Here is a 70,434-nt window from a genome sequence, read left to right on the forward strand (position 1 = left end):
AGAGAGGCGAGGCTTCCTTGTAGGCTTTTTATCAAAGTATTTGATGTAATTGGCCCCTGGGTTACCAATATGGTGAACTTCTCCCTTTCCACAGGGGTTTTTCCCAATGCATTTAAACATGCCATTGTGGAGCCTCTGCTCAAAAAGCCAGGCTTAGACCCAACTGACCTCAGTAATGTCAGGCCTATTTCTAAGCTCCCTTTCTTGTCCAAGATCTTGGAGAAGGTGGTACCAGCTGTCACTGAAGTTCAACTCGGTAGTAAAAGAGAGGAAATGAAAAAATCGTACTACCTTTCGTTGAGGTCTGGACAGACGGCAGCGCTGATGTGTCGTCATACTCTGCAGCGAGAGGAATGTCGATCAAACATCGATGACGTCCAATGACGTCAGAATTGTTCCGAGCGATCGCGACTGCACGTCTCATCCTGACGTGAATGTGCATTTGATCTGCACCCTCCATGTGTTTACCATCACATTTCTATAATTCATGCACATGTATTGAGTGGTGTACAAAAACATATTTAAAATAGTGATTATTCAGTTGTTTTAAAAGCTTTTAATTTTGATACTTTAATCAATGTAATACAGATTGCTTAACAAAAAGCACAAACAAAAAACCACTAATATTTTCAGGCCAAAGTTTTTAGTTTAGTTTTTAAATATTTTATTGTATTTTTCTCATTCTAATCTCTTTTTTTCTAAAGATTAAAAAGTAAACTACGGAAGCGTGTAGCTGCCAACGTGAAAAATAACAACAACAAAAAACGATTATGTTATAACATGATACTGAAGTATTACGTTATTACATGATACTCAACTATCAATAGAGACATCAAACAAAGATTATTGATTTTCACATTGATCCTTTGCCAAATTTAAAGTAAAACATGTTTTGGCTATGCCTGACCCTAACCAGAAAACATGTGAATAAATGAAGATTTGTTCATGCAAAACTCTGATTTTGTTGCAATTGTGCAAAGAACAAAATCCTTTAACAGGATGAAAAGTTTTATAGTAAAGGGTAAAACCGTGCAGAAGGACAAGATGACACAAATGTTATTACAAATGCTTTATTGTTCATCTGATGACAACAAGGAGGAATCTGTAGAGATGTTCACAGCCATGAAGAGCACCTGTGATGAGATATAAAAACATAACATCATTAGATGAGGGATCAATAAAGTTTTACCTTAACTTACCTTATTACAAGCAAATAACACACAATCATAATAGCACAAAACAACATGTGTTGTCACAACTAGCTGTCACTTAGCAGCATCAACAAAACGAGTGTATAGCTCACGTCGAGACGTTTGAAGCAGACGTTAGATATCTAGACCAGAAACCTCCAAACCACAGATATTTAAAGATATAACGTCATCATCGGCGAACATCAGGGGGACTGACGAGGGAGAACATTTCGTTTTTATGTTTGCATTTCTTAAGGATTTCTCAATTTAATATTTGTTTTTGCACTACACTTAAACAAGGCCTATTTATTTTATTGTTGATTGCATTTAAGTTTATATTACATTTTAGAGTGACCAATTTTTTTTTATTGAGGCTGCCACTGATTCACGAACTGAAACATTGATTCACAAACTGAAAAAGTGATTCACAAATTGATACGTTGATTCACGAACTGACATGGTGATTCATGAACTGACACTGTGATTCGTGGACTGATACGGTGACTGACGAACTGACATGGTGATTCGTGAACTGACGCGGTGATCCATGAACTGACACGGTGATTCGTGAACTGATACGGTGATTCTTGAACTGACACAGTGATTCGTGAACTGACACGGTGATTCTTGAACTGACACGGTGATTCGTGAACTGACACGGTGATTCATGAACTAACACAGTGATTCGAGAACTGACACGGGGATTCATGAACTGACCCGGTGATTCGTGAACTGACACGGTGATTTGTGAACTGACAAGGTGATTCATGAACTGATACGGTGATTCATGAACTGATACGGTGATTGACGAACTGTGACGGTGATTCGTGAACTGACACGATGATTCGTGAACTGACACGGTGATTCATGAACTGATACGGTGATTGACGAACTGTGACGGTGATTCGTGAACTGACACGATGATTCGTGAACTGACACGGTGATTTGTGAATTGACATGGTGATTCGTGAACTGACACGGTGATTCATGAACTGATACGGTGATTGACGCACTCTGATTGTGATTCGTGAACTCACACAATGATTTGTGAACTGACACGGTGTTTCGTTAATTGACATGGTGATTCGTGAACTAACACGGTGATTCATGAAGTGACACGGTAATTTGTGAACTGACACTGTGATTCGCGAACTGACACTGTGATTCGCGAACTGACACGGTGATTCGCGAACTGATACGGTGATTGCCGAACTGACACGGTGATTCGTTAACTGATACGGTGATTGTCGAACTGACACGGTGATTCATGAACTGACACAGTGATTTGTGAACTGACATGGTGATTCATGAACTGACACAGTGATTTGTGAACTGACACGGTGATTCGTGAACTGATACGGTGATTGACGAACTGACACTGAAACTTATTATTTGAAGTTTTAAACCTACCTCTAAACCGTGATAGTAAAGGATAACAAGGAAGACACAACTGATTTAATGCTCTTTATTTGAAAGCCTTTATTTCCTCCCTCTAAATGGCGTATGGGGAAGTTAATTTTCACATTTTAGTTCGGCCCACGACTTAATAGATTTAACAACCGATAGCTTGACCGCGGCATGATTGTTGCTGGAATGAAAGATAGACACCTGCTTTTGCTTCTGATTGGTTGGCTAGATTTACGCAAAAGGGTCCAAAGTTTATTATCGTTTAAAAAATAAACATATAGTATTGAATGGGTAAATAAGTGTGAGAAATGTCGAGTGTTGCGTGAGAATGAAGCAAATGTTTTAGCTACAGTGTTGCGCAACCGTTGTTAATTATGTGCACTTTTGACTGAAAGTCCAGTTTTGAGAAATGTTTAAGCTTAGATATATAAACCTCTGAAGTAGCAAGATACAAAAATTAACGTCTCACAGCAGTGCACTTGAGTCATCCAGTGTCTCTACTTAGTAGAAGAAGAACAGCAGCAACATTATATTGGCGACATGCAGAGATACGGAAACCAGCACGCGCCAATAGCATGTATCAACCCAGTTTGCGAGGGATTGCACATTCAGAGCTTCATTACTGAAATGATGTGACTTTTTTTCTCGGATATAGTCACACTTTTTCATTTGTCATGTTACTGAAAAAAATGAGAAACACTTCATATCTATTTTACCTACAAAACATACGTGTACTTTAACCGACAAACCCTCCTTAGCTTATTGGCTGCATGTTCACCCCTGAGAGTCTAATCACGAAAGTCAGTGTGTATATAAAGTTACATCTCGTCGTCTGTCATCCAGATGTTTGTGTGTGTTGCATGAGAGTGTAACTTATCTAATGTTATACTATAAATGTCATCTTCAGCACAAATGTTTTGATGATTGTGAGATTTGATAAAATGTCCAGATATCACCTTCATCTAGCTCTGTGCCTACTCATTGTCAATTTTTCAGGCAGGTACCTGTGGTTTAAGGTAGGACTAACAGGTGCTCAACCCCTGACTTGTTCTCGATGGAGTTCAACAAGGATGGAGGGTCTGTACCAGGATGGGGATGTCATAATCGGAGGTCTTTTCTCTCTTCATTACAAACCTCCAGATCAAATGTCTGACTTCACCCAGCAGCCCAAACGCCAGCTGTGCACTGGGTGAAGATTATTTTCTTTAAAAGGTAGTTTTGAATCATTTTTCATCTGAATTTCTATTTTTCTTCTCAGGTTAGAAAGGTTTTCCTTGGAACAAATATACGTACTGATACTGGCGATAGAAGAAATCAATCGTAGCCCGTCTCTTCTGCCCGGTGTGAAGCTGGGCTACCACATATTTGACAGCTGCGGACGAAACCCCTGGTCACTCCAAGCCACTCTGGACCTGGTCAGTGGAAACAGTGAGAGCTGCTCTTTAACAAATCACTCCTCTGAAGATGATAGAGGCCGACAAGAAAATCAAAATGGTGAGTGCCTATAAAACAACATAGGACACAAGATTTCTTTAACATTTAATTTAGGTATTCGTGCGGCCTCACTGATCATCGGAGGAGCTTCTTCTGGCACAACCATGGTTCTTGCAATGATCTTGTCTTCTCTCAATGTCCCACTTGTAAGTACAAAAAACAAATCATTCGTTTTAAAATATATTGTTGAAATAATAAAAACTAAACGCACATCTTAATGAACTTATTAATTACCAAGAGTCACTCACCTTCATTTAAATGTAATTGATCAGAAATGTTCATTTGGGATGTTTACATTTCTAACATTTGTATACTGTAAAAGCATACCGTTTCAGTTGTGATTTGAAATACCCCAAATTGCATGGAAAGCAATAATTATACTAATTTATTCACATATAAATATAAATAGTGGATTTAGATGTAACTGAATAGCTAGGATTCAGTTCCATTTTAAGAGACATATCTATCTGTCTATATATCTAACTGGTTTCCCTGATTTTCTGGGACTCCTATGTTTGTCTTATGTGTCTCTGCCTTTTAAAGTATTATATATATAATATATTTTAACTGTGTATTGTTTTTCATTGTTAAGCGCTTTGTGACCCTGGTCTAGAAAGGCGCTTTATAAATGACTTTTACTTACTTACTTTCTTGATTTTGCAAAAAAGATTATTGATATGTCTACTGATAATTTTTTTGTAAAAAGATTTTAAGAAATCAAATTTATGAAATAATAAGAGAAGATTAAGTTCTTGATTGAGGGGGAAAATCTAGCACAAAAAATGATCAAGATCAAATTATATATATATAAAAAATATATATATACGTATATATATAATATATAATTATATAGATTTCAAATTCTATAATAATATATATTAATTTAAAATAAAATAAAATAGTAGAAGGCTTTATCATATGATAATGTAAAATGAGGATTCCTTTACTGTAGAGTTTCTATACTTCTGAGCCAAAGACTTTAGTGCTGACTAATTTAAATCACCAATTATTCAATTCATTCAAACCACTAATTCAAATATATTTGCACATTAATTGTTAAAAAAAACCCCATGTTGTATCTTAAAGATCAGCCACATTTCCAGCTGCCCTTGTCTAAGTGACAGGCGGAAGTTTCCGACCTTCTTCCGGACCATCCCAAGTGACATTTTTCAGGCACGGATATTAGCTCAACTGGCAATCCAGTTCAACTGGACATGGATCGGAGCAGTGTTGGCCGACAACGATTATGGCCATTTAGCTCTAAAGGTCTGTTTTCCTCCCATCATCTGAAAGGCATTTTAATCCTTTAGTGTTTTTCTGACTCAGATATTTCAGGAAGAGACTCACAAAGCTGGAGTGTGTCTGGCATTTGTGGAGTTGGTGAAAAGGCCTACAATTTCAACTGACTCCACCAGAGCCGCCCTCACTATCCAGGCATCGACTGCCAAAGTCATTCTGGTGTTTCTCTGGTACACGGATGCCAAGCAAGTGTTTGTGAAGCTTGCCGATCTAAATGTAAGTCACTTTCAAGATACTCTAACTAACAAGATACTCCAGGCACCTGAGTCCTTTTGATGCAAAGGAAACAGCTTTATATTAAGCTTGTTCCAACAAAAATGTTACAGTTGGTTTCCCGCTTACCAAACCACATGTTTCAAACTTGAGTCTTTGGGTCCGACTTATGTTAAGGGGACCACAGAGTTGAATGAAAATATAATTTGTCCAGCATTTTGTTCTGATTTAATTCAAAATCTTTGTGCGACATGTCATAACGATATGAAGTCCAGTTCTCTTGATCTCACGCCAAACTCACTTTCAAATAAGACCCTGAGAAAATAAACCTCATCCATGGAAAAATACCATCTCATTGCTGAGAACTAGAGATTACGTCACATCATAGCTCTTATCGCATCCTGGCCTGCCAGTAAGAATTAGAGATCTATGTGCAGTCTAATAATATACTGTATTTGATGTATGTCTGTCTTATTTTTTACCTGGCAAATTAGAACAAAGTGGAAACTAGAGAAGCACTCAAAGGTCGTAGGCCTACTTTTGTACTTTTTGTATATATACAGTGTATATATATATATATATATATATATATATATATATATATATATATGTTTCATTCTTAAGGTGAAAAGATATATATATATATATATATATATACACAGGTATAAACCATAAACACTTTATAAAAACTTTTTTTCAACCTTTTGTCTATCATCAGGGAAGCGTGTGACAATATATTTCCATTTTATAGTCATGCATCCTTAAACATGCATCTAGATCGGAGGAAGGCAATTAAGGTCTCAAATGGCCACATTATGTTTGTGACTGGCGTGTGGGGCTGTCAAAACAAGAGAAAAAAAAAGGAGTCTTAATATGATAAGATTGTTGAAAGAAAAATCAATTAGTAAAGATATTACAACAGTTGTGTAATTGTGCACATTAGTTATCATAACATAAAGGGACTAACTTCAACATGATATCAAAGCATCCACAGCTGATCATGAGAGTAGCATCGTATTATATCAACCATTTGTCTGCCTACAGGTGACTGACAGACAGTTCCTGGCGAGTGAGGCCTTCAGCACAAATGAAGATCTCATTCAACATCCCGCCACTGCTAAAGTGGCTCGCGGTGTTTTAGGCGTGGCCATTCGTAGTTCCATTATTCCTGGATTTTCAGATTTTCTGCAAAATCTAAACCCGCTGAATCAACCCAAAGATGTGTTTCTTAGAGAATTCTGGGAGCTTGAGTTTGGATGTTCACCACAGCCCATGAATTATTCCACTTCCTCCTCTCTTCCACCCTGTGATGGGACAGAGTCTCTGGAAGAATTAGGGAAACACTTTTCAGACATCTCCCAAGTCAGGGTGACGTACAACGTCTATCTTGCGGTTTATGCAGCAGCCCATGCACTTCACAACCTCCTTTCCTGCCCTGACCTGGAAGACCTTTCAAAAATCAACAAATGTGATCCTCCTACAGACATCAAACATATTGAGGTAACAAATCAAGAACCAGGAGAGTGAAAAAAACAGATAATCCTCACATTTTATTTTGTGCTTACAGGTTCTGCGGCATTTGAGCGACGTCAATTTCACTACACCACAAGGAGAAATACTTTATTTTGACGGAGCAAATATCCCTCCTAAATACGACATTATCAACTGGCAAAAAACTGCCGATGGGCGGCTGAAACTTGTTGTTGCCGGTCATGTGGATGGAACAACTCTTAACCTTAATAAGTCAGCCATCCAGTGGGTGACCCAACAGATTCCCACTTCACTGTGCAGTGAGATCTGCCTGCCGGGTACCAGGAAAGCTGACAAGAAGGGAGAACCGCTCTGCTGTTTTGACTGCATCCGGTGTGGTGATGGAGAGATCAGCAACGTAGCTGGTGAGAAAAAATGAAATATTTTACATAAATGAATTGTTAAGTGGGCTTTTTCAATCCAGGTTCTCTTGATTGTGAACGTTGTCCTCCGGAATTTTGGTCCAATGATGACAGAAATGCCTGTGTTCCTCGGCAGCTGGACTTCCTATCCTTCAATGAGACGTTGGGTATTACTCTTACCACAGTGTCTGCGTCCGGTGTTCTTATGACATCTGGAGTATTTGTGATCTTCCTGTGGTACCGCCACACACCATTGGTAAGATCCTCTTGGGTCAAATGTAGTTGTTCTGAGGGGACATGGGTAAAGGCTACATGCAAGTATTACTGCCTGACACATCTTCAATAGTGTAATTTGCCAGGCTTCAACAAGGACTAATTCGGATGGTTGTGAAGTAATGACACGGATTTACTTCCATCTACCTTTCTCAATGCCAGAAACTTCTAGATCAGTTCTTCCTTTGCCCTCTTCAGTTCTGGCTGGTTCACGCTAACAATTATCAAGGGGCTAAATTGATGAAGTCCATAGTGCTGACCTCCATAGAGAAAAGGTTTACTCTCCAATTGTATTGACACTCCCATCTCGGTGTGTCTGTACGTCTTGCAGAAGTAAACAGTAAGAGGCAGTGAGCAAACACAGGATAATAGGGGGACAATAGGAAGACGTCTGACCTTTTTGATCTCTGTTTGGAGCTTAAGCATTTGTTCCAATCACATCATTTGGTCAACTTTACCTTTAGATGCTTATATGTGCACGGTTGTCCAACAAAGTGGATCTGCTACTGACTTTTATCATACCCCTTATCTACTGACACAGGTCTGCTTCATCATGGCCAGTATCAGAAAGTGTAGCAGCATTTTTTATGAGGCCTTATTTAATGGTCGATTTTCAATGTTTCTACCCGCTCCTATAGTCTGGAACTGTTTGTAGTGTCCAAATAAACAAACAAGAACAACACAAGCAGCCAAAATGGACCCTCCCTGAGAGAGCCAAAAAAATATATATATATTTTATGTTATATTATATGATTTTAAGAGTAAATCTAAAAAAAACTTTTGCAGTGACATTATTATTATTCTGATCGATTGGGATTTGCTGCCACTCTGTGTCTAAACGGGGTACAGCAGATTCATTTTTTTTTCGATCAATAAAAACTAGATTTAAGATTCTAATCCATCGTTGCTTCTCTGCTTTCAGGTTCGGGCAAATAACTCAGAGTTGAGCTTCCTGCTTCTTCTCTCGCTGAAGCTTTGCTTCTTGTGCTCCCTGGTGTTCATCAGTCCTCCTTCGGTCTGGACCTGTCGCTTCCAGCAAGCAGCCTTCGGGATCACCTTCGTTCTCAGTATCTCCTGTCTCCAAGTCAAGACCATGGTTGTTCTTGCTGCGTTCCGTTCAACCCGGCCTGGTGCAGGAGCCCTGATCCGGTGGTTTGGTCCAAATCAACAGAGAGGATGCGTTTGCTTTCTCACAGGAGTGCAGGTACTGTTTTTTAAACTACAAAAGTTAAAATTTAAATTTCACTCACATCTCACTTAGGTCGTCATCTGCATTGTTTGGCTCTCCCTGAGTCCCCCAGTGCCCCGACTTGACCTTAAATCTCCTGGGTTGAGGGTCACTTTTGAATGTGCCATGTCATCCGTGGTGGGCTTCTCCCTGGTTCTAGGCTACATCAGCCTGCTGGCGTGTACCTGCCTCATCCTGGCCTTCCTGGCGAGGAAACTTCCCGACAACTTCAATGAGGCCAAGCTGATCACCTTCAGCATGCTGATCTTCTGTGCAGTCTGGGTGGCTTTCGTCCCTGCATACATCAGCTCTCCTGGAAAATACTCCAATGCTGTGGAGGTCTTTGCCATCCTTGCCTCCAGCTATGGCTTGTTGTTTTGTATCTTTGCTCCAAAGTGCTTTATTATAATGTTGAGGCCTAAGAAGAACACCAAGAAACTCATGATACAAAGATAGCACAAAAACAAACTTCTAACCATTGCCACGGTCAACATATTCTTTTTTTGTAAATGTTGCTCTGCAGTCATTAAACAGTTTTCTTCTGGCAATAAAAGTTTCCGATTGTGATTCTGATCAAACAGTTACTCTTTACTTTTCTTTAGTTCATAAATGCTTCATGTGAAAACTAACCTCTCTCAGGCTTCATCTGGTGTTTTCTTTCGTTCATAGTTTAATAAAACTTGTAGTTAATGTTATAGTGTCCCTGTCAGTGAAGGGTTTTGTAATATTATTTTTTTTTTTCCATTTAAAGGGTGTTTTTTGCCGACTAGGCTTCACCTGGTCTGCTTGTAGCGTCACTATGGTGGTGATAGTTGAGTTCATCGGGCTAAGCAAGTTGACAGCTTTGACTACCTGTTGTTCGCCTCGTCTTCGACAATGAGTTGCTTTCGTTGTGGTGAGGAGGGTCACCTGGTCAGAGCGTGTCTGCGCCCCCCCGACTCTGACGGGCTGCGAACCCAAATGGGACAATCTCAAAAATAAGTAAACCATCAGATAGATTAATAGTTAAAATAAATAAGGAACCAGTAAAAATAAGAAAATAAGATACACAGCACAACTATGTTCAAGCAATTTTTTATTTATCAACCAGAACACATTAGCTATGAAAACAAAGAAATCACAGACCTGGACATTTACAGAAGCAAGAAACTGATACAAAGAGTTAAAGTGCAATTCGACAAAAATGTCTGGATATTTTATTTGGCTTTTTACGTAATTATTGTTTTTTAGCACCGTTTTAATCTTCTTACTTTTTAATATGGAGGATTTTAAAGCAGGAAGTTTAAATACACTCACAGTGATTTTAACAACAAGACTGACTGGACCATGTAGAGTGAAAACACTCTACAGCTAAATGTGGACAAAACTGAAACACTGGTGATTGCTCCTGATGATAAGGTTCCAGGGTTGAGTCAGTACTTGGGTGACTTAGGTCAGTCTGTCAAACTGAGCCTGAGAAACCTGGGTGTTGTATTTGATAAAGACATGTCTCTTGTTCAACACTGCAGAAAACTGACCAGAAAACTGACCAGAGAAAAATCTCTAAACTTAGGAAAATGTTGTCGGAACATGATCTGGAGCTTGTAATCCATGCGTTTGTTTCTTCTCGTCTGGACTATTGTAACAGTTTGTTTTCATGTCTTAACAAGAAGGAGTTGTCTCGCCTGCAGTTGATTCAGAACTCTGCAGCGAGAATTCTAACCCGCTCAAGTAGAAGAACTCACATTTCTCCGATCCTTAAAACTCTTCACTGGCTTCCAGTTTCTTTCAGGATCAACTTTAAAATTCTGGTTCTTACTTTCAGATCTATTCATTGTCATGCTCCTCCTTACATCACTGATCTGATCCAGCCTTACACCCCAGCTCGGGCTCTGAGGTCTGTGGATCAGAATCTACTTATGGTTCCACGCACACGACTCAGGACCAGAGGAGAGAAATCTTTTCAGGCTGTTGCTCCTAAGCTTTGGAACGATCTTCCTCTCTCTTTGCGCTTGATGGAGTCTACTGACTCCTTTAAGAAACATCTTAAGACGTTTCTATTTGTTCAGGCTTTTCCTTGATTTTCTGGAACTCCTGTGTTGTTCTCAGTTTTATCTTGATCTTTAAAGTGTATATACTTTTTTGAGTATTGTTTTGTTTGTTTAAGCGCTTTGTGACCCTGGTCTGGAAAAGCGCTATATAAATAAATATTACTTACTTACTTACTTACTTACCATAGAGTGGGAAGGGGAAGTGGTTTTAAGTCACGGCACAAACATCAGTGCAGGAGTGGGCTTTTTATTTTCCAGAACGTTTACCCCAAACTCATGGAGAGTTGAACACATCATCCCCGGCAGGTGCCTTTTAGCTAAAGCTGTTTTTAATATTTTTTTCTGTGGTTTTTATCAACTTTTATGCTCCAAATAGAGGTACAGAGAGAAACACGTTCTTGAGAAATTGAATGATTGTGGCTCCACAGATTATTTATTCTTAGGTGGGGATTTTAACAGTACTCTTATTGTTTTAGACAGAACCATACAGAGCCTCATCCAGCTTCCTAACAGTCTCTGAAACAGCTGCTCACATCCCATAGCCTGGTGGACGTTTGGAAGAGCATGCATGTGGCTGCAGACAATACACATGGTCCCATCTGACTGAACGCAGGTCTTGCCCGCTTTTAGTGTTTTAAATACCAATTTAGTGTTGTTTAAAAGAAGTCAAATTGTGTCAATTGCTTTTAGTGACCATTGTTTAGTTTTATGTTTTTATAAGAAATATTTTACCCAAAAGCACCTACTGGCATTTTAATACAGCTTTAACTACTGACAAAAGTTTTAGAGATGCTCTTGGTGATTTTTTGGAATCATTTTAGACGAACAAAACATGAATTTACTTGTCTTAGACCCTGGTGGGACCAAAGTAAAGTCCAGATCAAGCTTTTATGTCTGGAGACTCAGATTATGTAGCTAGAAGGTTTAACGCGGTCCACAGGAAATCAAAGGTACATTGAAACCCTCAAAAGTAAAAGGCTGGACCTAGCCAACCTGCTGGACACCAGGGTCCAGGACGCCATGGTCCGGGCCAGGATAAGGAACCTAGAAGAGATGGACTGTATAGTACACACACAATTAGGATTTTATGTTTTATTTTAAATACATTTAAAATTATTTCAGAAACTCATATATAATTTATCTATTATTTTATTTAATTACTACTAAAATATGTATCAATAGTTCTTATATATAATCTTTGAATTAACAATGTGGCTTTTTAAAACCAAAGAATCAGACAAATATTACATTTGAAAATTACAATATTAAAAAAAGTTGAACTAACCTTTAATTTGAATGAAATAGAAATAAGATAATACATAATGATTGGAATAATTCATGTAAAGTCTGCACACATGATCTCTTCTTCTGATCCAAATTTTAATAAGTAGATTAACAGGACGAGGCAGTCATATTGCTGCATGTGGCACTTGTGCATTCATTGATGGAAAAAAAAACATTTATTTATCATTTTGCTGAACAATTTTTTCTGTTTTAAGACTTACATATTACATATTGTGTGTCACAATATATTTTACTTGTTTCAACAATGAACTACAAAGAAAAGCTGTCACTATACTTGGCCATCACACACTTCTTTGTGTTTTTGTCTGGCCTCATCACTATTATGTAACATTTAGGAGAAAAAATGCTCAACAATAAACCAGATGCTGAAGCCAAGATGGCAAATACCTCCACGGAGACTGTGAATTTTTCAGGTGAGCTGACGTATGCTGGAATGAAGGTGATCCACACGGCACAGAATATAAACATGCTGAAGGTGATGAACTTCGCCTCATTGAAGTTATCTGGCAGCTTTCTGGCTAAAAACGCCAAAATTAAACATATTATTGAGAGAATGCCGATGTAACAGAACACTGCAACAAACGCAGCATCAGAGCCAGTGTTGCACTTCAAAACGATTGTGCTGTATTTGTTTTCCTTGTCAGGATACGGCGGGTTTAGTTTAAGCCACAACAGACAGATTATGGCCTGGATCAACGTGCAGAAGAAAAGTATGAGTCGTTGCTGTTTGGGTCCAAACTTTCCTGCCATTTTGTTTCCAGGGACTGCAGCTTTAAAGGCGATCACCACAACAATAGTTTTGGCTAAAACACAGGAAATACATAAAGCGAATATGATCCCAAAGGCAGTGTGGCGAAGCATGCAGGTCCAAACGGTGGGTCTGCCGATAAAGGTCAGTGGGGAGAGGAAGCACATAGACAGGGAGAATAGAAGGCAGCAGCTGAGCTCTGAGTTACTGGCTTTTATGACTGGAGTGCCTCTGAAGTGGACGAACACCATCATGACGGCAAGTGACAGAAAAGCCCCGAGCAGGGACACCGCAGTGATGGCAATTCCCATCGGCTCATGATAACTCAGGAACTCTATGGTTTTTGGAATACACTCGTCGTTTTTTTCATTGGACCAGAATTCCTTCGGACATTGTGAGCAGTCTGCAGCACCTGGGGTAAAATGTGATGGAAACAAAGAGGAGAGTCGTACCTTCTCATGAACAATTCAGTTGATCAAACATAAAACTAATACAGAGATAAAAAATATTATGGCTGCAAGTGGAAATCCCCCAATAATCAATGATACTACCATTTCTAATACATGGGTGGTATTTACTATGTATGCCTTAATTGTGGTCTAGGGGCCACATGCAGCCCTCCAAATGAACCTCCATGAGCACAGTGTAAAAATGTTAAGTTAAACATTTTCAGTTTCAAGTTGTTCAGATACTGAAGAAATGTAATTACTGAACTATATATTTCCCCATAAATGTCCTTTTATATCTTATTTAACAAATAATTGTAGACAAAGACACATTTAATTCTTCTAATTAACAAATGGCTCCTCAACAGTATTTTATTTGGGCTTATTGGAAATCAAGTTGCTCACCACTACCTTAGAAAACATAAGACATGTTTCACTTGCATTCCAATATGTGTTTTACCACCACACAAAAAACATTCTACCTGTTGAATTAGAGATTGTTCCTTCAGCACATGGGATGCAGTCAAAACAACACGTTGGCTTCCCTTTAATCTGAGCTCTTCTAGTTCCAACTGGACAGACATTTGAGCACACTGATTCCGGCACCTGGAAAAAAAGTTATAACTTTTGGTTATACATCATGCATGCTCTGCCCTCTACCAACTTGGCTCTGATTAATGCACTTGCCACCTAACAGGGACTGTAGGCCTTCACCGTAAATGTCTGTATTTCATCCTCGGGGTTGACAAAAGGTTGAATTTGCACTGCTAACTCTTCCACCTCATGATCCCCTTATGTGTGCCTGGTTTGTGGTTTAACCCTGTTGGCTTCAGAACAGCACAGAGTCCAGATGCGGATATAGCTGAGAGCCTCCAGGTTGCCAACTGTGGTAGACCAACTTAACTTGAGTACTGCAAAGGTTGGATTGACAACTGGTAGACAAACTGAATCGATGGTAGACATCAGTAGGGTGGTGCTGCCCTGATGCTGTACTTTTTGCACGTCTGTACACACTGAGGAGTGAACATATTTTGTGATAAAACCTGTCTACCATGTCAGAGACAGATTATGGGCCTATTTGTAACCTCCCATGTTCCTCTATGACAAACTGATGATGCAGAAGTACGAATCGACAAAGGTGTCTGAGCACTGGCAACAACACCTTTGCCAAAGTTGGACAGCCGATTCTTCGACTTTGGGGGCAGCCCAGGTTAATAGAAAACTCAGGGAGAGACCGAATCCGTCGAGTAACAGGGCAAGTTTGTCCAAAGGGGCCCTCCAGACATTATTCAGCTTAATCTCTCGAGTAGCTGTTCACAATTAAAGAAAGAACTTGCATGATTATGTAGTGTTCTTTGTTCATCGCCTGTGTGTGAGAGAGCAAGACACCTTTCGCCATTTATATTATTTTACTCTGGGAAAAGCTAAATGAAATCTGATGGTTTTGCACCACTGACTTTGGTACAGCTGGTACAGTCACCCTCTGTGCTGGTGACGAGTTTAGGTTTCCCATATTATTGTCGACGGGCTCCATGATTATAAGTAAGAGATGAGGGCTCACAGGGATCATGCAGAACGGCTCATTTCCTTTTGGCTCCTGATGTACAGAAGCAGAGAAAGACAAAAGAGTCATCTTGTAATCCCTAGACCAGCTGCTTTTCACTGATCTTTCTGAGGAGAGAGCTTCTGACGCTGACCGAGTGTTGGGGCAGAAAATCAGGCTGGGTTATCTTTTCTGTACTTGCTGTTGCCTGAGTAGGCAACAGGATCTTTTTCGGGATGCTACTAAACTGTTTTCTAGCTTTCAAGTGCCTCGGTCCTACTGTAGAACTTCTTGCTACGCTCGACATCAGCCTCATTCATCAACTCATGCAGTATTACATTGACCACCTGTTCGCTCTACATGAGGTTCTAACATGTCGGCCCTCTGGGAGTACATTTGCAAAGCAGACTATTTAGACTGTGTCTGAAAATGGATATTTGATGGGAAGGTGAGCCCGTTTATAGGTGTAGCCATACTGCCCCCTGCTGGTTGGCGAATGCATGAATTTTCTCAGCGCTGACACCGATTGCAAGATGTTTTTGTGACCACACAAGGGGCCAAACTGTTAAATTAATTTGTACATAATTCATATTTGTTCAAAATTTTTCATTAACACTACTTTGAACAACAACCATAAATGTATTAGTTATGGGTTAGTGTTAAAATGTTTAAATGATCCTCTCTCACTACCAACTTTATTCAAATAAATTTAAATACTTTATTCTTCAGCAACTTTTGTTTTCTTAAGACATACCGTCCCCACTCTCTTCTTTTAGAAAAATAACCTGTTGATTGGTATCTTGAATGCTTAAATCTCTATGCTTTTTTGCCTTTAAAATTGATATTGAATCTGCTGTACATATTTTTAGCTCTTATGGGACACAAAAGTCCAGGTTTGGCTTCAGCACCTTCATTTTGATAGACTTCTGCAAAATGTGGTCCTTTGAGGTTAAATTTTTTATTTTTTTATCTGTGTTTGAAATAATTGATCTTGTCCCTCAAAATAAATAAAAAATATGTTGTCATTAATGTAATTGGCATCTAATTTAGTGATTATGTAATCTAAAAAATATAAATCAAATTTAACACTTAATTAAAAATGGATATATTCAAGATGTATTAAATTTTATCCTATTTTACTTTAATTCTCAGCATTTTATCCTCAGCCACACATTAAAGATTTTGTTTCCCCATCTCTGGTCGTAGCATTGAATCTGTCTTTTGGTCCAGTTAAGTTGCACATTGCCCTCTTAAATAGTTCTTCAGGTACTTTTAATAGTGTTTTAAATTGATAAATGTGAAAGAAAGAAGTTACTGTGTACCCGGTTCTCCATACAACTGCGTCCTCCTGGACAGTCAGCTCGTAGCGTCCATTAGCCGCTGAAGCAAAGTGTCCCAACGTCACGTGTTGCACTTGTCCGTCTTTTAGCTGCCAGTTGATCAAGTCGTAGGATGCTGGTGGGTCTCCGTTTTCGTCGAAGAATACTCTATCCCCAAAGCGATTAATGAAACTCACCCTTTGGACCTCAGCTGTCACCTGTGAAAGTGTTATGTTTCAAAATGACCCACATAACAAGCTACAACATACTTACCTCTGATGGTTGAATGTTAGCTACGCTCCGACATGGTCGAGCATTTTTCTCTCCAGCAGCTTTGCAGAACATGAGCCGGTGGAGGGCATGTGCAATAGCATAAACAGCTTTGTACACATTATACGAAACTCTGAGTTGAGTGACATCAAAAAACACATGCTGAAGGTCCACTAATGTCTCGTTCCTGCTGCATGTTTCAAGCGAGGATTCTATGGAAGGTTTCCGACAGCCTGCCATAATCTCCCAGAAGTCCCCCACAAAAGCAGCGCTGGTATCTGTGTAGGGATTAACCCCTTTAAGGAAAACTTTGAGTTCTGGAATTGCCATTTTCTGAACAACAAATCCCAGCGATCCTCCAAAAGCCTGGTAGAAGTGTGAAGTAGAGGGTCGAGACGCCGTGATCCAGGCCTCACTAGCAATCCATTGAATGCCAGTTATGTTCTGCTTTACCACCTCTTTCATCAAAGGGTGGAAATCTCCTTCGGGCACGAAAGCAAGAATGACCTTTAGATTTGACCTCCTAATCAAGTCAACAGCAACCTGGATTTTTTCCTTTGTGTACGTTCGCAGAATTGTCCCAACAAATGCGACACACACTCCAAGATTTCTCACTTCTTCCGTAAAAGCCTGAATACCGTTTCGCCCGTAGTCGTTGTCTGATTGTATAGCCCCGATCCATTGCCAGCCGAAACGCTTCACCAGGGCCGCCAAAGCTTTAGCTTGGAAATAGTCGCTTGGTATTGTTCTGAAAAATGTAGGATACTTTGTTCTGTCGCTTAGGCAGGCGCATGTGGAGAAGTAGCTCACCTGCAAAACAGACAGAAATGTGACACAAAACTGGAAGGACCTATTTGAAGCATTTAAATTACTTAAAGAAATTAAATATCTGTTATTTGTTACAAAGACACAGGTTAAAAATAACACCACACATCAATAAATGTGAAATAAGAGAATATAAAATGTATTTCTTACAACTGGGAGTTTAAAAGGACCTAAAGTTCCGGCAACAGCCAGTGATTGTGTGGATCCAGACTCGGCGATCAGAGCAGATATCGCAGGAGAACAGGAGGTTTGATTCCTCTTCAGCCCCCCAGCCAGAGTCAAAGCAGCACGTAGAGCGTTTGTTGGAGACGCACAAGAGTTAAGAATCCTGTAGCCGAGGCTTATGTTAGGAAGGAGGGTCTGGTCGCTGTTGATTTCCTTGATTGCGAACATCATCACTTGAGTCCAACGAAAAGCTCTCAGATCGAATCTGGAAGTGTTTGGCAGCAGCATCATTGACAGATCACAGCATTCAACAGTTCACTCACCCTGCACACCGGACTGCGGGCGGCTCACGGTTGAACATGGCTGTGGACATGAGCTCCTTGTTGAACACTGGGAAGATCCCTCCGATCATGATGTCTCCATGTTTAAACAAACCTGGCATGTCAAAGTTGCCCAATCTCTCACAAGCAGAAGCTGCATTTAAGCAGAGGAGAGACAAGGCAAAGCAAAGCATGCTTGCAGATGTTCATGTGAGACGACAAATGCTCCAAACCTTTATAAGTGTTGATAATTACCTCCATATTCCCACTGGGAACTGCAGTGGAAAATAATTAAGTACACAACATGTGTTGAAATATGGGACATCAAATAAACCATAGTTTTTACAATTTATTTGTATTATTTATTATTATTTTAATTTAGTTAGTTATTATTATATTATGAATCAAAATTTTCTTGAAATGGCTTAATCATCAAAAATTGTTACCCAAAGAGAAAAAGATTTTCAGATAAGGTTAAGTGCTAGTAATATTGATTTTCTTCCAAAATCCATTACAACTGCAATGGGAAAATTCGTAAATTCAAGTCAACAATGTTCAATAACTAAAAATGTCAACTCAAACACAAATCCCGCATCCTTAGGCTCATCTTCTCCATTCTTTTAATTTTGTGAATTAGGATTTTTGCAGTGACGGTCTCTAAGTTCTCAGTGATTGATTTCTGAACATGACAAGGCAGAACAACAGAGTAGAATTTTAATTATTTGTTTTACTTTTAGCAGATTCCGACCAGCAATTTTTTAAGTCTAGTTTTGCTGTCTCACTTCAATAACAACTAAAAATCTGTAACAAACCCTTGATAACGTGCTAACTCATAATACCTGAGTTTCAAAAGCATGTTTTGCCAAACCTCATGTCCTAGACATAAAATAGAAAATAAATTAAATAGAAAAGACTATGCATAATAATTAGCTTTCTAACATACAGTATATGAATATCAAAAAATAAATCACAATGTTAGTTTCAATAACTCACCTGTTTAAGTAATACAGAAGCTGGAGGCTTATAGCCACTCGATCGTGTCGATTTTTGCAAACCTGCTACACGGCGTGACTCCAGATGATTGGATTTAGTTACTCGATCTGTAGGTCGTGAAATTCCATGTTTCGGTGGTAAGAAGACATGGAAGTTCTGTTCTTCAGTTGGACATGCTTGCAACCAAGTCCACGAAGTGTGTGAAAGCAGCACTGAAATCATGGCCTATTTGGTTGAGCAGTTGATCCTCACGAAACAGAAAACTGCAGCCACGCAAAAAGTGTTGCAGGCAGGAGCTGCCAGAAAAGAACCACAGTAGACTGAAGAGTTGATCTTTTGATGGTAGAGTACGTTTATTTTTTCAGCACAATATATGGATCAGCAGCGATCTCTGTTGTTAGCCAGTGAAAAGAGCTAACAAAATTAGACACAGAATCATTTCAAACTGTGTAAAATAAGACTATAAAGTGATACAATACAGATAACAATATTTTTTGTTACAACAATGTTACAACGACCAAGATATAACCTGAGCTCACTTACAACTTCATCTAAGTTTTTTTTATATAATAATAATGTAAAAAAAAAAGTTTATTCACAGAAATATCCCTTTCACAATGTTTCATCCATGTGTCACATCACATAAAAAGTAAACATGTATAGTGTATATTGTGTTGATTTAAAGTGGTAGTTAAACCAAAATTCGAATTTCACTCTTTATCTAGTCATTCTCATGTCAGAGCTCTTTCTAAATCTACTCAGTTTCCTGTCTGTGTGGCATGTTAGACTTCCTCTACAAACAAGCTTAAAATATAAGTATTTTGTTTTTTCCCCGAACAATTCCTTTTGTTTGTGTGTCATTCCAAGAGGGACATGGAAGTATTTGGATGTTTTTTAGTGTTTCTTTTCAAACAAAGAAAAGGGAGCGCCATTCATGACTGTAAAATGGACATTTCTGCCTATAACTCTAAAAAGAGATGGATCATTCTGAAAATGATGCCCTCGGTTGACATGAGGGTGAGTAGAAAATAAGTCAAATTCGAATATTGTAAGAAACATCACTTTAAATGTCTCTTAAATTGATATTGGACCTCTATTGTACTCATCAGTATGTGTCTATTAGTACAAAACTCTCTTTTCATTGAAATATTTAAATTACAAATTGGGCTTAAGAAACGCCCACTGATACGCATGGTTTTGCTAGAGATAAAATCTTGTTTGTCATAACAACACTGACTCTGCTTAAAGACCTCTTGCTGGTGCATTTCTAGTCAGGTACTTTCTAGTGTTTCGCTCTGGTCTGAAAATAATGATGTAGCACTTTGGAAGAAATATACAGAAAAGCAGTCCAAAACTGGAGGCCAGGATGGCGAAAATCTCCACTGCCACAGTGAACTTCCCAGGGGAGCTGACATAGGCGGGAATGAAAGCGATCCACACCACGCAGAAGATTAGCATGCTAAAAGTGATCAGTTTAGCTTCATTGAAAGTGTCTGGAAGTTTTCTGGCCAAAAACGCAATAATGAAACACAACAGTGCAAGAAGTCCAATGTAACCCAGAACCGACCAGAACCCCACCGCTGACCCAAGGGCGCACTCTAAAATGATCTTTTCTTTATAGTATTTCATGTTCTTTTTTGGGAATGGAGCATTTGTACTCAGCCAAATTGCACAAAACAGAACCTGTATGAGAGTCAGAGTGAGGACGATAAAACGCTGCTGTATAGGCCCGAAGTATTTATGAATATTGCTATTCGGGAGCGTAGCTCTGAACGCAATCAAGACAACGATTGTCTTCCCCAAAACACAAGAGATACAGAGAACAAAAGTGATGCCGAAGGCTGTATGGCGCAGCATGCACGACCACTCGGTAGGTTGTCCGATGAAGGTCAGAGAGCACAGGAAGCAGAGTTTGAGCGAGAGGAGCAAGAGGAAGCTGAGCTCAGAGTTGTTGGCTCTGACAATTGGAGTTTCCTTGTGAGCCATAAAGATCAGTGATACCAGGAGGGCCAGAAATACGCCAAAGCAGCTGAAGGTCGTCAGCAAAGCTCCCATGATCTCTCTATGAGACAGATACTCGGTGGGCTTTGGGAGACATTTGTCTTTCTTCTCGTTTGGCCAAAACTCCTCTGGACAGGCAATACAGTCAGAAGCATCTGGAGAAGAAGAGACATGGCGCACATATAGTTTCTCCCAGTGAAACAACAATTAACTAGAAAAGCATAAAGAAAAGGTTTACCTCTTTCAAGGAGCTCATTTTCTTTATAAAAATCAACATTTTATTAAATCGATGAATAATTGTCTTATCAGATTTATAATCAGATTGATGACTTTGGTTGCCACTAGACCCCTGCTATTTGGCATTTTAGCAACACTTAAACCAGCTTATCATATTTTGTCTCTGCAGTCACATTAAAGTGATTTACTTACTTACTTCGTAGTTATTTGATTGTATGAGTTACTCTGTGAGACCAAACATATTCTGCTGATGGGAATAATTATCATATTAGACTAATATAGATTAACTAGAACAAACTGGAAATCAATTTTAATTTTAAGGACATGTAAACATCGGTTTACAGGTCTATGGATTGACTTATTCTATTTAAGGCCGGTAGATGAATAGTTGTAAGGTAAGGTAAGGTAAGGTGAAACTTTATTGATCCCTCATGAGGTCTCCTTCCGTAAATTGTTTTAATTTAATTGTTTGTACTGTTAGGAATCTATTGATTAAAACTGCAAAGTATGGCAGCTTTAATCTCGTGCGATATATTACGAGAGTGATCTTCTAAAAGAACAACAAAGCAGCTGCTTCAGTTTATAATGATCCGCAGAATTTTAAATCAAACTCAATGTTTTTTACATTATGATTGCTACCTGAGAAAAAAAAAAAGTTAACTATATCACGTTAATCGACTAGTGATTTATTGAAACGTATTATGAAATTAGTTATTTGTATCCATTTGCCATGCATATCCCTTATAGTAATAATACAAATAATTTGGGGAAATGGTTACGGGAAAGGTTCCACTGAAACAACAAAAATTCCTTTTCAGTCCTAAGATGGCCTAAAACAAAAGTATCAAAGTCAAACAGTGGCAGGGTGGCTCAAAATCAAAGAAGAGCAATACATTGACATTATGACCTACCTAAAATGTTTAGCAAAGAAACAGATTATACCAACTTCCATTCATTCATTTTCTATCCCACTTAATCCCTTATGGAGGTTGTTGTGGGGCTATACCAGTTTCTTCGGGCTAGAGGTGGGGGACACCCTGGACAGGACGCCGCAGGGCACACAAAGACACACAACATTTCACACACACACTCATACCTGTGGACAATTTCCCAAATTCCCAATCAAACTCTGTATGTTTTTGAACTGTAAGAGGAAACCAGAGCGCCCGGAGTAAACCTATGCAACCATTGCGACACCGTGCACCCATACCGACTTTAAATAGATAATATAAATAAAGAAAAAATAGCAAAAGGTGTTAGTAAGGAGTTTTTGATGAAGGAGGACAAACACAGAGATAATTAAGATAGATTGAACCAACAAGTATAGAAAGATAATATTACAACTTTGAAAAGCGCTATATAAATACAAATTACTTACTTACTTACAACTTGACTCATACTTACTATTTAGTAAATATACAATTTGTTCGACAAATGACCTTGACTGCTAAAGGTTTTTGCCCCTAGTGTGATTGAGTTGGACACCACTGGCCCAAAGTAGTTGCTTCTTTTTTGGCCTTTGAAATAATTAGATTCTTTATAATAGACAAAGAAAGAACACGCAAGCATAACACACCTGTTTGGTTACTTATAGCACCCTGTGGACACTCGAAACAGTCGAAGCAGCACACCGGTTTCCTCTTGTTTGTGGCCTTTCGAGTCCCCGGTGGACACGGCTCTCTGCACACGGATCTCAGCACCTGATCATAGAACAACCAACATAAAACTCACATCAGTTTAACTGTATTAAATAACCAGTTGTAAAAATTATTATATCAGCTTACGCCTTTGTTATTTCCTCCCCAGAATATTTTGGTGTCCCTGTTCAGTTTGAACTTTTCTCCTTCAGGAAACGACGTGTCATATTGTCCAATAGTCATAATGTCAGCAGAACCGTCCTCCTTTACTTGCCAGTTCACCAAATCATACTGCGCCACTGAATCTCCATTTTCATCAAAGGCTACTTTTGCACCGTTTTGTGTTGTAAAATTCACATATTGAATGTGTTCCAGAACCTGTGAATGTGCAGGTGATGATTACTCACACAAATGATGACAATGACACTAGTTTTGAAGGTAATTAAATACACAATACTGTGGCAATCAGAGAGAGGTTCAACTGAAAAGAATAACAAACCGAATTTTCAGAAGTTCTCTTTAAAGATAACATTACATTTTGTCTTTTTTCAAAACAGCTTATTGAAGTTGAATAAGTCAAATACTGGAAGTCCAATGTATTCCTTTTTAGTCTACTATATGTATCCACACTTTTTTAAATAGTTTTTTAAGTCTTAAAGCATTTTTTTGATAAAGGTATGATATGAAAATATGAGTCTTTTTTAATAAACAATTAAAACGATCCACAGAACACTTAACATATTACAGTTTCTGTACATTCAACATGTGTAAGTTATTTTCATGCCAGTGTTGTATAACTGATTGAAGGTTTCTGATGGAATAGAATAAATTGGTGTTTGGTTAATCTAGTGCATACAGAATTTTTAACAATTCGAAAACTAATTTAGGTGTTTACAACGAGAGAGCTATTGAGCATGAAGTTATCTGTTTTTTTAGTTGTGTTTTGTTGATGTGTTGGTGAGTATATTTTGGAAATTTTTGACAACTATCGTCAATGTTTTCAGACATTTATAAAAATAAATTATGCATTCTTTCTTCGTAGTTTTTTTTACAATCTTTTGAACACAATGATGATACGTCTCAAACATTTCCAAAACGGTTAACTCTTCGATTCTTGTGTCCACACGGGCATGTTTTGCAAACTTTGTGAAGAGGTTTGAAAATAAAAGTTCAAGGTTACTAAAAGAGTTACGAGATTACGCACCTGCCGTGGTTGGACTTGACTTTTGCTCACACACGGTTTTCCTGTGGTGGGGTTGTAACCATTACGGCATTCCAACAGGGTGTGTAGGGCGTACGCAACCAGGTAGACGGCTTTGTAGACATTGTTCTCTGATCGGAACTCTTTCACCTCAGTGTAGTCGCTGGAGACCGTGGTGAGATCCTCAGAGCCGTTGCATGCAATGCTGGTGTTGGAAGAAGAGAAGGTACAGCCAAAGCTATTTTCCCAGAAAGACTCAACGATGGTGCTGTTGGGCTCTTCCGACGGTTTTAAATTCAGCAGGAAATCACCCAAGCCTGGAATGGAGGCCCTGGGCAGAGCAAAGCCCATCGCTCCTTGTAAAATCGTCTTCCTCTTCACTGAACTCAGTTCCTGTTGTGTGATCCAAGACTCAGTACCAACCCACTGCTTCATAGGGATGTTGTACGTCTCGATTCTAGACAAAAATGACTTGGTGTAGCTCAGAGACATGAACAGCAGGACAACTTGTGATGTGGAGCTTCTAATCGCTTCCAAAATGGCTTCAAATCGTTTTTCTTCAGTTTTTGAGTAAATCAGTTCAAACTCCACACATACTGGGACTTTTATGGCTTGGCTTACAAAGTCAGCCACTGCGGAGTTGGCGTAGGTGGTGCTGGAGTAGATGATGCCCACCCAGCGCCAGTCGAAAAACGTCATTAGCTGTACCAGGGCTTGGACTTGGAAGCGGTCACTTGGCACTGTTCTGAAGAAGGTGGGGTAGAGTTTCTTGTTACTCAAGCAGGCGCAGGTGGACAAGTGACTCACCTGAGAGGAAACAAGAATGACTCATTTGAGAGATGAAAATAAAGGGATTGTTTTACGTATTGTTTGCTCTCACATGTGGTACAGATAAAGGACTCAGTATGCGGTTCATGTCCTTGCTGATTCCAGAGGACGAGTGACCCACGACCGCCTGGATTCTCCTGCTGCAGGCCTGAGCATGTCCAGTTACAGCTTCAAACGTTGCTCGGAGCAGGTTTTCAGAAGCACAGCCATTAAAGATGGTGTAACCCAAAGTCGCCCCTGGGAGGAGCTTTGCATCCTTGTTGATCTCAGCCACGGTGAACATCACAGTCCGGGCGAATTTCAGCTCCCGGTCGTTCAACCTGCCACCAAAGTTACTTTTATGTCTTTTCTTTTATTTGTTTGAAGCATTTTTCTTGTTAATATTCTTTCAATTCAGTTAATGTGAACAAATTTCAAATACAAATGTAGAAAATAGTCCTAAAATATCCCTATATTTGTCCTTATTATTACAGTTTAAATATACAAATTAATATTTAAATCATATATAAAGCAAACCACTTGATTAATTACATTTCCTTACAATCAAATGGAAGTTTAAAGGAAACATCTCACTTTTTATAAATCAATTTTTTTATTTAAAAAAATTAATTCCTTTTTCTCATTCTAAATATCGCTTTCATATCTACACTAGTCAACAACCACACGTTAACATAGTTTCAAGTAAAAATCTAAACCTGAAAGTAGTGTTCTTTGAAAAAAGAAATGGATAAACATTATAGAATAAAATCTAGCTGTGTCTAAACTTCAAATATAACCAGTTAAACAAAGCCAAGTCAACCATCTTAATATAAGTCTAAAAACATTTCACTATCAGAAAGCTATGTGCCGTGATTATATGAGATGATTTAAAATAAGTTAAACATTTTTACACCAAATGGCAAGATTGTCACTACAAAATGTAACAAGAGCTCCAAAGAAAGATTTGAAATTAATTTGAACAGAGACCCATCCACTCACTTCTTGCAGTAGTAATCAGGAAAAGCCTGATAGTTATTATCTATGAGTGTGCGTGTGCTGCTCATAGAAAAAATGCCTCCAATCATCAAATCACCCTCCTTGTGAAACTCAGTGAATCCAGTCTGTCCGATCACTTTGCACGTCTGGTTGTCTGGACTCGGCTCAGCCAGCAGAGACGGCAACATGAACAGGAGCCAGCTCATGATGATCCCCCTCCCCATCTCCATCAGCAGAACATGGGATCCCAACTTTATAGGTTTTTTGGGGGCAAACACATAAAAACAATGTCCACCAATATGACGCACGTAATAAATTCTCCAAAGATTGTTTTCAAACGCTTCACTGAACATTGGGAAAACATGTTTATTTTATTCATTCAATTCATAATTCTGACCACGACAAGCCATTAATATAATAATATAATTACACTTTATTTTTTACAATAAAAAAAGCCAATCATGCATATTACAGTTTCAAGTTTAAATATATAGTTTTTTCTTTCACTTAATTGTCGTACATCGTCAAGTGTAATTAAAACCTGTAAAAATACATGTTATTCTAATTGTCACATACACCTACAAACAACTAATAAAATGTATTTCATTTGTTCTAAAAATGTATTTTTTTTCCATTACCCCAAATATTTAACTTTAAGCAATCAAAATAAAATAGATCAATAAATAGACTTTTATTAGTCAATGATGAAATGAAAATGTAAGAAGAACAAAAAATGATAAAGTATCAAAGCCTTATTTTAAAGACAATTTTGTATTTTCCTAAGACTCTGAATATGATGACAAAATACAATCGATGTATGCTCTGACAGATGTTTGACTTCAGTACACTGCCGCCATAGGAGAGCAGGCAACAGTAGCAGCTCACAAGAAACCGACAATGTTCTGTCACACTCAGAATCAACCAGAGACATTTGACTGGAACCATGTTCTGCTTCAAGGGACTACGTGATTTAAAGGAGACTGATGCTGGGTATGGGAACAAAACAAGCACACCTTTAGTTTTTAAACTGAAGAATAAGTAGATGCAGAATATGTGAATCAACTTCCTCATTGTTAATGTTGCTGTATTCCACACTGTGTAAAACATCTGAGTGGAGTTGAAAATATGACCCGTTCTGATTCCCTCCATCCTTCTAACATGCATCACGAGCAGAAACACAGCGGCCCCAGTGACCAGCTTGTGGTGATTGCCACGACTCTTGAGCAGAACAGTTCCACCTATGAGGAAATACATCGATCAATTTAAACACAATTAAAAAAAAGTTGTATTTTCTTCTAATTCACCTGTGAGAGGATGTTGTTTGTTGTTGCACACCAAGATACACTGACTGGCGTGGGTGATCTCTTTGATAGCAGATCTTGAATGGGTGGAAAGCATCAGTGAAGAACATGAGAGATGTCGGCCTGCGTTCTGGTCAAGAGCAAATTCATCACAGTTCTTGATAGAAGTAATGACTTGAGATTTTTCTTCTACCTTCTCATGTTGATACAATTCACAGACATTAGTGATCGGTTCTGGATCATAAACTGTCCTTTCATTGGTCCAGAAGATAAACTCCGTAGTTACAAATCGTACGAAGGTCAGCGTAGAGCTGTAGGAATAAACAGCTGCTCATTGATGAGGAAATCGTGTGGTTGTAAGATTGAAACTGAAAGTAGTTTTCATCCAAATCTTTAATTAATTCGATTTAATGAAAAAAAAAAAGATTTTACCAAAGGCTCACCTGAAATAGCTTTTTCTCAAATGAGTTCGACCCATCTTGAGAGCTCTGCACTGGCCTGTTTCCTCATCATCAAGTAGAGGAAATGTGCCACCACCTAAAATTGGCCATGTCAGCAGAGTTAAACAGACGAATGTCAGTGCCGACATCTCAGAGCGAAGACAGAATGTTGTCAAACGTTGTCTGTCTTATAACCTGGTGACACAAGTAGGTGGTAACTTTTGTGGGCTGTTCTCTAGGATGATGATGATGACGATGACGATGACGATGACGATGACGATGACGATGACGATGACGATGACGATGACGATGACGATGACGGCGACGGCGACGGCGACGACGACGACGATGACGATGACGACGACGACGACGACGATGGCGATGACGATGACGATGACGATGACGATGACGATGACGATGACGATGATGGCACTGATAACGTGCAAGTTCTCCACAATATGGTAAATTATCTTTCATTAGAAACTAAATGAAGGGAAAAATGTTGTTTTGTGTGATGACAGCAGAGATGCTGATCATACTAAATTAACGATTGGTGGTCAGATCTTTTTATTTCCTCTTTTCAATTTGGCTTTTACAACAGAACTTGAGTGACAGCTGTAACCCACGTGACCGCTGCTGTTCTATTTAAGAGATCCCTCTCTGCTCGGCTGTCAGTGACTCTGTGACGTCATCGGTTTTTACAATGCTCATTCCATTACAAATAATTACTTTTCTTTGAATGATCTCTTCACAAGAAAAACATTCGATTATTGTGTCTGTCTGAGACTTGGCAGAGAGACGAAGAGTTTATTCATGTAAAAAAAACTCTGGCCTCCAGATAGCGCTGTTCTTAGGAAGCCTCACCTCTCTGGTCGTGGGTGTGGTCTTGCTACAGTTTATAGAGAGAGTTGTTCTTGCAAAGTGATTCAGACACAGGAATTCACTTTTATTGAGTTTCAGATGATCTTGGTTGGTTCTACAAGTCCTTTCTATTGTTTACCGTCCGCATGATCCTGCGGCAGTGTTCATGAAAGACTTCAGTGACTTCTTATCTTCCATTATTCAAATGAAATCTGTTCTTATTCTTGTAGACTTAAATCTTCATGTTGATTACGTCACATCTTTCTCTGCTAAAGAACTTTTAACTTTAACAAAATCCTTTAATTCTGAGCAACATGTTTTTGAACCCACTCATCAAAAAGGCCACACTTTAGACTTAGTTTTTACTCTTGGCCTGGACATTTCTAATGTATCTGTACATGATGTCCATCTGAGTGATCATTCTCTAATCTTGTTTAACCTGGACTTCATCCCGGAACCTAAGCCCCAGGTAGGAGGACTCCTTACCCCTTCTAGGACGTCGAAGCCATACAGCCTGTAGAGAATAGTCCCACAGGACAAAATGGCCGACATTCCTCTTTCTTTTGCTCACTGTTGGGGTCCATCAACAGGTTCTGTGATTACTGCTGCAGCGACTAGCACCAGCCACATTCTGGCCACAGCCCCAATAAGCTGCCTCAACAATTGAGCCCATTTGGCAAATTCCTACACAATGAAGTAGAAACTCCTTCAGACATATGACTGGGCCAGACGTTCTCAGCCACTGCAGGTGAGGCCTTCCTCACACTTGAGCAGATTGTCGAGAGTGTAAGCTACTGAGTACACTGACTTGTAGATGTTGTTAGTGACTCTCAGTTCAGAAACGTCGGTAAACTGTGAGTCGACCGTAAGAAGACTCTCTGAGCCGCTGCATGCTTTTTTTTCGGATCCTTTTAGGGAGCAGTCAAACACTTCCTCCCAGAAATCCTGCACAAACTGACTGCCAGGAATGCCTGTGGGTCAAGGTGACCCGAAGGCCCAGAGGCAAATGCGTTTCTGGTATCTCTTGTGTTGCCTCTGGGTCAAGGTGACCCGAAGGCTCAGAGGCAAATGTGTTTCTGGTATCTCTTGTGTCGCCTCTGGGTCAAGGTGAATGGGTTGTTCACCTTGACCGAGAGGCAACACAAGGGTTAAGAAACATTTACATTGAATAAAATTAATATATTATGAAAAGTTTACATATTTTCCACATATCTGCATCAAAACAAAATCTATTGTATTTAAGTCCATCACAGGTTTGAACTGAGGAGGGAAGATAAAATCTGACACTATGTTTGACTTTTCTACAAAATTTTATTTTTACTCAAATTTTAAACTTTCCAAATCCAAAGTGCACTTTTAATTAAATGAAGCATGAAAGATCAGTACGAACACTTACAAAAAAAAATATTATGACTATTATATTATATTATATATAAACACGGTATTTTTTGTGGTGTAACTGAAGATCTTTAAACATTTTTTACAAGCATTGGTTCTTCTGTTTTTCCAACAACTAAACAACGTTTTGTAGAATGCCTTGTTGGCCCCATGAATAGACTAAGGACCTGAGTCGGCTAATTTCTACATCTGGCAAAAATCTGAACCAGAACCAGCATGAAAATGTACATGTTGCAGGTGGAATCAGTTCTTGGACAGTAGATGTTTGTCATTGTTACATTTTGGGACACAATTCTCTTAGCTGTGGCCAAAAGATTCTTCAAATACCTATACACTATGACCCCCAAATTAAATCAATTATTTTGAGAGTGAACTACACTAAAGGATTTTGGTCTAGGTATAATTTTTAAATTATATATTATGACCAACTATAATGAAATCTCCCATCATTAAACAAATGCAACACCAGAAGTAACTTCTACTGAACTACTATTATTATCTATTATATATTGTCTGTTGTTTCAAATCATCAGTCACAGGCTTGTTTGAAGTTTTTTTCTTTGGAGCAACTTTAATTTTGAAGATGAGCAAAAAAAAAAAATGACAGAAAAAGTAGCCTTTCTATTAGCAGTATCAGTATGTGGAATCAAATAATTAAATGTCTACTACACTTATACATGGAAACTGATGTTCGCTGACAAGGTGAGATTAGAATAAATTAAAACCAAATATTTAAGCCAAGAAAACTTTTTGCTACAAAAGCCTAAACAATGCTAATTAATTATAGATCTGGGGAATCAATTCATTGAAATGTTCAATTAACCATTTGTGACAAACTTGTTTATTAGTGCTTTTCTTCTCGGGGAAACATGCCACCTGCTCTCCTGTTGTAGTGACACGGGACTCACCATGTTGGGATGTTTCTTTTCTCAAGAGAGTGACCTTTCCCATCCAAGGGGATTTATCTACCTGTTATTTGTATCTCGGTGTTTTCAGCTTATATTGTGTTGCATCATTTTAATGTCTTTTGACAACAGTTTTTTTTGTACCCTAGGGAATCTTTGACAAATGATAGATCATTTAAAGGTCTATGCAAACCAGGACACTGAGTTGTGAGGCCCAGGAGCAAAACACTTGGCCCCCTCAGGACTAACCCATGAGGCCAATGTAAAATCAGCAAAGGCAATACTAATCAGCAAAGGCCACACTAATTGTAATTTGCATTAATTTCGAACAGTGTAGATGACTATTGTTTATTTTGTTTAAATGTAAATAAAATATAACATTTTACAATTTGTTGAATTAATAAATACACTATTTTCTGCTTTATGATATTCAATTTGGTAATTTACATTGTGTTGTCCTTCAGCCAAGAAAGAGGGGATATGTGTTGGAATATTTTACGTTGTTTTTCTAAGAAATGAAAACTGAATGCTATTGACTAAACAGCTGCAAGACCAGGACATCAAATCGACGAGGCCTGCAGTGAATGGAGCAGACACACAGGAAACCAAATATGGTAGACATTTAATTAACAAGGGTTGCTACAATGGAAACGGGGGGAATTTCAGTAAACTGTGCCATGTCTTAGCTGGTGTCACCATCATGGACAGAACCACCTGTCATTGTATAAAAGTATTGTGTGACCAATTTTCTTGAGATGATCTTTGAGAATTTGCTGTGTGTTGATGTTGAGAGCAGTGACTCTAACAATAAAGTCAAGACACCAAGGGGTCTCTGTGGACTTCTCCTCTCTTGTCTATCTCTCTCTACAAAATGCTAAGAAGGCTGTTGTTACCTGCAGGTTAGTATCGTGTATCATTTTTAGAGGATTTTCCCATAATGTGTTTTTTTGTGTTAAGTTCAGGTTTAAATAAAATAATAAAGCATTTTGGTAGAAATATACAAAATAAAAGTCCATAGGTGGAAGCCAGAATAGCAAAAATCTCCACTGCCACGGTTAACTTCCCGGGAGAGCTGACATAGGCCGGAATGAACGTGATCCACACGGCGCAGAATATCAACATGCTGAAAGTGATGAATTTGGCTTCGTTGAAGTTGTCCGGCAGCTTTCTGGCCAAGAAAGCAATCACAAAACATAATAAGGCCAAAAGTCCTATGTATCCGATCACGGCCCAAAAGCCGATCACAGAGCCCAGATCACACTCCAGGATGATTCTGTCATTGTAGAGCAGCACGTTTTCAATTGGAAACGGAGGATTGTTGCTGAGCCATAGAACGCAGATGAGAACTTGCACACAAGTGAATGCCACAACACTGACTCTCTGCTGAGCAGGCCTGAACCACTTCATCATTTTACTGCCTGGAAGTGTTGCTCTGAACGCCACCAACACCAGGAGGGTTTTCCCCAACACACAAGAAATACAGATCACAAAAGTAATCCCGAACGCAGTGTGGCGCAGCATGCAGGACCACGAAGTGGGTCGACCAATGAAAGTGAGGGAACACAGGAAACACAGGTTGAGAGAGAAGAGCAGCAGGAAGCTCAGCTCAGAGTTGTTGGCTCGAACCAGCGGAGTCTCTTTGTGGCAGTAAAAGACTAGAGCTATAATCATGGTCACAAATACTCCTAAGAGTGAAAATAGGACTAACAGACCACCAAGAAGGTCTTTATAGGACAGAAATTCTATTTCTTTTGGGATGCAGGCATCTCTTTGCATGTTTGACCAGAACTTTGCAGGACATTTAAGGCAGTATATGGAATCTGTGGAGACAAAAAAAAATACGCTTCATCAAATCATTTGTTCTTTGATGTCTTTGGCTCTTTATACTGAGCTTTTAAATTCCATATTCTTTTTAGCTTATAAATTATAAATTAGTAGTTTACCTAGGCGCCCCAGAATGGCTTCCTAGGTGCTTGGTTCTTGTTTCATTATTTTGCTCTGTACTGACACCGCAAAATATTCCTATGTTGTGTTTACAACTTTGGCAATACAAGTTTCTGATTCTGACCTGAAAATATGACTTTCCTTCCTTCCTTCGGGTGTCCCTTTAATGCCCCCTAATGAATTAGAGATAAATAATATACATATGTTTTGTCCTGAATTTTAAGTGACACATATTGAATAAAATGTAAATTAAATAAGACAATATAAAAAAAAATATGCCAGTAAGTTTATTGTTATAAGGTTGGATAATTACATTACATTTCATTATTTAAAAGATTTTATATTTTTTCAATTTTTTTTATTTCTTACAAAGTTTCATCACTTCTTCCTTTTAGTTTGTTGGCATGTCATAGCATTCACAGTTTATAAAGTATCCCATGCCCAACCTGGCTGTAGCCTATTCTTTGTTTTTTGAGACTTGAGTGGTCTCTTTGTCTTACCGGTTAAATTACTGATTTCACCCACAGGGCAAAGGATGCAATCATAACAGCAGACAGGTCTTCCTTTGTGGAGGACTTTTTGGCTCCCGGGAGGACAGCTCTGACTGCAGACTGAAGAGGGTATCTGTCACACAAACACAGTTTGTGTTGTAGACTTCATAAATTAATAATATATATAATATATCGGTTGAATATCTAAAATTGCAAATAAACCTCTGTGAGACCACCGCTCCATATCACAGGTATTTTGTTCATGATGAACTGTTGGCTCTCCGGCAGAGAAGCATCGTAGCTGCCGACTGTTGTTCCCTCCATGACTCCTCTGGCATTCATCTGTATGTTAACCAAATCATATCTTGCCGGAGAGTCGCCGTTCCTGTCAAAATTAACCCTTTCCCCTGCCAGGGTGGTAAAGTTGACGGTGCTCATGTAGTGCAGCACCTTGAAGATACAGATTTTAAAAGATGCAGATAAGGTGAAGTTCAAGTGGTGTTTTCTCACCTGCCACGGCTGGATGTTTTTGGGATCAGCACAGGTCCCGTTCGGAAAAGGGCCTCGGCCTTCCTCACACTTGAGCAGATTGTCGAGAGTGTAAGCTACTGAGTACACTGACTTGTAGACGTTGTTAGTGACTCTCAGTTCAGAAACGTCGGTAAACTGTGAGTCGACCGTAAGAAGACTCTCTGAGCCGCTGCATGCTTTTTTTTCGGATCCTTTTAGGGAGCAGTCAAACACTTCCTCCCAGAAATCCTGCACAAACTGACTGCCAGGAAATTGCGACGGGTGGAGCCGTCTCAGGTGTTCTCCCAAACCAGGGATTTCTGCCTTGCTGACTGTGAACCCGAGTGAGCCCAAAAGAACACTTTGGCCTTTAATGTCAGAGAGCGAGTGGTCCGTGATCCAGGCGTCACTACCGATCCACTGCAGACCTGTGATGTTCTGTTCAAATAGGGAATCTGCCAGCAACTTAATCTCGCTGTGAGACATAAAAGCAATTATTACTTTGGAGGTGGCTTTTTTAATAACTGAGATTATTCTGTTTAATAATTCAGGCGGGTCTGAAGAGGAAAAGGCCTCTGAATATTCAATACAGACTCCATAATCCTGTGCAGCTTGGATAAATGCAGATATGCCACTGAAGCCGTACTCATTTCTTACAGCTATGGCTCCAATCCAGGTCCAACCAAAGTGCCGGACCAGCTTTGCCAGGGCTCGACTTTGGTAGTAGTCGCTTGGAATAGTTCGGAAAAAAGTCGGGTACTCTTTCCTGTTGCTGAGGCAGGCGCATGTCGCAAAATGACTAATCTGTAACGAATAAGAGGGACGTGAAAAAGTGATCTTTCCAAATGAACTCTCATGACTTACCACTGGTACTCCATAAAGACCAACCACCCGGGCAAACGCGATAGTCGGACGTGATCCAGAGTGCCCCAGTATCGCCTGTACTGACTGGCTCTTGGTGCAGTTCTCATCATGGATTTCTGTTTGCTGTCCACTCACAAGAGCCAGTGCAGCTCGAGAGATGTCCATGGTTCCACAGTTGTTGTAGATTTTGTAGCCAAGCCGGATGTTCGGTAGCATGTCTGGGCTGGCATTGATCTCTTTTATTGCGAATATCATGGCTTGAGCAAACTGGAATTCTCTAAAATTAAAGCTAGAAAATGCAAATAAACACTTTATCAATGCAAATGTCATCAAAGTGACACACAAACACAAGAACATACTTTTTACACTTCCGCATTTCTGGAAAGTTTTCAAACGAATAAAGTGTAAAATCCTGAGTGGTGCGAAATGAGAATATCCCTCCAATGTCAAGGTCACCATCCTCAGCTAGCTCTGGTAGGTTCTCAGAGCCATACAACCGACACTTTGAGTCTCCTTTACCCGACAATAGAGCCAAGAGAAGCAAAATCAACACTGACATGGTGCAGCTCTGCAGATCCATCCAACCGTCTTTTCAGCTTATGCTGAAATTTATACACAACCCGCGAAACTGAGCCGTTTGTCAAGGTGGATCTGATGTCTCAAGGGAAAACAGAGAACCAATCAGCTGAAGACAAATTTGTTTTTGTCCTTGAAATTGTTGAGCTTGAAGAAGTTTATTATCTATCCACATTTACATTTGCTTTTAACACAAAAAAACACACAATATAGTAAAACATTTAATTACCCTATTAACAAATAAAAAAGGAAGCATGAGGGATATTTTGTTCTTGTTTGTAGAAAAATATTGACAACGTACCTTAATTGGGAGCAGCTCTAATTAAATAAAGGGATTCAAAAACTGAATTCCCCTAAAATCAGATCAATTTATTCACGTTGAAAACATAGAAACTAAGCATAGATTTTTGATTAATTGTGTTTTGAGCATCAATTATTTGTGTTTATATAGATCCAAAATTAAAAAAACAATATTTCATTCTTTCTATTATAATATTCTTTCTATCATGTACAAGATCAAGTCTACGTTCACCTGACGGCGTAAATGTTTCCATAAAAAATGGCTACTCATGACCTAGAACACAACTTGACTTACCAACTTGTTAAGCCGAGTGTGATGCCCTTTTCCCCATCACACTCTTTTTGGTGTTCTTCTGTGGCTCCATTAACAAGATGTAACATTTTGGTATAAAAATACAAAAGAGCAGTCCAAAACTTGATGCCAATATTGCAAATATTTCCACAGCAACACTAAACTTTCCTGGAGAACTGACATATGCTGGAATGAAGGTGATCCAGACTGTACAAAATATCAGCATGCTAAAAGTGATGAATTTTGCTTCGTTGAAGTTGTCAGGTAGTTTCCGAGCAAGAAAGGCGAGGACAAAACATAAGAAGGCCAACAGCCCAATGTACAAAAGAACAGCCCCGAAGCCCACAGCTGATCCAACGGCACATTCTAAGATGACTTTGTTTTTGAATTCAGCGGAATTATTGAACGGAAAAGGAGGAGAAGTTAACAACCAAATGATACAGATGATGACTTGAATAAAAGTGAAAAATAAAACGCAGAGTCTCTGCTGTGCTACACCGAACCACTTCATGACTGCACTGCCTGGAAGTTTGGAGCGAAAAGCCATTAGCACCACAGCGGTTTTACCCAAAACACAGGAGAGACTGAGCACAAACGTGATGCCAAATGCTGTGTGTCGCAGCATGCACGACGTGTCAGATGGACGGCCAATGAATGTTAGGGAGCAGAGGAAACACAGAGCTAAGGAGAAGAGTAACAGGAAGCTAAGCTCTGAATTGTTCGCTCGAACTATTGGTGTTTTTCTGTATATAAAGAAAAGAATGGCAACAAAAGACGCCATAATAGTTCCAAATAATGATGCTGCAGTGAGAAGGGCTCCCATGATCTCCTGGTATGACAAGAACTCTGTCTCCTTCTTTATGCAGTCATCTCTGTGCTCATTCGACCAGTACTCTGGAGGGCACGACTGACACGTTACAGCATCTGTAAAATAAAGTTTGATTGTTTCAAACCATTGTTACATTATCTCTACAAAGCAGCTTATAAATCACAAATTGTGGCCATCATACAATGACCTGTTGTGTTGCTGAACTCTCCATCTCTACATTTCACACAGTCATAGCAGCAAACTGGTCTTCCCTTTTGGAGAACTCGACGTGTCCCTTTGGAACATTCGGCATTGCAAACTGATATTGGAGCCTAAAGAAAAAGATGAAACTAGGATTTCAACATTAGGATCTACTGAAATTTAACTATTCTCTGGTTGATTTAAGATACTGAAATGGCCTTGATGAGTATGCTGTATGACCATAAAGCCCTGGTTCTCTGCTGATTTATCTGGTCAGATGGTGTTTGACGTTAATAGATATGTAAACCTGGTCAGCATTAAGTTCATTTGAAATGTGTGATAAGATCACTAATAGTATGAAAATAATAATATGAAAACACTTTAATAATTGTAATGAATTTTACCTCACTGGAGTCATTTGCCCAAATTAATGAGCTGTCATACACAAGTAGCTGCTGGTCCTCAGGGAAAGATGTATCAAAAAAGCCAACTGTGACAAACTTCACAAGCCCATATTCAGTTCGCTGCCAATTTATTACTTCATACTTGGCTGCTGGATCTCCGTTTTCATTGAAGTATACCTCATTTCCTTCCTTGGTTTTGAATCGAATCCTTTTTATTTCCTGTAAAATCTGAGGGAAACATTTTTTGAGTTCATTAGTAACCACGAAAATATATTTCAAAAGCTATCTGAATGTGTAGAGGCCCTTCAGCAAAGGCTTCATGTTTTGGTTACCGCAACCCACCTCCCTTTTTCCCTAACCTATTCAGGCTATTCTTGTCATGGCTAGAGGGCGGATGGAGAAGTTTCTTAGAAATCACCCTAGTCCTACAAGATTCTCTTAAGGCAGGGTATGTCCACATTACATAGGAGTGCTTTGGAGGTCTTTAATATAAGCTGACCTGGGAATTCCCTCAAGAGGACCTAGCAGCCGGCTCCAAGTGTTTATAAACACCTAATTTCCGGAAGTAACACAGGAGGAAAAAACCTGACTCATTACAGCAGCTTGAAAAGCACAGGCCTTTCAACTGAGCCACTCAGTGTCTGAGAAGTCCGACTTGAGCTGATGAACAGGCAACATAGTTACACCCATCTTGTCATCTGCCAGCGCAAGCAAATAGGGCAAAGTACAAAATGGTGAAGTTTCTCCACTGAAAACTCATATATACATATACTCAATATTTTTTGAGGCATTATCTAAGACTCTTGATGGTTCTTCTTGACATGAGTTGACGAGACATTGGATTATGATCATCTAAGACTAGACTGCCCGCAGCTGAAAGGGGTGCTAGCCCAGAAGCAAAGCCTTCACTGAAGGGGTGAGCATGAAATAGAACCTTGGTTGTACTCACTCTGAGCGCCTCTACTGGGACTTTGGTGTCACATTTCTCATCGCATCCAAGAATGTTGTGAAGTGCATGTGCTGTAGCATACACACCTTTGTAGATGTTGTTGAATATGGGCATGAGTGACATGTCAGTGAAACTGTTTGACACTGTAGTTAGATCCTCAGAACCAGTACACAGCTCTCCTTGAAATCCAGCCGATGAGTTCACTTCAAACTTGCAGTTGAATAACTCTTCCCAAAACTGTTCGAATAATTCATTGCTCGAAAGACTAAGTCTATTAATATCCAGAATGAACTCTTTCATGCCTGTGACATTCACCTTGGGAATAGAGAGACCGATAGCCCCATCTAAGATGTGATGTCTGTCCAGTGCTGCTATTTGGGAATCAAAGATCCAGCCCTCTGAGCCGACCCACTGGTACCCGGTGAAGTTTTGACGGTTCAATTCTTTTATAAGCAGGTCCATGTCCAGTGGTGACATGAACGCTACAATCACTTTAGAGGTGGATCTCTTAATGATCTTCATTATCTGCTGTATTTTATCAGGTGGATCAGTTCTGAAGAAGGATTCTGAGAACTCCAAACAGATGCCTAGTTGCTGGGCAGTTTCTATAAATACATCCATCCCTTTATTTCCATAATCATCGTTGGTTCGTATAGCTCCCACCCATGTCCAGCCGAAGTGCTTGACCAGCATGGCCAATGCTCTGCTTTGGTAGAAGTCACTGGGAATTGTACGGAGGAATGATGGATATTTTACTTTATCGCTTAGACAACTGCAGGTGGCAAAATGGCTGATCTGAAATAGAAAAAAAACATGACTGAGATAATATTATGATAATATTAAATTAAGATACATTCTTGAGCTTGTAGTGTGTGACACATTAGCAACATTTCATAGTCATCGTTGTGTCTCAGTTTTTACAGTTTCTTGAATTTGTTTTGTCTTGGAAGTCGATAGTCTTGAACTCAGGTTCTCTGATTGCCCAGACTTAGTAATATCTTGATCTAGAAGAAATAATATCTTGGTCTTGGTCTTAACTTAAATAAACTTTTTCTTGTTTTGGTCTTAACACTCGCTGGTCTCGGTAGTCTGTTGGTCTCACTTAGGTGGTTTTGACAACAATTCTACTACAAACCAGTGGGATATGAAATGATCCGATGACCGTCGCTATCGCCATACAAGGAGAAGAGGATGTCTCTCCTAAAATAGACGCAACATGTGCTGGTCTGCCACAAGAGACATTCACAGCTCCAACTTCTTGACCGTTTGCCAGATCCAGTGCTGTCCTCACTCCCTGGGCAATGGATTCGCATGAGTCGTAGATCTTATAACCCAGAGTGACACCAGGAAGAAGATCTGAGCTGTTGTTAATCTCCTCGATGGCGAATAGCATCGCCTGTGCATACTGGAAACCCCTGAAATTCAAACTGAACATAGATGGTTTAATTTTGGCACTTTATTTAGCAAAGGATTAAAACTTATAATAACTTTTCTTTAAGAAATGGTCCTTTATTACATATTATATTTAAAATCTAAAGTAAATCTGCAATGTACATTTAATCTTATGATAATATAACTTAACGTTTTATTATAATAACGTTTCTTCCACATCTGAAATAGTATTTCAGAATTATGCATTTTATTTAAAATATCACTTAAATTTACGTTTTTTCCAACAAAGGAAACTTCAACAAAGATACATAAAATAATTTGACTGCAAAATTATTGTTACTAATATAGATATATAAATATTCAAATGAGTAATAAGTCAATAAGTCAATAACTGCTCGAAGCTAACTTCAGCTTATTTTTTAAAAAAGACAGTACGTTCTTATGAAAACATATTTGAGAACAAAGACAGAAAACTAGGAATTAAATGATTATTGTCTGAACAATAAAGTTGATAAATAATTTTATTTAGTTCCCTGGAAAATCTAAGGCAATTTCAAAATCAACATTTTCTTTCTTGTGATGATACTCTTACAGGTATATTGTGAGTTGCTGGTCTAAAGAAGCAGAATTAATAAGCCATTAAATAAACTAAATAAAGAGTCAAGAATGAGTAAAAGTAATAATACAATTAATTAAAATAATTAAAAATAAATAAATAAATAATTTTACTAGATCAGAGTAGATATACAATCTAACCCACTGTTCATATAATGTGATTAAAACAGATCCTTGTATGGAACAGGAACTGTAATCTAAGTAATTCTTAAGTTTATCTGTTTGCCACAATATATGAAATTATTCTTTCATAGTCATTACTGTCATGAAACTATTATATATATATATATATATATATATATATTGAATACCGACAAGCAGCACTGACTCAATATTTTCATTTACCTGATGCATTGCAGTGGCAGAGGCTTGCGAGTGTAGTTTTCCAGTCTTTCCCTCCAGCTGCTGTGAAAGGCGAATATTGCCCCCAGCATGATGTCACCCTCCTTGGACAGCTGTGGTCCCTCACTCTCCCCCATCTGCTGACAGAACATGACCTCAGCTGTAGAGCAAGACAGAAATATTAGCAACAGTAAATGTATGCAACTTTGTTTCGCCAGAGTCATTGTGTCAGTTGACTATGGGATGTAAATCTCAGCCCTTCACTGGTATTTATTAGGAGGGAGAACATGTGGGAGGGACAGTGATCCAACTTAATTAGTTATTACCTATGAGGCAAAGCTTGTATATGTTTATTATTATTTAGGGACAAAAACTTCGATTTGGCATTCTTTATGTAGAAAGTTCCATTTTAACGAGTAATACATTTTTTTTTTCGAATTTCACTATTTTATTTAAACAATATACCTTGAAGACCAAAACCAGTTTAACTCATTTAATATGAGTCAGGTTCACCTGAAAAAAAAGCTTAAGAATTTCCTTCAACATAATGAAAGAAAAATATGATGCCTGAAAAGAGTACAAACAAAATTACTTATATATTTCATATCTCATTGTCAGGATTTTCTTAAACTATACTAGTTTAGGAGTCAAGGCCTTTTCTGGGCCTGTGAGGTGATCAAAGCTCAGCATTAAATCTCATATCTATCTAATTATTATTCTTTTTTTCCGTTTAGTTAAGTTCTGTTTATAGCCAATAACCACTTTATATTTGATCTTCGAATAGATAAATTGTATAAATGTTAAACGAAGGATGTGATTTATATAGAGAACTTCCTATCATCGCCCATTTTAAAACCAATTATCCAAGAAACAGGTCTGTCTATCTTAAAAAAGTGAAGTTATGTGCAATTACATTTTTATTAAATTAGAACTTTAATGCAGCAAACAAATGTGTTTATTGAACTACAGAGTCATCACTTCTTGCATTTTTACAATATGGTTTGAAATACTCAATATTCTGACACTTCTCACTTGTCTGCGAACTTTAATATTGAAAATAAATATTCATTACATTTGTAGACTTAGAGAGATCTTGATTTCCCCATCAAGTGTTTTTTGGTGTTGTTCTCTGGTTTGAGCAAAATGATGTAGCACTTGGGCAGGAAAATACAAAACAGCATCCCATAACTTGAAGCCAGGATGGCAAAAATCTCTACAGCGACAGTGAACTTCCCGGGAGAGCTGACGTACGCCGGGATGAACGTGATCCAGACCGCGCAGAATATCAACATGCTAAAGGTGATAAACTTCGCCTCATTGAAGTTATCAGGCAACTTCCTAGCTAAGAAGGCGAGGACGAAACAAAGGACGGCGAGTAGACCAATATATCCCAATACTGCCCAGAAGCCAACTGGTGATCCGAAGGCACATTCCAAAATGATCCTCTCCTTATAGTGGGTCATGTTTTTGATGGGATATGGAGGATTAATGGTGAGCCACAAAATACAAATTAAAATTTGCAGAAGCGTAAAACTCAAAACGCTAAGTCTCTGTTGCACAGGTCCGAACCATTTCATGACAGCTCTTCCGGGAATTGTTGCCCTGAAAGCCATCAAGACAACTATAGTTTTCCCGAGAATACAAGAGATACAGAGAACGAAGGTGATGCCAAAAGCGGTGTGACGAAGCATACATGACCACTCCGTGGGCCGGCCGATGAAGGTCAGAGAGCACAGGAAGCACAAACTCAAGGAGAAAAGCAGCAGAAAGCTCAATGCTGAGTTGTTGGCTCTGACTATAGGGGTCCGTCTGTAGTGGAAAAATATCAGACCTATTGTCATCGAAAGGCAGGCGCCAAAAATAGAAAAGCTGACCAAAAGAATTCCCATCAGTTCCCTGAAAGAGAGAAACTCTATAGCTTTGGCGTCACAGTTGTTCCTCTCCTTGTTGGACTTGTACTCAGAAGGACATTTGTCACATTTCACTGCATCTGAAATCATACAAATGTTTAGGCTGATGGAAGACAGCATCTTAAGATAGATTATAAAGGATCTGAAGGAGAATTTCCCCAACAGAAATACAAACACAGCAATCGAGAAGGCCACTGCTGCCTCACTTGTGGTGTTGCTGAACTCTCCATCAGCACAGAGGATGCAGTCAAAGCAGCAAACTGGTTTCCCTTTGACAAACGCTCTACGGGTTCCTGGCAGACAACGCTCACTGCATATGGACCGAGGAACCTGAATGAGGGGAGTCACATAGAGCAATTTACACCATTAAATATGTTCATGGTATTCAAGTCTTTTAGCTTCATTTAAGATTACTTGAAATTAATTCATCAATCCATCGTGGTGATACCTTTGGATTATTTCCTGCCCAGAAAGCGTTTACTTCTGATTTCATCTCAAACTGCTGACCTTCTGGTTTGGAGGCGTCATAATAACCAATGGTCTTGAACAAAATGTAACCCGTATCGTCCATCTGCCAGTTCACCAAAGCATAGCGTGCAACTGGGTCACCAAGCTCATCAAAGAAGACGTCTTCACCAATTTTTGTGGTGAAATTGACCTGAGTTAAATAATGTAGCACCTACAGAGAGACAGAGACATGTCCAAGGTGTCAAAAACTTTGATTTGTACTTTTATGACGCATTAACAAAGAACACAATTCGACGAAATCATAGTCTCAAGTGAGTCAATATTTAAAATAGCGCTCTAGGAGGTTCTAATGTCTAAATCAAATATGAAAATAATCATTTCTGTAGTCTTCTTGAATTTTGCCTCTGCATATGTCGTTAAAAATATTGGCTATCACAGAATGGCCAGGTATTTTATTTAGTTATTATAATTAATAAGTATCATAATTGCAAACGTGAGTTTTTCTTAAATTATGTAAACATATTATCCGGATAAGTCTTGAAGGTATTTTAAAATAGGTGGTCAAAAATTATAGCTTACTTTATTAAAACATAAATAAATAATATGCACTATTTTGATGAATGCATTAACATATAGCACTTTTTAAATTACCAAACTAAAAGCACATTCACACTTGAGGTGGTGAGCGTACCTCCAGGTAGACTATCAGCTTTATCACCTGATCAACTACTGCTTAATTTCAACATCATTAAAAAGGAGACTGGTAATTACATTCAGACTGATAGATATATTCCATAAACACTAAACACTTGTATCACAATATTTCTAAATATTAGTGAATCAAACAATTCACTTCTCAAGATATTTTATTTGACAAGTTATTATTAAATTAAGTTGCTTCTAGTCTTTATTTTCTGACCAGATAATACAGGCCTGACAAATTTGAGGCTAGATGAATTTGCAATATGTAATGTTTTCAGTGTGTAATAGTGTGATTTTACTATGTTGAATTGTAATCTTAATCTGCTTTACCTACCTTGTAAATGGTTAAATTAATCTTAAAACTAGGTAGACAAAGTTACTTACTTATACCTTGAGTAGTGTTTTTTTGTTTTTTTTTCGCAATAAACTAATAAGATACATCCGTTCATTCGTTACATTTGGCCCTCTGACCTTCTCAGAATCATCTGCTTATATTTACCTGCCATGGTTGAACATGATCTTTGTCTGCACAAGAATTGTTTTCAAAAGGTCCCTGGTTGTCCTTGCAGTTGTAGAGCATGTGCAGAGCGTGTGCGACAGCATAAGTGGCCTTGTAGACATTATTGAGGAGACTGGCATCAGTAACATCTGTAAAACGGGAGTTTGTGTCCCTGAGAGATTCTCTGCCTGTGCATGGTTTAAGTGAGTTGTGAGCTGAGTGGTTATGTTGACTACAGCCGAATACTGTCTCCCACAACTCCACAAGTCCCCGGTTTCCCAGAACGGTGGAGGGTTTGCTGTTCGCCATAAACTGCTGCAGTTCAGGAATGTGAGCGTTAAGAGCTGCGAAGCCCACTGCCCCCTGGACCACAGCATAATTGATAGGAGAGGCTATGTAACGGTATGTGATCCAGCCTTCGCTACCGACCCACTGCAGGCCTGTCACCCTCTGAATGTAAAGCTCTTTGATCAGGATATCCAAATCTGTCCCATCAGCAAAGGCCACGATGACTTTGGAAGTGGATTTCTTTATTATATCTACGACTTCTAAGAACCATTTCCTGTGGTCAGTTCTGTAAATGGCCACAGAGTACTCCACGCACACTCCTTCTCTCTCAGCCGCCTCTAGGAAAGTGGCCATACCCTCATTGCCATAGTCACTGTTGGTTCTAATCGCCCCGACCCATGTCCAGCCGAAGTGTTTCAGCAGCTTGGCCAGCGCTCTGCTCTGGTGAATATCACTCGGGATTGTTCTGAAGAAAGACGGGTAGTCACATCTGTTGCTGAGACATGCACACGTAGCTGAGTGGCTGATCTGAAAATATATAAATAATAAATACAGAAAGTCTTGTACATGTAGATCCCACTATTAAAAAGTGTTGATGTACCTTTTGGTTGCATATAAATAAAAGAAAAAATAAGTTGCAATGTATATATGATAACAGGAGACCAATTACTTTTCACTTTAAAATGTATAGCATTACATGCAGACATAGAGCATTTATGTTTTTCATGTAGTCAAAGACACACTTTATATTTTATTAAAAGAAAAACATTGAATCCTGATATATAAACATATGAAGTTTAATTAAGCAGTTTTTTAAAGCTCTAAAAGGGTTTTGTATGAGTATATTCTTTCATTATACAGTCTGTTAACACATCCGTCATCTCTTGATATTAAAGCTTCAGACATCTGACAAAGTCAATTTGTGGACATGTAAAACATAGTTATCAGAATACAAGCTCACCACAGGTATATGAAAAGGTCCCATTGTTCGGGCGATTCCTATGGTTGATGTGGACGTAGTTTCGCCGATGACAGCGTGAACAGTAGAGAACCGGCTGCAGCTGTTCTCACTGCCATCATACCTGTTCAGGTGGTCATATGTCATGCTGATTCATGTTAACAATTATATTTATATATGATATGTGTAGGTCAGGTACTCTTCTTTCCCTAAAAATATGTTTGCAAGTGTAGAGTAAGGTGTGAGCTATAAGCAAAACTTTAATCTATTATATTTTGAATTACTTCAACAGTCAACAACTGAACCTTTCAACATCAAGAGTACCTGTTCATTAGGTTTAGGGATGCTTTGATTGAGAGGGGGATGCTGGGACATGCATCAAAAATCCTGTACCCCAGCGTCACCCCTGGTAGAAGCTGAGAGCTGTTGTTAATCTCCTCTATAGCAAACATCATAGTGAAAGCGTACTGCAGCTCTCCTGGGTCGAGTCTGTGAACAGCAGGGAAGAAAATTGGAAAAAATAAAAGTAACTGTGAGTATTTGACCTTACCCTTCACAATAGACTGTCCCTGGGCTGACATTGAGGTGTGGATTGACATCGACAGGGTTCTGGTGGAAGGAGAAGATCCCACCAATGTTGATGTCTCCTTCTTTGAAGAACTGAGAGACCTCTTTTGCTCCGTACGTCTGACAAACCGACTTCACTCCTATGATGGCCAGAGAGAAGAGAAGCAGCCGTTCCGACATCAGTAGCATTGTTGCCCCCGTGTCAACCTCTGAGCCAAAACTGAGCAATATCCAAGTGATTTATAACATATTCAACAATCATTAACAAAACCTCAGGGACTTTGATGCAACAAATTATTTTGGCCTCTGCCAATAAAATGACTTCTCATAGATGGGAGGGCCTTTAAAGAAATCTACTCTTACATTACAAGTATTTCCTGCGGGAGTCAGAAAGTGGGTTGGAATTTTGATACATGGGAGACATGTGGATTGCTGGTAAATTATCCCAATAAGTAAGTAAGTAATTTATATTTGTAGAGCGCTTTTCCACACCAGGGTCACAAGGCGCTTAAACAATCAAAACAATACTAAATAAAATATATACTTAAAAGGTCAGGATAACACCGAGAATAACACAGGAGTCTCAGAAAATCAAGGAAAAGTCTGAACAAATAAAACTGTCTTAAGATGTTTCTTGAAGGAGTCAGTAGATCCATCAAGCGCAAAGAGAGAGAGGAAGATCATTCAAAAGCTTAGGATCAACAGTCTGGAATGATTTCTCTCCTCTGGTCCTGAACCGTGTGCGAGGAACCATCAGTAGATTCTAATCCACTGATCTCAGAGCCCGAGCTGGCGTGTAAGGCTGGATCAGATCACTGATGTAAGGAGGAGCTTGATCATGAATAGTTTTGAAAGTAAGAAACAGAATTTTAAAGTTGATCCTGAAAGAAACTGGAAGCAAGTGAAGAGATTTAAGGATCGGGGAAATGTGAGTTATTCTACTTGAGCGGGTCAGAATTCTTGCTGCAGAGTTTTGTATCAACTGCAGGCGAGACAGCTCCTTCTTGTTAAGACATGAAAACAAACTGTTGCAATAGTCCAAACGAGAAGAAACAAATGCATGGAAAGAAGAAAAAGAGTGTCAGAATAATCTTTCTGAAATTCTTAAACTACTTTTCCAGCTCCTTTTTTTTATCCTTTACTGGCTGGCAACAACACCCTGAATGTGTTCAATGTAATAAATGACTGAATGAAGAATTAATGCCCTAAGTTTGGAAATTCCAAACCAGCTGAAAATTGAGTATAAAAGGAATATAAGTTCTAAACTATTTTCTATTCACAGTTTCTTTGTCAGGCATCAATGGGAAATATTGATTCTGAATTCACTGAAACCTTGCATATTGAAACATTGAAATCTAACGATAGAAAAAGTTTTACAGAATTATCCCTCGTGTTGCCTCCGGGTCAAGGTGAACACATTTGTTTGCGGCCTCCGGGTCACCTTGACAATGCGATAACACAAGGCTCAATGACTGTGACCTTAAACAATTTGTTTTATCCGGGCACACTTCATTTAAGTTCCCTCTGCAAAACAAGTAAACTGTTTAATTTGTTTAATCTCAATTATTTCGCAACTAAACAGCTGTATTAATAAGTAAGTAACACAAATTAAGAACAGTAGTTTAAAACTCTCAATAATGTAATTTATGTTGGGCCTTTTATTAGTTTTTTTGGTCAGAAATGTTACAATCTTATAACAATTACTACTTCCACCCATATTTGCCAGATCTTAAAACCTTTAATTTAGGAAATCACTGATGTATGCAACATTAAATCAGATGTAATTATTCTTGGGTAGGTTGACAGCTGATGTCTCCCTCAGGCAGTGTTAAATTAAAAAAGGAAAATCTATGCATGTTTAAGGACATCAATCCAACCAGGATTATACCCAGAGGTCTCCAAAGTAGTTTCAACAGAGGAATTAATTGTGATGTTGCCCGAGGTCTGACCATGACTTCATTTTAAAGTTCCACTTTGAAACAAACACTCTTAACAAGCTGCAGAACTCCCTTCAGGATAGTACTTCTTCCTGACTTTGTCTTCCTTCAGGGCACTTGCATCATGCTTGCTACTCCAGAGAACAAGATCTCTGGGATTTGGACACCAAGGACTCTGATGTTGTATTTGGCTAAGGTCAAGTAACCATTATATCACATCTATGTGAGTTTTATTTATTACACTTTATTTTAAAATACAGTGTCTATCTATCTATCTAAAACTAACTTAATAGACAATGAATGCAATGAATAAAACCAATTACGAGTATTACATATATATAACGAGTATATAACATGAAAGAAAAAATAGGTGTTTCATGATGTGACAATAAATAGAAAGCTGCAACATTCCTAACTCCGGGCCCAAACTTGTCTGTGCGCTTCGACCCAAAACTAGGCCAAAGTCTCAAAGCAGAACACTTACACTTAAGTAAATGATGTGGAAAATATAAACATCAACACGGGCTAGGCAGTCTAGTATGTCCTGTAAATATATAACAGTTTGGTATTGACTTATTTTGAATTTAAACCAATGTGTAATAGAAGCTGTTTTTAAAAATGTTGTACTTTCAATTAATTCAAACGATAGGGTTTGTATTGTGTTGTGCTTCTTACAATTAAGATTTTAAATATTTAACACAGCAGTCTATTGCCATCTGCTGGTTACTAGGCGCAATAGCAATAATAATAAACCTGATTAACTGTCATTTTCAGTCTGAGAACGCATGGTGGAGCTATACCATATAATGCCCTGACACTAAATTATAATTAAGGTAATACACCTTAACAATCTCAGATATTGTAAATTAAAAAAGATTAATTGTGGCAAATGTGTATGAAAAGGTAATAAATTCACCCATTTGAATATTTTATTAATTTGGAAACCTGATCCCAGATGCAGGTTCATTGTGAACACTATGACCTTTTTATTAAATTCCACCAAGAGAACACCAGATGGTGCTCATAATTCTTATAATGTATTGTCATTGCCTGACGCGGGGAAAACTGTATTGTGAAAAAAGATTTTAAAAAAATTCATCTACAACTAATTTTGCTTAAGGTCAATGAAAGTGAAAATGTATGATTTTTGTGGGGCAACTTTGAAATAAGCCTTTTAATTCAACTCACCTGGGATGCAGAGCGAGCAACAAACCTCTTTTAAAATCCTATGCATGTATTAGGCTCATGCAAATATTGGTAAAGCATATATCATTTTTATATAATTATGTGAAAAATGGTTGTTATTCGTTCATGTCATTGAGTTTCACATTTAAGTGGTTTCACCTTGTTTGTATACCTGTCCTAATTTTGTACTTCTGTAGTGTGTACATAGTTACTAACTTAGTATTTATTGGCATTGGAATTTTTATTACTAGTTGTGTTCATTTTCTTAATTTGATTGAATTGTTTTATATTATCATTACTAATTATTATATTTGTTTTAATATTTTTTGTTTTATGTATTGTTGTTTTCGATTCTTTTTGTAGTCAACTGCTGTGACAACTGAATTATCCCCAAGGTGGAAAGAATAAAGGTGTCTCTAATCAAAATCAAATCAAAGATCATACAACTATCATACAAAACTGGGGTTAAGATTACCCCTTCAGTTAATTAAATGATTCATTCAAATTACCATCATCTGATCGAAGATGTAAAAGATCGCTGGATCACATTGCCTTTATCATGAATCAGCCTTATAAATATTATAAAAAATGAACATATTTCCCAAATTCTTATGTCTTCTTCAAAAAATGACTTCCATCATGGTTGCTCATTGAGCAGGCAGCGGTGCCAAACCTTCCTTTTAGGGTGTATTTATACTCTGCAGATCCAAAGAAAAAACAAACAAAAAATCCTTTCCTATGAAACAAAATTGACATCTGGTATAAAGCACATCAACATATTAAAGGTAGTGCTTCAAAATCATGTGTCACCCCCTTATGGAGAAGTCTGAACTTTAAAAGCAGCAACAAATGATGACGGTTCTCAAATAATGGCAGAGAAGGGTGTTGGAAAAGTTGGAGACTTGTACATGAGAACTTCTTTAAATAGTTACAACTAACATTTCAAATATTCTAAATATAAAATGATTAACTCTCAACCATCACTTAATTTGTATAATATGATAAGGTACATTATTTTATTGTTTTTGGGAATGGCTGAAATGGCAAAGGTACTGGAAAGAAGTTGCACAGATCTTGTCAAGAATTGTTGGACTTAATATACCTCACAATGCAAAACTTTTTATACTGGCGATCTACCCAAAATACTTTGCTGTTGTATACCCAAGGAAGTCAACAGCAATACAGGTGAAAGTGAAAGAATATTGTGCAAAGGTTTGTTTATTCCAGCAATTAGATTTACAAGATGAAACTAATGTATGACATAGGTTCATAACCTGCACCTCAAGATATGTCAAGCCTTCTTTTGATATAATTTCCATGATTATGGGGCACAACTTATGAAAACCTAAAATTTAAAATTTAAATAATTAGAATATCACATACAATTAACAGAAAGGGGATTTTAAACAAAGAAATATTGGCCCTCTGAAAGGTTTAATCTTGCATATGTACTTAGTACTTGGTTTTGGCCCCTTTTGCATGAATTACTGCGAGTCAATGCGGCGTGGCATGATTGCTATCAGCCTGTGGCACTGCTCAGGTCTTTTGGAAGACCAGGAAGCTTTGATAGAGGCCTTCAGCTCTGCTGCATTGTTTTTTCTCATGTCTCTCATCTTTCTCTTGGCAATGCCCCCATACATTCTCATTGGGGTTCAGGTCTGGCAAGTTTGTTGTTTCACTTTGTAAATCTAATTGCTGGAATGATTTCATATTTTTGAGTTCACACACACACACACACATTATATATATATATATATGTGTGTGTGTATATATATATATATATATATATATATATATATATATATATATATATATATATATATATATATATATGTGTGTGTGTGTGTGTGTGTGTGTGTGTTTGTGTGTGCGTTTTTGTTTGTTTAATGTCAATTATTTGCAAAAGATGTGAAAAAAATCAGGATATTTGTAAAAAAGATCATATATCTGACAATTAAAGCCATTGCATATTAAGGAGCTTATAATTATTTTATATATTATATTATTATATCCATAACAATATTGCTAGAGTCACCCTGATCTACAAAACTGTGCACCAAAAGTGAAAAAAAGTAAAACTCATCTTAGATGGTTTGTGGAAAAATGTAACTCATCAGTTAAATATATAATCTTAAATATACTGATTTATATAGATATTTGTGATCAGTCTTAATTTGATGTTTGAATGATAAGGCCACATGGGTCATTAAGGGCAGCCTCAGCTGTTCTCTGATTCTGAAGGGTACACTCCTGTAACAATTAGACAGAACAATTAATTAGCTTTTGTTGACACCTGATGCGTTACGGCCTCAGGCTACATGTCATCAGCACTCTCTTGTCTTTTCTTGCCTGGAAGGCCCCTTGTTACGAATGTGCCCCCTGGGAAGAGGCTAAATTGGCAGGTTAGGGATGATAAACTTTCCAGATACAAACTAACAGTTTTTCCCTGATGCTGCTCACATGTTGTTATTGCTGGAGGCAGTTTTGCATCGCAAAGATTGTTTTTCTAAAAACAAATGTTACATATATATTATGAAATAACATCTCCAAACACAGACACACATGCATTCACACATATATATATATATATATTGACAACTGCATCACGTTCTATCTATCTATCTATCTATCTATCTATCTATCTATCTAAGCTATCTAATCTATCTATCTCTTTAAGTATATCTTCTTTAACTCTGGCCCTCAACCAAAGGCTTAGAACTGTTGGAGCCACCTCTTCATTGTGTTTCCTGCACTACTGTGGCCTTTACCTTCCAGTCCTCTCTAGCTCACCTGTGAACCCTGATATTTTTCTTTTTTTTTTAATGTTCCTTCTTTCTGTTTATATAGCTAGGGATGGTAACTTCTACCACAAAGGCTTTCCTTTGCTGCTTATCTACAGCATGATCAAATGTCTGTTTGGTTGGCCATCACCATTTTGTCGGTAAAGTCACCTAGGTTCTCGGCTCGGTCATTCCTGGGAGGTGCTTCACCTGTGCGTCTTCAGTTTATATTATATTGCGCTGGTGCTCAATACCTATTTTTGTGCCTTGAATAGTGGCTCTGTTGCTCACTAACCCTCGGCCTTCTTTGTTGCGCTTTGTATTTAGTTTCTGGATACTGAAAATTGGGAGTGACCCCCAATGCAAAATAAGCCACTTCTGAATTCTAACATTTTTACTGTGTGTGTTCAAACTCTGTTTGATTGTTGTTCTTGAAGAGATTGTGACCCTGAGCAAGACATTTTAGCCTACTCCATCAGTGTGTGATTGTGTGTGTGAACAGGTGAATGGGTATCTTTGGGTGCTGAATAAGCATAGAAATGTGCTATATAAGTAACATCCATTTATCATTTTCTTCTTCAGGCTTCTAGCGGATTTAAACGAGATGGTTACTCAATCTTACTGCCTAATAGACGCTCACCTAATCTTCATTCACACACTATTATTTTAGAGTTGTTATATAGTGGTGGTACATAATGTTTCTAGATGAGATAAATAAAGCGTGGTTTTATTAATTGATCACTGATGACAGTCATTAATATATATACAGGTGAGATAAACTTGTTTCATTTAATAGTTCAATCTATTGAGTTAAGATAATAATAAGTATGATATTCAAGATAATATTCATACTCTATCTAATTTGTTTAGTTTTGACACAATGACACAATACTTAACTTTAAATGTAAATAAATTTAATTTGCTCCAGACTTCTCTAGGCAGTCACACACTTCCTGTTTGTTCCACTTGTCTGAGTATGTTCAGAAATTCTCCGCTTGTTGCTTCAACAACTGCAGCCCCTCAAGAATTTCATCCATCAAAGCCACCCCTGCCAGATTATATTTGTGCTACATCTTGTGTCAAGCTTGAATCCACCTAAGATTCTGGACAATGCTTTATGGAGCTTTATATTGGTAGAGTTGTTTCTAAATAAAGTTGTTTGTAAACTCATTTTATGCCTGTTGATTAGTGATTGCACCGCATTTGGGTCTGTCTCATTCCCAGTCATCACAGGTAGATCCAACCAAGATCAACACTACCAGTTCCTTCCCACCTAAAAGCAAAGGTCTCTGGGGTCAGTTGGAGGTACCACAAATTCATCCACAATTTGGCAGACCTCAAGCTTCTCTACATGGCCTGGTAGCTGGACATTCGCAAGAATGTGTGGTTGCTAGGGATGCAAACAATTAATTGGCGATAAGAAATTGCTTGATTAAAATAAATTAATGGAAATGTATTGTTTTGAACCCATAATTCCTGGCAAGTCCACGTGAGGAGACATACTTGACGCATGCACGGAACACAATACGGGGTGGTGTTTGGAGTTACTTTAAGTTGAAAAAGACACCATTGACGGAAAAAACAACATCGATATTTAAAAAATATATCTATATTTACGTTGACGTCGTACGCCAACGCCAGTGGTTCATCTGTTTCTAACCACAGAGCTAACAGCAGCACCTCGCTGCAGTCTTGCTGTGTGCGGACGTTTGGAGGAATATGCTACATGATTCAACACCACTGACTTTGAGTATCTAAAGAAGCATCACAACAAAGAATACGTGAAGATCAAAGAAACAAGAAAAAATAAACAAAACGGAGCAGTTAACTTTGCTTTTCTCTAGAGATGAGAGAAACTTTTAGTCGACACATGAAAGTCAAAAATAACAAATGTTCTTGTTAGTGTTAATGTTGACTTCATCATTGGAATCTGTCTAATACAATAGAGTTTGTGTTCAAAACTGATTTAATAAAGGCTGACAGTGCAGTTCCATGTGTTTGACTTACTAACTTACTTTTTGTAGACAGGGTCTGTGGTTGCCGAATCAACCATTACTTACTAAGTAACCACTGCTTCCAGGGGCCTTTGAGTGGCTGTTTCGAAAGTGATCTCCTGCTATTATTGTAGTCATTTTAACAACAACATGTCCTGATATTACGCTCATATCACTAAAGATATGTCTCAAGCGTCACGGATCTACGATCGTGATGCTCTTTCAACATGAGAGTCGATGGAGGACTTTGACACTTGCGACAGTTAACAACGTCCCACGAGTCTGTTTCCTCCTCCACTTCTCATCGACACGGACTTTGTGGAATATTCATTGACCTCCCCACCTCAGGGATCTGATGTCTTCATACAATGAGATGATGGAAACTGCCAGGTCTGATCACATCAGGAAACTTATAGCAGCAAATAAGAAAAACCCCAAAGTGTTGTTTGACACGATCAATTCTCTCGTGTCTCCTGCTCCTCAAATCAAGCCTGTCGTCGCCTGCAGTTGATTCAGAACTCTGCAGCGAGAATTCTGACCCGCTCAAGTACAAGGACTCACATTTCTCCTCAGGCTCGGGCTCTTGGTCTGTTGATCAGAATCTGCTGATGGTTCCTCGCACACGGTTCAGGACCAGAGGAGAGAAATCCTTCCAGGCTGTTGTTCCTAAGCTTTGGAACAATCTTCCTCTCTCTCTGTGCTTGATGGAGTCTAGTGACTCCTTCAAGAAACATCAAGACATTTTTGTTCTTCAGGCTTTTCCCTGATTTTCTGAGGCTCCTGTATTGTTCTCGGTGTTATCTTGACCTTTTAAGTATATATTTTATTGGGTATTGTTTTGATTTTTTAAGCGCTTTGTGACCCTGGTGCTCTACAAATATAAATTACTTAGTGTGACGTCAACATCCGGGTGTTTTGAGCAAGTGGTGTGTGGCATTCGGAAGCTGGAAGAAGGTATTAAACAAGAGCGCGGCTGATGCTTTAAACTACAGAACTGTACTCAGTCTTTATTAAAGCACATACATACACTTTTAAATCATGTGTTTATTCAAAATGTTGAATATATATTTCGATTTTTATAAGATTTTAAAGCTGTTTGGACTCATTTTGGCTTTAAAACAGATTAAAGTAAAAAACAAAACAAAACATTGACAGATACTCTCAGAAAAATTGCCGCTTATCAATTAATAAATCAATAAGATGAAAAAACTATCGATTAATAAATTACTCGATAATTTGCATCCCTAGTGGTTGCATATGCATTTTTGCGTAGTCTGCCAAAAGTATGAGAACACGCATGAGAGGCAGGCTGGACACCTCCAACAGACTGAGGTCACTGCTCCTGCAGACCACAACCCTAAGGACAGATTGTCTCGACTTGCTGAGAGGCAAATAGAAGCAACTCCCAGCAAGTATAGACAATCTGTCCTTAGGGTTGTGGTCTCCTATAGAGCTCAGTGTGTTCACGCCTTCATTGTGTCTAACCGAGGGCCCCAATTAATCAGCCAAGACTACCTTGTACCTAGCCTACGATGTCAGTCAGAAGTTGAGAACTGCCTCGCACCCTTAAACCAATCTGAAAAAAATGAAAATGAACAAGATTACTCTAATATTCCATATTATATTAAGTGCAACTAATGACAGATTTACATTTACTGTTAGAATTGATTGACATTTAAGGAAAAACCTGGCAAACAAGAATGCCTGTCCGTTACATGTACAGAAAAAGGGTTTTTATATTATGAAAGTTTATGGCTTTCCTTATAGTAAGTAAAACTACCTTCTCTTAAGGTAGAAATTCATTTATTATAGATTGGGAATATATATTGCTTGGTGTCAGTGTCGTCGCAAAGCGCCGACGAGAGCGACAGCCTCTCCAGTAGATCTGCAGCAACGATCAAAAACTTCGTTATTTATTAATATATTTTATTTTAATTTTTTGGATGGATACTTTTGAACATGGAGAGAATAGTCTTGTTTACTCGAGAGGATCTGAAGTCGAGCTGGAGATCGTCACGATATCCCGATGGAACTTCTGCGCCTCTATCCTGGATGTAGAGCCGGCAAGAGAATAAATGCTAAGCTTACGGACTGTCAAAGACTATAAACCCAACGATCATGATGGGGAACGTCAATTCATTGATAAACAAGATCGACGAGCGGTTTGCCCTCAACAACCAGCGGATCTACCGAGAGAGCAGCTTGTTGATCTTCACAGAGACGTGGCTTACTCAGCTGACCGTACGCCAACGTGGACCTGCCAGCCAACAGAGACGCACATGTTTGTGGAAAGTGCAGAGGAGGAGGGCTCATCATGTATGTGAATACACACTGGTGTAGCCCAGGACATGTCACTGTGAGAAAGTCTTGTGTTGTCAGGATTTAGAACTGTTGGCTGTCAGCCTGCGGCCATACTATACCACGAAAGTTTAGTCACATAATCACGCTCCTAATAGTCACGTAATAATGTGTTTTACACTCCTGAGTGATGCAGCTTCCTGGGAGAAGATTCACACAATGACAGACTACTTTGAAAGATGCGTACAGAGCCACACCTCCTCCCCTTGGAAGGTCCGATCATAACCTGGTCCACCTACAGACACAGTACACTCCTCTGGTGCAGAGACAGACTGTGACCACTGTGACATCAGCTGTGGAGGACACCATCAGAGACTGCTTCGACACCACAGACTGGGATGTGCTGCTGAAGTCTAATGGTGAGGACATCGAGGGTCAGACACACTGTCTTACGGATTATCTAAATTTCTGCTTGGATGTTGTCACCCCTGCTAAGACGGTCCACTGTTACCCTAATAAACTGTGGATTACAAAGGAGGTCAAGGATGTCCTTAACAGGAAGAAGGTGGCTTTCAGGAGCAGGGACAGGGACATCATGAGATCAGCACAGCAGGAGGTGAAGCGATGCTTGAGGGAGGCAAAGGACACCTACAGGAGGAGGTTGGAGGACAAGCTGAACAGGTAACAATTAAGAGGTCTCTGGACACAATACCAAGTCCTCTCTCACTGCAGTGGACACAGGGGGGGAGGCAAACGGTCCCAACAAACTTTTTCAACAGGTTTGAGGAGGTCACCTCACCCTCACTGCAGCCCGCTTCAGAACCTGCCCCACCTTCCTCTGCCTGTGGTTGGCATGAAGCTGGACTCACTGGTGATAGTTGCAAAGAGGAGATCACTGGACAAACTACTGTCCATCATGGATGATGTCATCAGTGAACAGGGAAGCAGATGGAGTGCACAAATGCTTCTTCCCAAATGCAACACTAATAGACTCAGGGACTCATTCGTTTCTTGTGCTATTAGTCTGTTTAATTCCAAGTTAGGGGGCAGGAGTGGAGCGAAAAGATGATATTCTGATGTTAATCTTTGAATCCTTTGTCTTTGTTATTTTTGATCCATGTTCTTCATCTTTAGATTTTGTTATCTTGCACTTTTTTCATGATTTATGAATCTATCGTGTGTTGCTGTGTGCTGGAAAATAACATTTCCCGAAGGAGACCTCCAGAGGGATCAATAAAGTTCATCCACCCATAAGTACCTCAGTGTGTGGCTGGACAGTAAACTGGACTGGTCCTGCAACACAGACCATGTGTATAAGAAAGTCGATCCATTCATCCATTCGTCTGTTTTTTCCATCCTTACATGTTCAAAATAGCACTTTTATTCAGCACATTCAGAAGATCATGCAAACACTTTGTATGTGTTAAAAATGCATCTTCTTACTTTGAGACAATGCTGGGTGTTTGTAGTAAGTAATATAGGGATGAACACATCACAGCCCTAAGCCATTTAGCAAACACACATACAATGGCATTAAACTATAAGTGAAAAGAATCTTTTCATTATTGTCAAGTTCTGCATTTTTTCGGACCACAACCTTGCCAAAACTTGAAAAACGGATTGACCACTTGTTGAAGGATGCAAAGGAAAACTCTTCATTGGTTTTTTATTTTCTTGATGATGATTTATGTTGATGATTCCAGTTCGGAATATAATGGTCAGTACAGAATAGGTTGATAACCTTTAAAACAAAAACATGTATTAGTCTCAATACATTTCAATGAATGTCAAAGTTTTCTTAAATAAGATATTAATATAACTTACTTTCAAACACATTTTTCAGAATTATTTAATTAAGTGCCTAACCATGCGGTTCTTAGTGTAAACCAAAAAACATACTGCAAGTTTAATTATCTTAAACAAAAGTATTAAAAAACTTAATCTACTAGCAATCAGAGTACACATAATCCTCATTAAGAGTAGGTTTTTCCTACAAGTTGCATCTTCGTGGTGATCCTGTCCTGTTTTCAGGAGCAGGTGAGAGAGACTGACTGGGCTAACTCCAAACTTTTAGGCCATGCTTTTCTGGTGGGTGGGCAGGTGAATTATGTCCCACTGGCAACACAAGCCAGAAAGTGGGTTCCACCAGAGTCTTTTGCACATGTTCGCCCTCTGCAGGTTTGGAGTGCATTGAGTCACTACTTGACAATTATTATACTATTCCATTCTATATTAAATTCATCGTTCTGACTTTGAAAGATGCTGCAATATGTAAAAATATAAATTTCTCAATTCTTTCACGTTCCATCTTCACTACAAATGACATTTTTATTTCTCTTGGACATATAGATTAAAAATGGCGACAGAGCTAGTGTTAAACTATTCATCTTGTGTAAACCCTCTTACTTATCCTTTTACAAACAATTTAATGTCTTTAAACATTTGCTCTCAGAGTAAAAACTCCAAGTTGTTTTTGAATCATTATGTTGATCAGGGCCATGGTTCAATCCATTTGAAATGATGTTTGCCGGTTGTTTCTGCATCCAACCACATTTATTTTTAACAGCAAAAGCAAGTATAGTTATTAAAATTATAATAATGTTTTTAAAGAAAATTGCAGCAGCACAATTTAGCAGCATAAACACAACAAAAGTTGCACTTTCAACATTAAAGTACACAATAATGTGAATTCCGGTGAATCCTCACAATTAAACATGATTAAACATCAGAAATAAGTCAACTTAAATCCCATTTACACATACATACCTACCCACTATTAAACATATATCTGACTTCTCACATTATTGACTTTCTTTCTCATACTCTTCTCATACAGAATCACATTACACTCTCTCTCACACACGCGTGCTTTCCAGATGGTATCGTTGAGTACTGCAATGTAGCTAAACTTGCTCAGGAGTGCTAATAGTTAGTAAGTCAGTAATTAATTAAGTAATGTTTTTAATAGGTTTACCTGTTAAGTAAATGAGGAAGACAGGTTTCTATGGGGCTATTACTGTTGCTTAACCGTTGTAAATGCGTAAAATGATTTGCAAATATATAAGTGTATCTGTACAGAGATCCACAAATGCGTACCTCAATTTGTAAATGTGTAATTTAGAACAAGTATGCTCAAATCTATAAAAACTGACAAGTTAAGCATCACAAACTTCTCACAAGTTCGAAAAAACAGCTCTTTTTTCACACATGACTTTTGCAACAGTCCACGGTTAGCGATCCACCAATGTGTGGCAGGATTTTTTTTTAAATGCCTCAGCTGCGATGAAACCGTCCCGCCATTAGGGGGCGGATACGCCTCCATGCAGCTGGATAGAGTTGACATGGATCATGAGGACCATGCCCTGAATATTGTATAGCTCAGTTGTAAACTGGAGAGATTCAATAGTTTGCGGTTCTTTTGATAACTTAAAAAAATATTTGGGGTGTATTTAAAAAAAAAAAAGATATCCCAGCAGTTTCTAACCCGCTACACATAGCAAGACGTTAACAATATGTCAGAGCTTTTAAAACTAATGATAATTAGCCTCAAAGTAGAGATATTTGTATTTCCAGCGATCAATCCTGTTAATCAATTCATAATTTGTGAGATTATCCATTGGATGCTGACAAAGTTTCGTCCCTCTTGTTTATAGCTGACGCATTCTGTTGAAAGCTAACTCAGGTAATGAAATGTCTGAACGCTTTGGAGTTGAGTTCTCCATCTGCTGGCCGGCTTGTGTCACTGCCACGTCTCAGGTTTTTTTTGGGGTTTTTTTTACAAGTATTTTTGTGATTATGGGATCCCATGTGTTGCCCTAATGATTGTACAAGAAGACCGCTGTAGATACTCTTTTGCGAATCAAATGCACATTTAAGATTAAGTTACACTTACACTTGTATAAGCAGTCTTCTGCATAGATTTAAAGGAAAAGACACAGCAGATAAATGTCTTTAGAGACGATACAATTTGAACTCTTAAAGCACTCAAGTGTGCACAGCCTTCCACCAAGCAGCTTATTTCCATCCGCAATTTAAGAAAATTGATAAAATCAGCAGGTGGCATTATGGAATTCAATAGGTGATTAAAAGGGTTAATACAAAGTTTTTGCAACAAACCACAAAAGAGAATTTTTGATGATCAGTTTACCTTGTTGGAGGTTAAAAAAAAAGACGTCTCAGAAAGAGATCTAGTGCAAGTAAATGTAAAAGAAGCTCATCAGAAATTAAATGCTGTTCAAAAGTGAGTGCCATCGCATTTTATATATGATGGGGCTGACTATCCATAACAGTTTTTTTATTTTTTCCTTTTTTCCAATATAGCTTTATTTTATTTTCAACAGATTTCATTAAAACTACTAAAAAGTTTAATGAAATGGACCCTCACAACAGTATAGTTTGGTTAAACAATGATAGAAAAGGCGCACAATCTGACATGGAAGCTTTTGCATTTTGTATACACAATCTTTTATAATTACCCCAACCTCTTAGTTCACCTGAACTTGCTATATTATTTTGAAAACTACACCTTGAATTAAGATATGTTGTATTGACAAATTCACGTTTAACATATCATCAAGGCAGAATCTTTTTTCCATTATCATATGTTTGTTTCGCTTTCATTTGTCGGGAGAATTGTCTTCCAAATGTAATCTTGTGCCATCTCTTGTTAATGCCTTGCTTACAAGAGGAAGAACATCGCTGAATTACGTCTCAGGGTACAAAGTCCTCCCACACATTAAGGGTTTCACTGGGACCTATTTAGTAAACCAGCAAATCTCTCTTACCCGAGGCAGCAAAACACACTGAAAATGTCTTCACTCTGTAGCCTGAGGGGTTTGTTTCAATAATGACCTGCACACAATCCCTAATGACTTTTTATGATAGACAATCTTGATCCTAAATAGGAATTAATTTGTAATTATGACACACATTTTTTTCCCCTTTATTTTTTATATTCTTTAACAAAAAACGCATCAAACAATGAGATTCACATCTTGTTGAAATGAAAGAAAAAACATAAAAATCATACAAAAGTTAAGACAAAGAATAAATGATAGCAATGGTGGTAATAAAACACAATAAAACAATGTCACGATAAAGGGAAAAAACATAAAATATAATCAATTTAAACCTGAAAGGTGCCAATATAATCTGCAAACAAATCAAGCCCGTCGAGCCAGGGTTTCCCCAAACAGCCGCAAAGGGAATCCAAAGCAAAGAACTCCAAGAACAATCAAAATAAAATGTATTTTTATCTTAGATTTGATCTACATAAATCATTACCCACAGAGCTCGACATGTCAAGTATATATCAAAACAACATCTGTTTGATTTTTCAATATAAATTCCCTCCACACAAACTAGTGAGTTGTAGTGAAGTGTAATTTCCACATGTCATTCCATGGCTCTGTTGGAATACCTAACCGAAGTTCTTTAATTATGACACAGATTTATAACTTTTATTGCTCATTTTCTGCTGCCTTCTGGTCCCCTAGCTCAGTGTGTCTCAACCCTTTTGCATCACAGCAGATATACTCAACATACTCAAAAATGTCACAAAAAATTACTCATGCGGAACACTGAGTGTGCCCCTTGTATTCGTCTGCTCATTAATATTGTCATAACATGCCGCATTCTGTGACATTAAAAACAAAATTGAGCTAACGAAACACTATTGGGTTGTTTTCATTAAATTGTAATTAAATGTACTCAAGCATTTTTTATAGAATTGTATTCATCTGTAAAACAGGGAGAGAGTAAGAAAGCAAGCATGCACTACAGCTTCTCTTCCTGTCACTCATTGCTGGATCCAAATGGTAATCTGGAACTTCACAAAATGATCAAGAAGACTGATCATTTAATATAACGGTTGACCCCATTATTATCTTTGCCATTACCTGTTATCATGTTCTTTATTCCTCTAATGGTTTTCCTCAGATTAGTTTGTGTGTGTGAGCCATCATGAGCACACACCAGTGTGTGTCCCAACTGTCAGTGCACATCAGAGAAGCCTGAGTAAGGCCTATCCAAGCATGACATCGACACACTTCTACTCCCCGTGTCAATGATTCTGAAGTGCTGGTCTCATTCATTTCTGTTATTGTTGACACTTAATGCGGGGCGGCAGACAACTTTTCCATTGACCAGAAGCTCAAGGGAAATTAGACTTTGTTGTTGTGCACAGTTCTGACATGTGCCAGAGACCATATATATGTGGAACATCCTCAGATTATGTGCTGTTTTGCAGGATGCCTTGTTGATAGTTATTCGGTTTCTGTAAAAGATTCAGTAGCAAAGAAAAATTAATGCATTCTAAAGAAGAGGAACTAATCAACAACAGAAAATGGGAAAGCTTCTCATTGTTGCTCTTTTGTGTTGTTGGATTTTCCCTAATTTCTCATGTCAAATTGTGGATGAACAATGTACGATGATTCCAGGTACTCTGCCTGTTTTGGAAAAAAACGGCGACATTGTTTTTGGAGGGCTCTTCTCTCTTCATGACACTGTGTTGGAGCCTCGTCTGTCCTTCACGGTCAAGCCTTCTGCTACTCAATGCACAAGGTATTTTTTTTTAATGTAAATAGAACGCTTAACCTGCCCTAAATATATTTTGTTTCCAGATTCAACTTCCGAACATTCCGGTGGATGCAAACAATGATATTTGCCATCGAGGAAATAAACAGAGATGGCACGTTGCTTCCAAACATCACTGTGGGCTACAAGATCTATGATTCATGCAGTACCCCTCATCAAGCTCTGAAAGCTGTCATGGAGCTCATAGGCAGCGCCAACAGCTCTCTAACTGAAGGTTCAACCCCCGACGAAAGCCACTGTTACGGAACCGTGCCAGTGGTAATTGGAGATGGGGGCTCCACCCAGTCGCTAGTCGTTGCCCGATTCTTAGGAGTATTTCACGTGCCACAGGTGAGAAAAGTTAAAGATGTTGATTTGATCATGTGATTAGTGGTAGCATGCTCTGGCATGCACTACTGGATATCGCAGAACATTGAATATCAAAAGCATCACGGATGAGCTTCTCTTCCAGGTTAGCTATTTCTCCAGTTGTGCCTGTCTCAGTGACAAAAAGGAATTCCCTGCATTTTTAAGAACCATGCCCAGCGACTTCTTTCAGGTCAGAGAGATGCAAACATTATCATGTTTGTTTTTTTTCTGAACAAAGAACAGATATTAATTACCAATATTTCCATTTAGGTTGATGCGCTCGTGCAGCTCGTGCAACATTTTGGCTGGACATGGGTCGGAGTGATCGCAGGGGATGATGCTTATGGGCGAGGGGGGGCCAACATCTTTGCTAATGAGGTCAGTCATGTTGTTATAAAGAATTTATTTTCATGTGAGAATTTTTAGTAATGCTTGATATAAAAACAAAACAAAAAACAATTACGAGTTAAAAAATGAAAGGCATTCAGTCAAATACCACACATATTTAGGTGGTACTAAACAGGTATATTTTACATGAGAAATGTTATTTTCTTTGTTATAAAGAAGGTCCTCGGTTAACCTTTGTGTTATCTAAGGGTCAAGGTTACCCGGACACCCCAAAACTATTGAGTTTGTGGTATCCCTTGTGTTGTCTCTAGGTTAAGGTGGTGAAGTCGGAGGTCGTTTACCTTCATTCTTCAGACATCTTGTATAAATTAAACATATATGAGCAATAATGTGCTGTTTTATTTCCATCGTTTTGAAAGATACGCTTTTTTAATTCAATTTCAAAATTGTTGAGGGAAACAGAGAGTTGCAATTCATGGAGTTTGGAAATACATTGTCTTTATTGAATGACCTCTTAATGCTGAAGCTGTCACGCCTCGTCTCGCTCAGAACAAAAAAAAAAAAAAATTAAATAGGAAATGATACCACTTTCATCTGACTGTAGTGTCTGAATTTGTGTGTATTTATCATCGCTAATGTTGTGTAAAGCTCTTGGTGAAGTTGGCTGTCTGAGAGCTACTCCACAGCAGATAATTCTGTTTACCTCTTGCCCTCTAGGTCAAGAAACTGGGTGCCTGTGTTGCACTTCATGAAATAATCCCTAGGCACCGAGCCCCAGCTGAAATATCCTCTATTATAGCCAAGATCCGCTCCTCTGGTGCTCGGGTGATTCTGGTGTTTGCTGTGGAGCAAGATGCCGCAGCTTTGTTTGACGGAGCGCTCAGGTAAGACGCTCAACCACAGAAACCCATTTGAGTTGGAAAGTGAAAGCGATGCTCCGTAGGGAGGGGCTCAGTGGAATCCAATGGTTGGCCAGCGAAGCCTGGAGCACTGCTGCGGTTCTCTCCATCCCAGAAAAGTATCATTCCATCCTTAAAGGAGCGATGGGATTCGCAATTCGGAGAGCTGAAATTCCAGGATTGCAGGAATTCTTGCTTCGCTTGCATCCCTCTAGTCTGGGTGATGACCCTTTCCTGGTCCATTTTTGGGAAGAAGTGTTTGACTGCAGTTTAGGTGTGAAAGATAGAGATGACAAACCTCCATGCACTGGAGAGGAAGACCTGCGGAGAGTGACCAATATATATTCAGATGTTTCACAGTTGAGAATTTCCTACAATGTGTATAAAGCCGTGTATACTATCGCCCATGCCATCAGAAGTATGAGGGCATGCCAAAGAGGGAAAGGACCGTTTTCTGGGCAGGCCTGTCCAGATGTTGTAAACTTAGAGCCTTGGCAGGTAAGTGCGATCTCTTCCTTTAGGTGACTTTATCATCCTAAATATATTTCTTGCTGCTCTTAGTTGCTACACTACATCAAACAAGTTGAATATGTGACCTCCTTTGGGGATGAAGTGCAGTTTGATGAGAATGGTGACCCTGCGGCGATGTACGACATGGTCAACTGGCACCTGAGCAGCAGCGGACAGATTCAGTTTGTCACCATTGGCAAGTTTGATGAGACGGCTGCCTTTGGGAAGCAGAAACTTCAGATTCAGGAGGAGAAAATGATATGGAACGCTAACGAAACAGAAGTAAGGATCATACCTACATTAGTTATAGTTTTTTTTTTTCTTTTTAACTTTTTTTTCTGATTTATTAAATTCCATTTTGCAAGAATTGAATAAGAGAGTACCAACGACGCTACAATTGAAATAACATTTCGTAAGAGAAGAGAAAAAAAGGTTCCAGCAAATTATAACGAGCAATCATTTGGCGTAATAGGCAAAGCAAACTTCCTTTTAACAGGCGCAAACTGTTTTTTCTGTGACGGAGGAGTTATTGTAGAGCAAGGGGAGCAGACAAGGACAATGGGGTTCTAGATCTGATGGCACGATCGAGGAAAGGTGTATAACATCTTACATCCAGAAAAAAAAATCATAAATTTGACCAGTGCAGTCTGTGTTTTGTGTGTCACTCAGGTCCCCTTGTCAGTGTGTAGCAGGATTTGTCCTCCTGGAACCCGAAAAGCAACCAGACCCAACTTCCCTATATGCTGCCATGATTGTGTTGTTTGTACAGCTGGAGAGATTAGTAATCAGACAGGTGAGGACACATTTGGGTTCCTGCATCGTTGTAATTTGTTTGAAAGCCTCATTGTGTTGATTTCATTGATGATAGCCAGGCATCATTATCTGAGATCATTCATCAATGGCAATCTTCTCTCCTAATAGTAAATGTATTTACATGACTTAGCTATACTATACTTTGAATAATAATTTGACTACTAATATTTCTAATTGGTAAGAAATTAGTAGAAACATGAGTAGCAGTGAATCATTCTCATCTGGTGTTGTTGTAACAACTTCTAGTAACTTCACCACTGCTTTTGCTACTTTTGCTGCTTCTTTTCCTTCTGCTAATACTTTTAATGTCAGTATATTACCTGAAGTGCTCATTGAGTGTTTGTTTCTCCTTCAGATGCAGTAGAATGTGTGAAATGTTTACCGGAATTTTGGTCCAATGAAGAGCAAACGACCTGTATCGCCAAAAAAGTGGAGTTTCTCTCGTACAGTGACAACATGGGCATCGCCCTGATGGCTATCTCCCTTATTGGTTCTTTCTGCACCTGCGTGGTTGTCTTCATCTTCTCTTGGAACAGAACCACCCCGATAGTCAGAGCCAATAACTCTGAGCTGAGCTTCCTGCTGCTCTTCTCTTTGACCCTGTGCTTCCTGTGCTCTCTGACCTTCATTGGACAGCCCTCCGAGTGGTCCTGCATGCTGCGCCACACTGCATTCGGAATCACCTTTGTTCTTTGCATCTCTTGCATACTGGGAAAAACCATTGTTGTGTTGATAGCCTTCCGGGCTACTATTCCTGGAAGTACAGTCATAAGATGGTTTGGTCCTGGGCAGCAGAAAGCTATCATTGCTTGTTGTACATTGATCCAGGTGAGCGTTTCTATTTCAGAGTTACTGTTAAACATCCTGAATTATGTATTCATCCACACAGGTTATCATTTGCATTGTGTGGCTGGTTGTAGCCCCTCCCACCCCTGTAAAGATGCTTCCACGTGAGAGCGCTGTCGTCATCCTCCTGTGTGATGAAGGTTCACACGTTGCTTTTGCGCTTGTCCTAGGCTACATTGGCCTCCTGGCCTTTATCTGCCTCTTCCTGGCCTTCCTAGCGAGAAAACTCCCAGGCAATTTTAACGAAGCGAGAATAATCACATTCAGTATGTTGATTTTCTGTGCAGTGTGGGTCGCGTTCATCCCTGCGTACATCAGCTCTCCAGGAAAGTATTCCACAGTCACAGAAGTGTTTGCAATATTGGCTTCCAGCTTTGGACTGTTGGGATGTATCTTCTTTCCGAAGTGCTACGTCATCCTGCTACGACCTGAGAAGAATACAAGGAAGCATCTCATGTCAAAAGCTTTCAGTGACAAGTATTAAAATTTGTGTCAGACTTTTTGTTTTGATAATGGTCTTTTGTCCCTGAGCATACCTGTAGAAAACATCGTGTTTTCTTTGGCTTCTCCTCCCTAAGTACTTTAAACTATTTATCCTCACCTTTGCGCTATAAAACCATCGACAATGGTTTGAAATATGACGAGCAAGAAGAAGAGTCAAAAAGTGCAAGAAACAAGCTCTGAAGACGAGTGCTAACTGGTGCTAGCTCAGCTAGCTCACTGAGCCGAGGAGAAACACCTGAAAATACTGAGGCTCCGGGCTCCTCTTCGCTCATACTGGATGCTATCAAACGTATGGAGCATTCCATGAACGCAAGGTTTTATAGTCTGTAACTTCGCTTCAAAGTGTAAAAACAGCTGTAGCTGCTAATGTGGTGGCGTAAAGGGTTATTGGTCCAAGATCATGGACATCATCCTGGAGGCCTGTCCAGCTACTGGAGAAGCTACATACTTACACACTGGGAGATTGGGTAAACATCTTATGTAATGACAGACCCGGCTGCAGGAAAACATTTAAGGGGGGGCATTACATTTTTTCAGGGGGGCAAACTTTTTTAACCTAAAAACCTATTGGCTTCAGGCTGCACAATGGCTCTGGGAATTTTTGCACAGTACAGAGAAATAATTCTCCCATTACTAAAAAGTGAAGGTTGATCCCAAAATCTAAAAAACAACCAACAATAAAGTTTAGTGCTGTGTCCATTTATTAAACTAAAGCACCATAGAGCTTCACTTCTACTAAAAACATAAGCACTGAAGTCAACCTGAAAACTGGATTGAACAATCAAATACGTTTTCTTCTTATTGAACAAAATCATGTTAGGTGTGATGTGTGATCTGTTTGACTACTTGATGAAGTCTAGATGCTGAAAAATATCTTTTTAAAGGGCATCAAATGACCAACATGACAATACAGGCTCATTCTACAGGAGCCTTGTTTTTAAAAGGTACAATAAAAACAATACTGAACTCTCACCGAGCCCAAGTCCAGGGCAGGAGTCTTGCTGAGTTTAAGTAAAGGCTTTAGCTGCAGCTACCTCTCTCAGTTTGAATGTTCACTCCAGGGTTCGGGTTGACTTCAGTGCTTGTGTTTTCAGTAGACATGGATGGCGCTGCTTCCTGCTCGCTCTCATTGTTACTTTTTCTTGTCAGGGTATTAGGAATGTTCATCCTAAAAACCAAAACCAATTACTGACTCTATAAGCAACTGTAACTCAAATGTCAAATGATAACAATAACTGTAGTGGAACCTAATGACCACTTGGATGTGCTGTTCTTGACATTGATGGATGTGTGTTGAGAGATCGAAGAAGATAATAAACAAGCATATTTTGAATCCCGGATTGTTGTTAGCGTTGTTGTGTGTTCTCACATGAAAATAACTAAAGAGTTGAGCTACAACATTGTACATTTACATCACCTTTAATAGGCCAGCGCTTTGGCTTTGTTCGACAGGGCAGAGGGTTGAACTCTTATGTAAAAAAAACTACCTTCCTGCCAGGGCGGGCACGGCTGACCCTGGGGGCGTGTCCAGACACAAGTCATACCAAGGAAGTCCGGAGGGCGGACTTCACTGTGTCCTTTATAAAGTCAATGTGAATGATGTTAAGAATCTGATGATCGATGATTGTAAGGATTGCTTTGTGAATTACCTGCTGGGCTTCTACCCACAGTTAATAAAATCCATAATCCAGTTGATCTGGTCTGGGTTCACTAATTTCCAGTCAACAACCTCTTGGTTCCTTCTTCAATACTAACACATCCCACATTGTTAGCCTCCAAGCGGCGCAAAAGGAACATGGAGGACGTTTTGCTGAGTTGAATAAAACGTGTGCTGCGCTGGTGAAACAGAATCGGGTGTTAAGCACCAAACTTTGTGACTTGTAGGGTCAATCGCATAAAGATCGTGGGGTTTCTGGAAAATATTGAGAAGGGCAACCCCACCTTATTTGTCGCCAACATGTTGTCGAAACTACTGGGAGCAGATAACTTTCCGTGCGGCATTAAGGGGGACCAGGCTGACCGGTGCACCATCCAACAAACCACGCACGATGATCAACAAAATACACCACGACCCTGTAAAGGAGTGGATCATCCAGGCGGCACGGATCAAGGGTTCACTTCACTGTGAGGGAAATCGGATCAGCATCTGACATGACATGATTAAGGACAATTATTTTGTTTATCATATTTAACCGACCAAATCAAAGTTATGATTGTTTGTGGGGGTTGCCATGTCTATGTTGCTTTGCTCTATTCCGTTAAATAGCCTTCCTCGTTAGTTTACCTGAGCCATGGTGTGGTCCAGGGACACACAGTTCCGCTATCATGGGTTTTTTCTTTTCTTCTCCTTTTTGTGGGGGTAGGGGGATAACAGGGGTTGTTCACTTTTTCCTTGTTTTAGTTTTGTTTTTGAGCACACTCAAATTTGTGTACAACCAAAATTTTCCCCCAAAACTGCAGAATGAATAAGAAAAATTTCTTCCCAAAACTTAGTCAGTCTACAGCAGAAGAACTGTGAGCTAAAGTTCCCACTGAATGTTTGCATTTGACGCATATTGGGGATGTGGATGAATAAAAGGAGTGTAGTTTTTCTCTGGAGTAATGAAGTCTGTGTATGACCTTGAATTGTATTAATTGGTCCCTGGAATTTATTGAACAAGTGTAAATATTATTAAGACATTTAGACCACGTTTCCGAAGTTAATTCTGTTCCCAAGTCATTTTCCCAAATGATCCTCTGACGGTCAGTAGGTGGAGCCACGTAGGAATCAAAAAGTTCACAAACAGAGAAACTAATTACTTCCAGGTTTGGTTGTTATGAAGGATTCGAGCTGATCAAGGGGGGAGTAAACTTCAGAATTTTCAGTAAGTTCCTTACTTGTAGATAGCGGAAGAAATGTGACCTTGGGAGAGAACATTTTTGCTGTAATTGGGCAAATGATGCAAAAACATTGTCAATATACAAGTCTGCAACAGAAATAAGTCCCTTTTTCATCCTAGCTATGAAAACCGAATCAAGTTTTAAGGGGGTGAATAAATTATTTTAACGAATTGGGGACAATCTAGAAGTTTCTGGTACCTTAAATATTAGTTTTATTTGTTTCCATATCTTCACAGAGTTTTTTACTATAAAAATAAGATTTCCCTCAATTTGGGATTCCAAATTGTAAGTCAAGTGTGAAAGATGGATACTGCAAAAGACTACCGAGTTCGTTATATGATGCAAATATTTGATTGTTGTTGAAAAAAGAGAAACAGGAAACTGACCCATCATCATATAGACCTATAGCCGTTTTAAAATGTGACCTTAAAATATTGACAAAGATTTTAGCTACTAAATTAAATGATCAAATATCAATGATAATACACCCTGATCAGACTGGTTTTATCCCCCAAAGATATTCTTTTTTAACGTGCGCAGATTGTTAAATGTCTATCATAAATGGAGCAAAGATTCCAAGGCTGCCATTCTTGCACTTGAAGCACAAAAAGATTTTGACCAAGTAAGAACATAACATAACCTTGAAATTACCACTGAAATTATAAATAACTCTG

General features: G+C 38.7%; 7 protein-coding genes across 7 annotated transcripts; 2 read left to right on the forward strand and 5 right to left on the reverse strand.

Moving 5' to 3' along the window:
* The first annotated feature begins 3,137 nt into the window (after positions 1 to 3,137).
* Positions 3,138 to 9,452, forward strand: LOC148076090 (extracellular calcium-sensing receptor-like). The gene is made up of 11 exons (XM_087794944.1): positions 3,138 to 3,174; positions 3,594 to 3,786; positions 3,856 to 4,091; positions 4,146 to 4,228; positions 5,178 to 5,357; positions 5,418 to 5,606; positions 6,648 to 7,103; positions 7,171 to 7,498; positions 7,558 to 7,751; positions 8,691 to 8,972; positions 9,030 to 9,452. Exons 1-11 carry the CDS (start codon positions 3,138 to 3,140, stop codon positions 9,450 to 9,452), a joined length of 2,601 nt encoding a protein of 866 aa, XP_087651070.1.
* Positions 9,453 to 12,580: 3,128 nt separating this feature from the next.
* LOC148076091 (extracellular calcium-sensing receptor-like) lies at positions 12,581 to 17,878 on the reverse strand. The gene is made up of 6 exons (XM_087794945.1): positions 17,633 to 17,878; positions 16,661 to 17,467; positions 16,391 to 16,605; positions 15,267 to 15,276; positions 14,038 to 14,131; positions 12,581 to 13,491 (listed from the first exon to the last, which is right to left on the reverse strand). Exons 1-6 carry the CDS (start codon positions 17,876 to 17,878, stop codon positions 12,581 to 12,583), a joined length of 2,283 nt encoding a protein of 760 aa, XP_087651071.1.
* An 88-nt stretch (positions 17,879 to 17,966) lies between these two features.
* On the reverse strand, positions 17,967 to 26,063 carry LOC148076092 (extracellular calcium-sensing receptor-like). Its single transcript, XM_087794946.1, has 7 exons — positions 25,951 to 26,063; positions 24,917 to 25,184; positions 24,040 to 24,843; positions 22,983 to 23,213; positions 22,775 to 22,898; positions 20,211 to 21,116; positions 17,967 to 18,121 (listed from the first exon to the last, which is right to left on the reverse strand). The coding sequence occupies exons 1-7, from the start codon at positions 26,061 to 26,063 to the stop codon at positions 17,967 to 17,969; spliced, it is 2,601 nt and encodes an 866-aa protein (XP_087651072.1).
* A 5,581-nt stretch (positions 26,064 to 31,644) lies between these two features.
* Positions 31,645 to 34,808, reverse strand: LOC148076093 (extracellular calcium-sensing receptor-like). Its single transcript, XM_087795417.1, has 5 exons — positions 34,554 to 34,808; positions 33,690 to 34,493; positions 33,402 to 33,629; positions 33,189 to 33,312; positions 31,645 to 32,564 (listed from the first exon to the last, which is right to left on the reverse strand). The coding sequence occupies exons 1-5, from the start codon at positions 34,806 to 34,808 to the stop codon at positions 31,645 to 31,647; spliced, it is 2,331 nt and encodes a 776-aa protein (XP_087651543.1).
* A 923-nt stretch (positions 34,809 to 35,731) lies between these two features.
* Positions 35,732 to 39,510, reverse strand: LOC148076094 (extracellular calcium-sensing receptor-like). The gene is made up of 5 exons (XM_087794947.1): positions 39,219 to 39,510; positions 38,084 to 38,878; positions 37,135 to 37,362; positions 36,738 to 36,861; positions 35,732 to 36,645 (listed from the first exon to the last, which is right to left on the reverse strand). The coding sequence occupies exons 1-5, from the start codon at positions 39,474 to 39,476 to the stop codon at positions 35,732 to 35,734; spliced, it is 2,319 nt and encodes a 772-aa protein (XP_087651073.1). The 5' UTR covers positions 39,477 to 39,510.
* A 2,004-nt stretch (positions 39,511 to 41,514) lies between these two features.
* Positions 41,515 to 45,746, reverse strand: LOC148076095 (extracellular calcium-sensing receptor-like). Its single transcript, XM_087795039.1, has 6 exons — positions 45,582 to 45,746; positions 45,261 to 45,381; positions 44,012 to 44,827; positions 42,791 to 43,021; positions 42,549 to 42,672; positions 41,515 to 42,422 (listed from the first exon to the last, which is right to left on the reverse strand). Exons 1-6 carry the CDS (start codon positions 45,710 to 45,712, stop codon positions 41,515 to 41,517), a joined length of 2,331 nt encoding a protein of 776 aa, XP_087651165.1. The 5' UTR covers positions 45,713 to 45,746.
* Positions 45,747 to 62,445: 16,699 nt separating this feature from the next.
* Positions 62,446 to 66,860, forward strand: LOC148076096 (extracellular calcium-sensing receptor-like). Its single transcript, XM_087795038.1, has 10 exons — positions 62,446 to 62,579; positions 62,639 to 62,942; positions 63,064 to 63,150; positions 63,231 to 63,338; positions 64,026 to 64,192; positions 64,252 to 64,705; positions 64,769 to 64,999; positions 65,387 to 65,510; positions 65,886 to 66,358; positions 66,420 to 66,860. Exons 1-10 carry the CDS (start codon positions 62,446 to 62,448, stop codon positions 66,858 to 66,860), a joined length of 2,523 nt encoding a protein of 840 aa, XP_087651164.1.
* The last annotated feature ends 3,574 nt before the right edge of the window (positions 66,861 to 70,434 follow it).

Source organism: Callionymus lyra, chromosome 7 (genome assembly GCF_982586985.1).
Source record: "Callionymus lyra chromosome 7, fCalLyr1.hap1.1, whole genome shotgun sequence".
In the NCBI taxonomy this organism is placed as follows: Eukaryota; Metazoa; Chordata; class Actinopteri; order Syngnathiformes; family Callionymidae; genus Callionymus; species Callionymus lyra.

Excerpts from the sequence above, each read along its gene's own strand:
- LOC148076090 (XM_087794944.1), top strand. The coding sequence starts at position 3,138 with ATGCAGAGATACGGAAACCAGCACGCGCCAATAGCAT. Across the intron at positions 4,229-5,177 it reads TGATCTTGTCTTCTCTCAAT|ATCAGCCACATTTCCAGCTG; the intron begins GTCCCACTTGTA and ends TGTATCTTAAAG. Across the intron at positions 8,973-9,029 it reads GCTTTCTCACAGGAGTGCAG|GTCGTCATCTGCATTGTTTG; the intron begins GTACTGTTTTTT and ends CATCTCACTTAG.
- LOC148076091 (XM_087794945.1), bottom strand. The coding sequence starts at position 17,878 with ATGATGTTCGCAATCAAGGAAATCAACAGCGACCAGACCCTCCTTCCT. Across the intron at positions 17,468-17,632 it reads GTCCTTTTAAACTCCCAGTT|GTGAGCTACTTCTCCACATG; the intron begins GTAAGAAATACA and ends TCTGTTTTGCAG. Across the intron at positions 16,606-16,660 it reads CTAACATTCAACCATCAGAG|GTGACAGCTGAGGTCCAAAG; the intron begins GTAAGTATGTTG and ends ACACTTTCACAG.
- LOC148076092 (XM_087794946.1), bottom strand. The coding sequence starts at position 26,063 with ATGGGGAGGGGGATCATCATGAGCTGGCTCCTGTTCATGTTGCCGTCT. Across the intron at positions 23,214-24,039 it reads GTCAAGTCCAACCACGGCAG|GTTCTGGAACACATTCAATA; the intron begins GTGCGTAATCTC and ends GCACATTCACAG. Across the intron at positions 18,122-20,210 it reads TAGAAATGCACCAGCAAGAG|CTTCTGCTTGTGAGAGATTG; the intron begins GTCTTTAAGCAG and ends GCTTAAATGCAG.
- LOC148076093 (XM_087795417.1), bottom strand. The coding sequence starts at position 34,808 with ATGATATTCGCAATAAAAGAGATCAATGCCAGCCCAGACATGCTACCG. Across the intron at positions 34,494-34,553 it reads GTCTTTATGGAGTACCAGTG|ATTAGTCATTTTGCGACATG; the intron begins GTAAGTCATGAG and ends TATTCGTTACAG. Across the intron at positions 33,630-33,689 it reads AAAACATCCAGCCGTGGCAG|GTGCTGCACTACATGAGCAC; the intron begins GTGAGAAAACAC and ends TGTATCTTCAAG.
- LOC148076094 (XM_087794947.1), bottom strand. The coding sequence starts at position 39,476 with ATGCTATTCGCCATCGAGGAGATTAACAACAGCTCAGATCTTCTTCCT. Across the intron at positions 38,879-39,218 it reads GATCATTTCATATCCCACTG|ATCAGCCATTTTGCCACCTG; the intron begins GTTTGTAGTAGA and ends TTTCTATTTCAG. Across the intron at positions 36,862-37,134 it reads GGGCAAATGACTCCAGTGAG|GCTCCAATATCAGTTTGCAA; the intron begins GTAAAATTCATT and ends CTTTTTCTTTAG.
- LOC148076095 (XM_087795039.1), bottom strand. The coding sequence starts at position 45,712 with ATGATGTTTGCTATAGAGGAGATTAACAACAGCTCTCAGCTTCTACCA. Across the intron at positions 44,828-45,260 it reads GACCTTTTCATATACCTGTG|ATCAGCCACTCAGCTACGTG; the intron begins GTGAGCTTGTAT and ends ATATATTTTCAG. Across the intron at positions 42,423-42,548 it reads AGAGTTCAGCAACACCACAA|ATGCAGTGAAATGTGACAAA; the intron begins GTGAGGCAGCAG and ends GTATGATTTCAG.
- LOC148076096 (XM_087795038.1), top strand. The coding sequence starts at position 62,446 with ATGATTCCAGGTACTCTGCCTGTTTTGGAAAAAAACGGCGACATTGTT. Across the intron at positions 62,943-63,063 it reads GAGTATTTCACGTGCCACAG|GTTAGCTATTTCTCCAGTTG; the intron begins GTGAGAAAAGTT and ends CTTCTCTTCCAG. Across the intron at positions 66,359-66,419 it reads CTTGTTGTACATTGATCCAG|GTTATCATTTGCATTGTGTG; the intron begins GTGAGCGTTTCT and ends TCATCCACACAG.